At 46.1% G+C, this 71,533-nt stretch overlaps 1 protein-coding gene and 1 non-coding gene across 2 annotated transcripts; both read right to left on the bottom strand.

Annotated features, from left to right (window-relative positions):
* Positions 1–18,222: 18,222 nt before the first annotated feature.
* LOC120221047 lies at positions 18,223–18,325 on the bottom strand. The gene has a single exon (XR_005525716.1). It is a non-coding gene; the product is annotated as a U6 spliceosomal RNA (small nuclear RNA).
* A 32,880-nt stretch (positions 18,326–51,205) lies between these two features.
* On the bottom strand, positions 51,206–58,706 carry WDR13 (WD repeat domain 13). Its single transcript, XM_039218289.1, has 10 exons — positions 58,415–58,706; positions 57,989–58,068; positions 57,062–57,302; positions 56,286–56,395; positions 56,036–56,166; positions 54,872–55,179; positions 53,865–54,045; positions 53,622–53,763; positions 51,852–51,970; positions 51,206–51,473 (listed from the first exon to the last, which is right to left on the bottom strand). Exons 2-10 carry the CDS (start codon positions 58,027–58,029, stop codon positions 51,289–51,291), a joined length of 1,458 nt encoding a protein of 485 aa, XP_039074220.1. The 5' UTR covers positions 58,030–58,068; positions 58,415–58,706; the 3' UTR covers positions 51,206–51,288.
* Between the last annotated feature and the right edge of the window lie 12,827 nt (positions 58,707–71,533).

Genomic DNA, 71,533 nt, shown 5'->3' with positions numbered 1-71,533 from the left:
AGCACAGAGCCCGACGCGGGGCTCGAACCCACGAACCGTGAGATCATGACCTAAGCGAAAGTCGGACGCTTAACCGACTAAGCCACCCAGGCGCCCCAGGGAAAGGATTTTAATAGATAGATCACCAAAGGGCTTATAAGGATGGCAAAAAAGCTCTTTAAAAAATGTTCAGGTGGTACTTGGGTGGCTTGGTTAAGTGTCTGACTTTAGCTTAGGTCATGGTCTCACTAATGGTGAGTTCGAGCCCCGGATTGGGCTCTGTGCTAACAGCTCAGAGCCTGGAGCCTACTTTGGATTGTGTCTCCCTCTCTCTCTCTCTCCGCCCCTCCCTGCTCACGGTCTATCTCTCTCTCAAAAATGAATAAACATTAAAAAAAATAATGTTCTGGGGCTCCTGAGTGGTTCAGTCGGTTAGGTGTGTGACTCTTGATTTCAGCTCTAGTCATGATCTCAGAGTTCGTGGGTTTGAGCCCTAAATAGAGCTCTGCACTCATAGCATGGAGCCTACTTGGGATTATCTCTCTCCCCTTCTCTCTGCCCTTCCCCAATTTGTGCAGGCGCTTGCTCTCTCTCTCAAAATAAATAAATAAACTTAAAGAAAAAAGGATGCTCAACATCATCAGCCATTAGGAATTGCAGATTACCAGCACGATGAGATATGTACATATTAGAATGACTAAAATACATAATACTGACAGCACCAAATTCTGGCACGGATATGGAGAAACTAGGTCACTCATACACTGCTGATAGGAAAGCAAAACGGCACAGCCCCCCTGGAAAATGGTTTGAAATTTCATGTGAAGTTACACATATACTTACCTTGTGACCCAGTAATTTCAGTCCCAGGTATTTACCCTAAAGAAATGAAAATTTAAATTTTTCTTTTAATTTTAGAGGATGGGTAGGGGCAGAGGGAGAGAGACAGAGAGAGAGAGGGAGAATCTCAAGCACGCTCCATGCTAAGCAGGCAGCCCTACATGGGGCTTGATCCCATGACCCTAGGATCATGACCTGAGCCAAAATCAAGAGTCAGACACTTAACCAACTGAGCCACCCAGACGCCCCGAGAAATTAAAACTTATGTTCACACAAAAACCTGTACATGAATGTTTATAGCAGCTCTAATCAGTTTCCCAAAGCTGGAAATAATCCAAATATCCATGAATATATAAATGGTTACATACACTGTGGTATAGATTATATTCATATAATTGAGTATTACTCCAAACTTTTGATGCACAGCACAACTTTCATAAATCTTAGTGTCATTATGGTGAACAAAAGAAACCTGTCTGGAAAGGTCGCATACTTTAAGATTCCCTTTAAATGATTAATTTTTTTTTTATTTCTGAGAGAGAGAGAGAGAGACAGCGTGAGCAGGGGAGGGTCAGAGAGAGAGGGAGACACAGAATCTGAAGCAGGCTCCAGGCTCTGAGCTGTCAGCACAGAGCCCAACGTGGGGCTCAAACCCATGAACCGTGAGATCATGACCCGAGCTAAAGTCGGACACTTAACTGACTGAGCCACCCAGACGTCCCAAGATTCCTTTTATATGACATTCTTGAACAGACAAAACTAGTGATAGGAACGGATCAATGATTTACAGTGGGTAGGGGTGGGAGTAGGGTGTATCTAAAGGTGGCTGAGGGGCGCCTGGGTGGCTCAGTCGGTTGAGTGTCCGACTTTGGCTCAGGTCATGATCTCATCATTGGTGGGTTTGAACCCCATGTCGGGCTCTGTGTTGACAGCTTGGAGCCTGCTTCGGATTCTGTGTCTCCCTCTCTCTCTGCCCACCCCCAATTCACATACTCTCTCAAAAATAAATAAATATTAAAAAAATAATTTATCAGGTGTTGGGAGCCATTCTGAGCCCACTAGTCGAGAAAACTCCTGGTGAGGTTAAAGCAAGTTTGCACGGTCTCTTGCCAATCAGATGATGACCGATATCCACCCCCACTCAATTATTTCTGCTTGAGCACTGACCCCTAGGGTACCTTGTTGATCAATATCGGGAGTGACTTGTCCCCTTATTCCGGCCCTGGTATGATGATTGCACCTTGTGAAGGAACTTATTGTGGGAACTTCTTCTTTTGATTATGGGAACAGACATCGTGTCTCCAGAAGGTCCTGTTTCCCTCCATACTTTCCCTTGAGCTATGAACAGGCTAATGACCCCTAGTCATAAAAGATTGACCTTTACGTGTACAATTCTGTTTCTACCATTGCGTTAGTCCAAGATGTTCATACAGCTCAACATGTAAATCAACTAACCTAAAATGTCTCTCATGCCCTAGCTATTCAAGAAATCATAAAAGTAGACACAAAGGTAAATGCACTCAAAGAGGCTATTCTATGTATTGGAAATAAGCTAAACTCTTTAAAGGTATGGTTGGCTCTCTGGTGCAATAAAGCATATAACTGGAAAACCAAGTCTTGCCCGGAGACAAAGAGCCTAACTTAGAGAGAAGGAACAGATAAGGGCAGAAGATAAGTTAGTACATGCACCTTTGCTAACTGATGGTGTATAGCAGCCGCTTCCCTAAGGCCTACTTTCCATAAACACCTTCCCTTACCCTGGCAGCTGTGATGAGGATGGATAAGAGTATCTACAAACCTATGAGTTAATCTTAGTGTTATTATAATGTGAACACCTTGTTATTTTCTTACTCAACTTCACTATAATTGGGGCTGTTCTGCAAGAAGACTTCTGTAAAACCTGTTTCTGTACATTTTCCAAAAACACCTTATCACAAAGAGCTATCCATTGTAAACATTCCGTTTCCTGATGCCATGTTAACTTTTGACCTATAAATAAAGACACCAAAACCGACAGGACAGAGATGCCTGCCTGGTGATCAGAAAGGATCTCGGGGCTCTCTCACTCTCTCTCTCGCCGACACCGTCCATCCTTCAGGGACCCCTGGACCTGTCGGAGCCGGCACGGCCTCCGACAATCAGGGGCGCCTGGGTAGCTCAGTCGGCTAAGCGTCAGACTTCAGCTCGTGTCATGATCTCACGGTTCGTGGGTTTGAGCCCCGCATCAGGCTCTGTGCTGACAGCCAGCTCAGAGCCTGGAGCCTGTTTCAGATTCTGTGTCTCCCTCTCTCTCTGACCCTCCCCTCCTCATGCTGTCTCTCTCTCAGAAATAAATAAAACATTAAAAATTAAAAATAAATTTATCATCCTGTTGCAGGATTCTCGCACAGAGTCGTGACACCGAGGCTTTTCTTTCCAGGAAGCAACTTTATTCGTGCCGGCACCGCTCAGTTAGGTTCGTACCCAAAGAACTGAGCAGCCCACAACACATGGCATAGTTTTTTATGCATTTTCTATTTCTTTGTCTCCCATATATGGTAACGCACATAAACATGCAGTCTGATTACGTTGTCTCAGTTTACAAGAACATGGGGTATGCAGGCACCTGGACGCATATCTAGGTGACCGTGAAGTCCTCTCTCCTCTCTTCTTCATTTTTTTTTCTCTCTCCTTAGGGGGGTATTCCTACCACAATCCTATGACCATTTAAAAAATTTGAATGTCTTTGTTTGTAAGAGCTCTTCATGTGTTAAAGACATTGATGCTTTGGCTTTTGTTTCTGTACATTTTCCCAGTTATTTACCTTTTATTTTTTGTATTATAAATTTTGTGATACAACAGTTTTAGTTTTTAGAAAGAAAAAGAGTAGATTTTTCTAAAGATTGTATTTATTTATCTATCCATCTATTTAAAAGAGAAAGAGCAAGATGGGGAGAGGGGCAAAGAGGGAGAGAGAGAGAGAGAGAGAGAGAGAGAGAATATCAAGCAGGCTCCATGCTCAGTGCTGAGCCAGCCTTGGGGCTCAAGCCCAGGATCCTGGGATCATGACCTGAGCTGAAATCAAGAGTCAGACACTCAACCAACTGAGGCACCCAGGTGCCCCTAAGACTTTATTTTTAAGAAATTTCCACGCCCAATGTGGGGCTCAGACTCACAACCGCAAGATCCAGAGTCGCATACTCTACTTGACTGATCCAGCCAGGCACTCCAAGAGTAGATGGTACTTTGATCTTGAACCCCTCATGGATCTGCATGTTGGGTGACCTGAAGGATGGGTGGAGCACCCCAGGCTGATCCCAAGGCCCTTCTTGACCCTCTCACCTCCCCTCGCCCTGCCCCACCATCCACCGCCTTCCCTGACTGGCTCCCACTGGCAATGGCTGACAGAACAGTGCCTCCACCCATCCTGTGAATGATGCTGGGGCCTCCTCACCATGGCATTCCTTATCATGCTGGTAAACCGAATGTCCCCCGGGTCCTCCCACGGAACACTGTCCACCAGTGTGTTTTGATGGGGATTTCCTGGATCCACACCATACACCCATTCCACTTTGCTTGATGCTTTCTCCAAGCTTTAGAGATAGCAGTGAAACTTCAAGAGAGCAAGTATCAAAAGAATATCCTGAAAAGGTTAAAAAGAAAAACAGATTAAATTTGTAAGAATAAGGATCAAAGTGGGATCTCCTCTGTCATTCAATTGGATGCAGAAGATAAGCTGCATTTTAGTCCTCAGAACAGTGTCAGGCGCATAGTAGACACTCCATCAGCACTGGTTACATGACTGAAGACGTTTCTTTAAAAATAGCTTTAAGGGGGCGTCTGGGTGGCTCAGTCGGTTAAGTGTCCGACTTCAGCTCAGGTCATGATCTCACAGTTCGTGGGTTTGAGCCCCGCATCGGGCTCTGTGCTGACAGCTAGCTCCCAGCCTGGAGCCTGCTTCAGATTCAGTATCTCCCTCTCTCTCTGACCCTCTCCTGTTCATGCTGCCTCTCTCTCTCAGAAATAAATAAAAACATTAAAAAAATTAATAAAAATAGCTTTGGGGGCGCCTGGATGGCTCTGTCAGTTAAGCGCCCAACTCTTGATTTCGGCTCAGGTCACGATCTCACCGGATGGTGGCATACAGCCTCGAACAGGGCTCTGTGCTGACAGTGAAGAGCCTGCTTGGGATTCTCTCTCCGTCTCTCTCCCACTGAAGCGTTCTCTCTCTCTCTCTGAAAATAAGTAAACATTAAAACAAAAACAAAAATAGCTTTAAACATAGGTCTATATCACTTCCCAGGTAACCTTCAAGAGTGAGGACAAAATATAGTTATGAGCAGGCAAATACAGATTCAATAATCAGTGCCCAGAGACTCTAGGTGAAAAATGTTCCCCAAGGATGTACTTCAGCTGACAGAGGAATAACAGAAGGAAGTAGTGGGGTGCAAGGGTAAAAAGTGATCAAAGCAATTGGTACAGAATGCTAGCACACATAAATAAATATTAACTAGGGGCGCCTGAGTGGCTCCATGGGTTAAGCGTCTGGCTTTGGCTCAGGTCATGATCTCACGGTTCACGGGTTCGAGACCCGCGTTGGGCTCTGTGCTGACAGCCCCAGCTCAGAGCCTGGAGCCTGCTTCGGATTCTGTGTCTCCCTCTCTCTCTGCCCCTCCCCTGCTTGCGCTGTGTGTGTCTCTCTCTCTGTCTCAGAAATAGATAAAAAATTAAAAAAAAATTTTAAAAATATTAACTATTTATCTTATTGATAATGGTATGTTTATTAAGCTTTTGATCACTTTTGATGACAAGCCAGGGACACTTGGTGGCTCAGTCAGTTAAGCCTCGGATTCTTGATTTCAGCTCAGGTCAAGATCTTGCAGTTCATGGGATCGAGTCCATGGTTAGCATGGAGCCCGCTTTGGATCCTCTGTCCCCGTCTCTCTGCCCCTCCCCATTTGTGCTCTCTCAAAGATAAACATTTGAAAACAATTTAAAAAATGGAAAAGTCACTTTTAATGACAAGCTAGAGATTAAATTAGCGAACAAATTAACATGAGAGATGGGAGGAAGAGTGTCCTGCTGTTACACATGAATTTAGCCTCAGTCCTTCCTTCTTGACCCAGAGTTTACCTTAGGACCTGCACTCGGAGGCCTGCGTGACTATCCTCAGGTGCAAGGGAAAAAACAAATAAGAAGACAAGGGTTAATGTTCCCTGTTAATGGTTATTTATGACACAGTTTGCATACTTTGTCCTTGAGATCATGGCTATTCCCTTGAAACTCCCCTACAGCTCTAAGCCGTGTCTTCAGAATAACAAATATTTTCCTACACACCAGGATAAGGGCCGCTCTTTATCACTTTGTAGCCTTTTTACAATAACCGCTCAATTCTGCCTCTGTACCCCTTGCTTGCCTGCTTGCTCGTTACAAAAAGCCCTACGTCCTTGGACTTGGGCCTGCACCTTTAGAGTTCTGTGTTAACTCTGTGCGGTCCCGGCCGGTAATAAAGACTCCCTTAATTCTATCTCAGTGGTCTCGGTTGTTCTCTGTGGCTCTGGGCATAACACTGCAACGCCGATGAGTCTGTTCTTGTAAACTAAAATGCTGTGTCAGGCTTTTAAGAAACAGGCGAAGGGCATCTGGGTGGCGCAGGTGGTTGAGCGTCCAATTCTTATTTCAGTTCAGGTCATGATCCCAGGTTCATGGGATCCAGCCACGAGTGGGGGCTCTGTGTTGAGCACGGAGCCTACTTGAGATTCAGTCTCTCTCGCTCTCTCTCTCTGCCCCTCCCCCCAGCTCACCCATGTGCTCTCTCTAAAATAAAAAAATAAATAAATTTAAAAATAAATAAATGAAAATAAAAAGCAGACAATAGGGGCACTTGGCTGGCTCATTTGGTGGAGTGTGCGACTCTTGATCTTGGGGTCATGAGTTCAACCCCTACGCTGGGTATGGAGATTACTTATTTACAAATAAATAAACAAATTGGGAAAAAAAGCAGGCAATAAAAAAAGAGAAACAGACTCAAGTATAGAGAACAAATTGGTGATGGGGATCGAGAGGAACACACTTCCAGTTCTAAAATAAATAAGTCATGGAGATGAAAAGTACAGCACAGGGAATCTAGTCAATAATGTTTTAAGGGTGACTGGCTGGCTCAGTCAGTGGAGTGTGATCCTGGGGTGGCAAGTTCAAGCCCCACGTTGGATGCAGAGATTACTTAAATAAATGAATAAAATCTAAATATATATATAGTAATAATTTGTGTGGTGATGCATGGTGATTATACATACTGTGGTGAGAATTTCATGGTGTATATCATTGGATCACTAAGTCATAAACTTTAAGCTAATTTGTCCATTATACTTCAATTACAAAAGAAAAAGAAGGTGCCTGGCTGGCCCAGTCAGAAGAGTATGTGACTCTTGAGGTGGGGGTCATGAGTTCAAGCCCCACGTTGGGTGTAGAGATCACTTTTTTTAAAAAGCAGACAATAACATATTAACTGTAGTTATTGGTAGGAAAATGTAGGTTTCAGTTTGTCAAGAATTCTATAAAAGATTAAGAGGCGCCTGGTGGCTCAGTTGGCCAAGCGTCCAGCTCTTTATTTCAGCTCAGGCCATGGTCTCATGGTTTGTGAGTTTGAGCACCGCACTGGGCTCTGCAATGACAGTGCAGATCCTGTTTGGGATTCTCTCTCTCCCTATCTCTCTGCCCCTCTCCTGCTTGCTCATGTTCTCTCTCTCTCTTTTTTCTCTCTCAAAATAAATTCACTTGATCTTAGCCAAAAGGCCGAGAAGCGATTCTCTCAAAAATAAATAAACTTTTTTTTTTTTAGGTATCTATTTATTAGTGATTGTTTTTATTTGTAGCTCTTTGGGTGATGTTTTTTAAAATTAATTAATTAATTAATTAATGTTTAAATTTACATCCAAGTTAGTTAGCACATAGTGCAACAATGATTTTAGGAGCAGATTCCTTAATACCCCCACCCATTTAGCCCATCCACCTCCCACAACCCCTCCAGCAACCCTCTGTTCTCTATATTGAAGAGTCTCTTATGTTTTGTCCCCCTCCATTTTTATATTATTTTTGCTTCCCTTCCCTTATGTTCATCTGTATTGTATCTTAAATTCCTCATATAGGTGAAGTCATATATTTCCCTTTCTCTGACTAATTTCACTTAGCATGATACCTTCTAGTTCCATCCACCTAGTTGGAAATGGCAAGATTTCATTCTGTTTGATCGCCAGTAATACTCCATCGTATATACACACCACATCTTCTTTATTCATTCATCCATCGATGGACATTTGGGCTCTCTCCATACTTGGGCTATTGTGGATAGCGCTGCTATGAACATTGGGGTGCATGTGCCCCTTTGAAACAGCACACCTGTATCCTTTGGATAAATACCTAGTAGTGCAATTGCTGGCTCATAGGGTAGTTCTATTTTTAATTTTTTGAGGATCCTCTACACTGTTTTCCAGAATGGCTGCACCAGTTTGCATTTCCAAATAAATAAATAAATAAACTTTTAGAAAAAGTTTAAATAATGGGAATAGAAAATATAACCTCCAAGCCATTGAGAGAAAACAGGAAATAAAAACCCCGAAATCAATCCAGGAAAGGAAACAAATGTACATATAGATCATCGATAGTTTGTTGTAAAAATATTTATATCTATATCTGGATAGATTCAAAATAGGGCGTTATACTACTAGCCAAATTAAATCATCCTGCTAATTAAGTTAAAATGTCATTAGGTCTGAAGAATAAGATCAGTCTGTTTAGGCCTTTATTTTTGGGGGGATAATTTTAGTAATACAAACTTGTGAGTAACAAGCATAACATGATGGAGAAATATTATATAAAACTCTGTAGAAAATAATTCCACTTGGGGCGCCTGAGTGGCTCAGTCGATTGAGCAGCCGATTTTGCTCAGGTCATGATCTCACAGCTTGTGAGTTTGAGCCCCGCATTGGGCTCTGTGCTGACAGCTCAGATCCTGGAGCCTGCTTCGGATTCTGTGTCTCCATCTCTCTCTACCCATCTCCCACTTGTATTCTCTCTCTCTGTCTCTGTCTCAAAAATAAATATTAAAAAAAGGAAAAAAAATTCCACTTTCATGTGATATATAAATATTATAAAACCCTAAAATGAAATGCATCTATAAATTTTATTTATTTTTAAAGATTTTAATTAATTAATTAATTTTTTTTTATTTATTTATTTTTTGCTGTGGCACCCGAGTGACTCATTCGATTAAAGTGTCTGACTCTTGATTTCAGCTCAGGTCATGATCTCTTGGTTTGTGGGTTTGAGCCCTGCGTCAGGCTCCAAGCTGGAAGTGTGGGGCCTGCTTGGGATTCTCTCTCTCTCCTTCTCTCTCTGTGCCTTCCCTGCTGACTCTCTCTCAAAATAAATAAACTTAAATGTTGGTTTTTTTTTTGTTTCTGTCTTAAATGTTTATTTTTGCAAGAAGAGAGAGTGTGAGCGAGCAGGGGAGGGGCAGAGAGAGAGGGAGACAGAGTACTGGAAGCAGGCTCTGTACTGTCAGTGCAGAGCCTGTTGCAGGGCTCAAACTCTCAAACCATGAGATCATGACCTGAGTGGGTCTTGAAATCATGAACTGTGAGATCATGACCTGAGTCGAAGTGAGATGCTTAACCAACTGAGCTGCCCAGGCGCCCCTTAAAGATTTTATTTTTAAGTATTCTCTACCCCCAACATGGGGCGTGAACTCACAGCTCCGAGATCAATAGTTGCCTGCTCTACCGACTGAACCAGCCAGGTGCCCCTGCACCTAAAAATTTTAAATGTATATTTTTTATGAGGGATAAAAGGTATATGATTTGCTTATTTATCATCTCTAACTTTTCTAAACTTTGCAAATGAATGTGTTGAATTTCCAATAAGAATAAATACTATTTTTAACTTAGAAAAAATAAAGAAATAGCAGGCACTTTGAGAATAGCTATAAGGGACATTATAATATGAGGGTAAATGGTGAGGCCATGAACATTGTACGTGACATGGTCTTAAATGTATAAAAGAAAAAATGTGCAATGTATTGCTGCTTATAAATATGCTTACATTATACTTAAATGAGCCCTGGGCATTTTGTATCCATGTTCATATATATTAGATATAATTGATTGTATGTAAATAGGGTTTGAAATTATGCAAATCAGGCCAATAATACAGAATATATTTCTAGAAAGTTGAGATTTGAAATATTTCTCTTATGTGTTTGTATTTCTGATTGTTTCACTATAATTATTACATTTTTATTTTAAAATTATATACTATCCCGGGGCGCCTGGGTGGCTCAGTTGGTTGAGCGTCCGACTTCGGCTCAGGTTTTGCTCCCTGGGTCTGTGAACCTGAGCCCTGCATCTGGCTGTCTGCTGTCAGCTCTGAGCCCGCTTTGGGTCCTCTTCCTCACCCATTCCCAGATGCATGCTCTTTCTCTCTCTCAAAGGTAAACACTAAAAAAAAGACACGAACTTCCAGTTACTAAATAAATAAGTTACAGAGACGAAAAGTACAGCATTAGGGAATAGAGTCAATGAAATTGTAATAATGTTGTCTGGTGACAGATGGTGACTACACTTACCAGGATAGGCACTGAGTAATGTACCAAATTGTTGAACGACTATGTTGTACACCTGAAACTAATATTCACTGTATGTTAGTTATATTTCAATAATAAATAAATTTTAAAATAATGTGTTCGAGTAAATCCAATTTTATTAAGACACAATTATGTAAATATAAGTATGGAAATGTAGAAATATATAAACATGTAAAGTTTGTATGAACAGGTAAAGAAATAAGAAATTCCTAGGATGTTGGGTTTTATTTGCCATTCTAGATCTACAATATATTCCTTCTTTTCTGAAAAGTCTCCAAGTAGCATGGACTTTTTTTTTTTCTTCAAGTAATCTCTATCCCCAACGTGGGGCTCGAACTCATGACCCCGAGGTCAAGAGCCACAAGCTTCCCACTGAGCCAGGCAGGCGCTCTGGATGGGGGCGGGGGAGTGGATTTTTCTAGTAACATTAAAAACGCTTTCTGAAATGAAAGTAAAGGAAATGGCAAGCAATGGGATGCTATCTAAATGGCATGAGAGAGGGTTCCTGCTCAGTTATCAGTGATAAAACCACAAGACAAAGCTTGCGGTCCCTCCCCTTCACGGAGCGCGCACGCGCCTGTCCTCTGAGTAGAGTATGGTGCGCAGTGACAAACTGATCCCGACCATCTGACCGGTCCTCCAAAGACGTGCCCCTAATAGCTACTTCCCGCTGAACACACTTGAGTTGGTGCACTGATTCTCAGAATCCACTGGAGGGCTTGCCAGTGCTGGGACGCATCCCCAGTTCCCACGCAGTGGGTCTGGATTAGGGTCTGAGAATTTGCATTTCAAATAATGTTCTCAGTGATGTGGATGCTGCTGATAACACGGGGCACACTTTGAGAACCCCGGGCCTCCTGTCTGGATCCACACCTGGAGGTGGACACCTGGGGCCTGCAAAGTGTGTGAGCCCCCGCTGGGGATGCAATTCTTTCCTCCAGGCCTTTGGCGTGCAGCACTTCTTGACCACAGCGGGGAAACTGCAGGGATCTAAGGCGGAGGGCAGGCTTACAAAGCCTAGGACAAGTAGAAATGGAATTCTAGAAATAATGTTTGATGAGAGTTTGCTGTTTAGACCTCAGATTGATTTCAGAGTCCAAAAAAACAAGCAAAGTACCGTGGCAACGAACAGGCTTCCTGCAAACCTAGCAGCGCGCAGCTTCCTTTCCGGAGGTTTTCAGGCTCGCTGGCGTTTTTTTTCAGACGCGAAGGGCGGGAGAGGAGACCGGGTGTCTACGGGGGTGGTGTGAGGGATGGCGGGCTTCTTGGCATTTCTGGAGCAACACTGTCACCAAGAGGAAACTCTGAGAGCCTCAAGCCATGCGCCCTAACTGGATGAGCCTGCAATACCAGAAAGGAATGCTTTGTTAGAGCAGAAAATCCGGACGTTCTAAGGATCCCGAATCCAAGTTGAAGATGATCCCACTCATTGTGGGATGGGATGACTTGAGCGTCCCGAGGACAATTGCAGTAGATTGAAACACATTAAATATAAACGTGTTTAAAATCCACAGGTTGGGGCGCCTGGCTGGCACAGTCTGTAAAGTGAGCAACTCTTGATCTCAGGGTAGTAAGTTCGAGCCCCGTGTTGGGTGTAAAGATTATTATGAAATAAAATCGTAAAAAATAAGATCCACAAGTTAGGCTCTTAATTAACTATAGAGAACAAACTAATGGGTACCAGAGAGGAGTTGGGTGGGTCGGAGGATGGCTGAAATAGGTGAAGGGGATTAAGAGTACTGTTACCTTGATGAGCACCCAGAAATATATAGAATTGTTGAATCACTATATTGTACATTTGAAATTAATATAACACTGCATGTTAACTATATTGGAATTAAAATTTTAAAAAACTTAAATGGGGGTGCCTTGGTGGCTCAGTCAGTTAAGGGATTTCAGCTTAGGTCATGATCTCACAGTTTGTGAGTTGGAGCCCGGTGTTTGGCCCTGTGCTGACAGCTCAGAGCCTGGAGCCTGCTTTGGATTCTGTGTCTGTCTCTGTCTGTTCCTCTCCTGCTTGGCTCTGGCTCTGTCTCTGCCTCTCAAAAAGAAACATTAAAAAAAAAACACACAAATGAAATCCACAAGTTCCTGAATAAAAAACAATAGCTCATTAGCTTAAAATAGCCCACTGTTTACCTTGAGAGGATGTTGGAGGAAATAACTCTTTATATTGAAAACTGGTAAATACAAGGAAAGAATCAAGCCGTTAATCTGTTATTCTTATACAAGCCAGCATTGGCCAGGGGGAAGTTCTCTTGGCCTAATAAATGAAGAAAGAACAAAGGAATCAGAACATTCCATTTTGCCATCCCTTGAGATTAAATGGATAGAGGCACTGCTCAATGATTGATGACATCACAAAAAGCGATAAACAGTTAGGTGCATAATTACGGAGGCATGTGGCATCCTTATGAAGCCGTCCTGAATATATATACAAAATCAGGGCAATGTGAAGCCTGACTGTGTATTTGATGACATTTACAAATTATTATTTTTTTAGATGAGAAAATGGTATTGAGGTTAGAGTTTCTAAAGAGTCTTTACCTGGGGCGCCTGGGTGGCTCAGTCGGTTAAGCGTCCAACTTCGGCTCAGGTCATGATCTCACGGTTCGGGGGTTCGAGCCCTGCGTCAGGCTCTGTGCTGACAGCTCAGAGCCTGGAGCCTGTTTCTGATTCCGTGTCTCCCTCTCTCTCTGCCCCTCCTCAGCTCATGCTCTGTCTCTCTCTGTCTCAAAAATAAATAAACTATAAAAATTAAAATTAAAAAGAGAGTCCTCACCTTTCAAAAATACATACTGACATATTCTAGATGAAATAATATGATGTCTGGAATTTGATTCAAAATAATGTGAGGGGTGCATAGTAGGTGGGATATACATGAAATAAGACTGGCCATGAAATCAGAAAGGCCGGGTAATGGGTGCAGAATATTCACTTTTGCTGTTCTCTAGACTTTTGTGTTTTCTTTCTTTCTTTCTCTCTCTGTCTATTTAAAATGTTTTATTTATTTTTGAGAGAGAGAGCGAGGGGGAAGGGCAGAGAGAGAGAAAGAGAGGGACAGATGATCTAAAGCAGGCTCTGCAGATAGCAAGGATACCTATGTGGGGCTTGAACTCACAAATCATGAGATCATGACCTGAGTCAAAGTTGGATGCTCAACTGACTGAGCCACCCAGGGGCCTCTCTCTCTCTCTCTCTCTTTCTCTCTCTCTCTTTTATGTTCCTTTCTTTCTTATATTTACTGATTTAAGTATTCTATACACCCAACATGGGGCTTGCACCCCTGACTCCAAGATCAAGAATCACATGCTATCCCTACTGAGCCAGCCAGGCGCTCCTTGTGATGTGTTTCTGATTTGCCAAAATAAAAAGTAGAAATAAAATGTGATTACTGGAATTATAACTTTTTTTAGAATTTATTTATTTGTAAATGTTTATTTTTCAGAAAGAGAGAGGGAGAGAGCGAGCGAGCAAGGGAGGGGCAGAGAGAGAGACACACACACACACAGAATCCAAAGCAGGCTCCGGTTCCGAGCTGTCAGCACAGAGCCCTGTTTGGGGCTGGAACTCGCAACGGCGAGATCATGACTTGAGCTGCTGAAGTCAGATGCTTAACTGACGAGCCACCAAGGTGCCCTAAGATTTTATTTTTAAGTAATCTCTACACTCAATGCGGTGCTCGGACTCAACGACCCCAAGATTAAGAGTTGCACACTCCACCAACTGAGCCAGGCTGGTGCCTCTGGAATTATGGCCTTTGGAAGAACAGTGCCCTTAATCAGAGCTAGCTTTGAACACACTCTGAGAACATACTCCAGTGATATATTCAGTACACATACAGCGTGCACGAAATGCGACTTAAAGTTGTTGATGCCCCCGTTTCATACGATGCTGAGTCATGTCACCCCCTATGAATCATTTCCCAAACACATGGCACCAACTTCCTGTTAAGGAAATAGCAGCTCGGCCCATGTTTAGCTTTTCTTTTTCTGGTAAAGACAGATTAGATTCGAATAGTACTGCGTTTTGTATGGATGTGGAATTACTGGGATTCTAGTAAACACAGAGGTTCTCAACGTGCCCCGAAGCATTTCGTAGTTAATTGCACATATAGGAAATTCATGTTTCAGCCGCTTGCACCACCTGAAGCTTCGGTCCTCCGTGAGCAGCGTTAGCTGTTAGTGTTGCTTAAAACCCTTTAATGACGTCCTGCCAAATAAAAGCCACACTCCTTCCTTGAACCTACAACCCTATCCACTTCTCCCAATTCATCTGTCATCATGTCTTCCTTGTCTGATACACCCCAACAACAACTATAGTCACAACAGCCAACTATGTGCCAGGCACTCAGTGTTGTAAATACTTTGCACATATTAGTTCATTAACCCTCACAACAACCCATGAGGTAGGTAGATGCAGATGAAGACACTGGAGCACAGAGAGGTTGAGTAACTTACTCAGAGCCACACAGCAAGTGGCAGAATTGATGTTTGAACCCAGGCTCTCTGGCTCCAGAAGCTCCTTTCAGTTCTGCGAGAAATGACATAGAATTCTGGATCACCATGCACTTGCCCATACTGCATCTTTGGCTAAGAATTGTGGGCAAAAACTTACTCATTTCTTTTTATGGTTTGTTAAATTTATTTAGGACATAATTCAGTATGATTATATAGATTTTTCCCTTTTAATACATTAACATAGTCAATTCCTGATAAGAATCATCTTTACACTCCCACAATTAAATCTGTCTCCCTATGGTATATATGTTTTTAATATGATGCTGGGTTGCTATTTGTAATTTAGGATTTTGTATCCTCATTCATATGTAAACTTGGGCTCCAGCTTTCTTATCTCTCTCATTTCAATTTTTTTTCTTTTATAGTTTATTGTCAAGTTGATTTCCATGTAACACCCAGTGCTCATCCCAACAAGTGCCCCCCTCCATGCCCATCACCTCTTTCCCCTCTCCCCCACCCCCATCAGCCCTCAGTTTGGTCTCGGCATTCAAGAGTCTCTCATGGTTTGCCTCCCTCCCTCTCCCCCACTATTTTTCCCCTTCCCCTCCCCCATGGTCCTTCGTTAAGTTTCTCCTGTTCCACTTATGAGTGAAAACATATGGTAGCTGTCCTTCTCTGCCTGACTTACTTCGCTCAGCATAACACCCTCAAGGTCCATCCATGTTGCTACACATGGCCAGATTTCGTTGTTTCTCATTGCCATGTTGTATTCCATTGTATAGATAAACCATATCTTCTTGATCCATTCGTCCGTTGATGGACACTTAGGCTCTTTCCATGTTTTGGCTATTGTGGAGAGTGGTGCTATGACCATTGGGGTCCATGTGCTCCTATGCTTCAGCATTTCTGTATCCCTTGGGTAAATTCCTAGCAGTGCTATTGCTGGGTCATAGGGGAGTTCTATTGTTAGTTTCCTGAGGAACCTCCACACTGTTTTCCAGGGGGGCTGCACCAGCTTACATTCCCACCAACAGTGTAGGAAGGTGCCCGTTTCTCCACATCCTCGCCAGCAACTAGAGTCTCCTGACTTGTTCATTTTCACCACTCTGGCTGACGTAAGGTGGTATCTCAGTGTGGTTTTGATTTGTATTTCCCTGATGATGAGTGGCGCTGTTACTCATTTTTTTTTTTTTTTTGAAAGACATTACTTAAATGTCCCCTTCTCTCTGTAGCAGTTCTGGTTCTTCCCCCAGCAGACAAAACTTCATGACTTTCCTGCCTTTTTTGTTTTCTGTAACAAAACAAAACAACTTAAGACATCATACTTAGCAGCGTGGGCCTGAATCAGGCTCTCCATATAGGTATAGACCACTGCTTACACCTTGGCCTCCTTATAGAATTATTTATCTATCATGGAAAAATTCACACATATAGAAAAGCATAGAGAACCGTATGACGGATCTCCATGTATTCATTATCCAGTTTCAACATTTATCAACTTAAAAAAAAACTACTTTCACCCATAGCCTTGACCTATTTCTCTATCCCACTGGATTACTTTGTGTTTTTAAAGTTTTTTAACATTTATTCATTTTTGAGAGACAGAGACAGAGTGTGGGTGGGGGAGTGGGGGGGGAGACACAGAATCCAAAGCAGGCTCCAGGCTCTGAGATGCCAATACAGACCCTGGCACGGGGCTTGAACTCATGGACTGTGAGATCATGACCTGACCCGAAGTCGAAGTTTAACCGACTGAGCCACCCAGGTGCCCCTACTTTTTTTTTTTTTAATGTTTATTTATTTTTAAGAGGAGGGGAGGGTAGAGGGAGGGAGAAAGAGAATCCCAAGGAGGCTCCACACTCAGCACTGAACCCAATGGGAACCTTGATCCCACGACCCTGAGATTATGACCTAAGCCATAATCAAGAGTTGGATGCTTAATCAACTGAACCAGCCAGGTACCCCTCCACTAGATTACTTTGAAACAAACCCAGGTACCGTTTCATCTTATCCATAAATACCTCAACATGTTGCTAAAAGCGATAATTTGTGAACAAGTTAGCCCTACATCATTGTCCTATCTCAAAAACGAAACAATAATTCTTTAATAGAATCGATTACCTAGTCAGATACTTTTTCTACCCCTCATTATGTGCCAGCTTTCAGAATAATGCATTGGCTCACCAGCATCCTCCAAAGGTAGCCGATGATATTTTTTAGCATCATTATGAGCTCATGGCTAGTTGATGTATTTCAATCCATTGCAGTTACTATTCTTTTCGGGGCTCAGACTGATCAATTTTTGGCCAGTGGGAGCCTTTTAAACTTGGTTGATATGGGGGCACCTGAGGACTCAGGCAGTTGAGCATCTGACTCTTGTTCTCGACTCCGGTCATGATCTCACTATTTGTGAGTCTGAGCCCCACATGGGGCTCTGTGTGGATGGCACAGAGCCTGCTTGGGATTCTGTCTCTCCTTCTCTCTGCTCCTCCTCTGCTTGTGCTCTCTCTCTCTCTCTCAAAATAAATAAATAAACCTTAAAAAACAAACAAACAAACAAACAAACAAACTTGGCTGATATGATCCCAGTAATCTTCAATGACTTCTTTGCTTTAGGGTATGACAAGATTTTTAAAGTAGAATATAAGCCATTTCATCTTACTTTTTTAATTGACTTTTCATTTTTTTATTACTATTTCTTGTTAAATAACAAAAATTCAACTGAGTAAATTTTAAAGATCTAGTGGGCTTTAGTAATTGATTCATTAATTGGGCAGCTTCCCGTCTCACAAGTAGAGGAGAGCTCCAAAGGGCTGCAGAAAAGGAAAGGTTTTTAAAGGCAGGAGGGTGGCGCCTGGGTGGCTCGGTCAGTTGAGTGTCTGATTCTTGATGCTGGTTCAGGTCATGAACCCAGAGTCGTGGGATCGAGGCCCATGAGTCCCATTAGCCCCACGAGCCCTATGTCGGGCTCTGAGATGAAAGCCTGCTTCAGATTTTCTCTCTCTCTCTCCTTCTGTCCCTTTGCCCACCTCGCACACACACTAAAATAAAAAAATAAGTAAGGGCAGAGAGGGAGTAGAGAAAAGGAAATTATTAGCAAAGAATCCATTGTTTTAGGCAAGGTCACCGTCCTAAGAGAAATGGAAGAGGCCTACCAGTGAATTTCCTCGTACTGACCACGAAATTCTCATGTTGACTGGTTACAGGTAACATTCCTGGGGGCGGGTTGTAACTGCAGTTAGGTTAGGCATTAAGTCTTGGTTTCCTGACTCGGGCCCTTAACCCTAGTGATGGCATTTTTGGCCAGTGGTTTTCTTTTTAACAGTATATGTGGGACGCTTCACGAATGTGTGTGCCATCCTTGGGCAGGGGCGTGCTACGCTCTGTGATGTTCCAATTTAAGTATATGTGCTGCTGAAGTGAGCACTTTATTGACTTTAAAAAAAAACAGTTCTTTATGTTTTTGGTTAACCCTCCTATTAAAAATACATGGACAGCTTACTTTTTAATTTTTTAATGTTTATTTATTTTTGAGAGAGAAAGAGTGACACAGCACGATCAGGGAAGGGGCAGAGAGAGAGGGAGACAGAATCCGAAACAGGCTCCAGGCTCTGAGCTGTCAGCACAGAGCCCGATGCGGGGCTCAAACTCATGAACTGCGAGGTCATGACGTGAGGCAAAGTCAGACTCTTAACTGACTGAGCCATCCAGACGCCCTGACAGCTTACTTTAAAAAATAAAAGTTTATTTATTTATTTTTGAGAGAGAGAGAAAGAGAGCACAAGTGGGGGAGGGGCAGAGAGAGGGAGACATAGAATCGGAAGCAGGCTCCAGGCTCCGAGCTGTCAGCACAGAGCCCGATGTGGGGCTCGAACCCAAGAACCGGGAGATCACAACCTGAGCCAAAGTTGGACGCTTAACCAACTGAGCCACCCAGGCGGGCCCCCTCCCCCCCGACCTTTAAAAAAAAATTTTTTTTTAGATCATCAACATTTATTAGAGTATACACAATTGATTTTCAATAGGTTTAATGCAGAACTGTAAGGATTTTAAGTTAATTATTCATAGCTCTTTATAAAAGTAGTTGAAATTTTTCACATAATTCTAAAAAAAATTTTTTTTAATGATAATTTTGAAATTTCCAAACTTCTAAACACAGAGTGGTTTCCCTTGACAACCGGCCCACTTCCTAAGACGTTTTCCAAAGTCTCCTGGTTAACATAACAAAAGACACCTTTTCCGCTTCCCTCACTAAGGAAATTCCAAGAGTTTATGGAGCTGTGAGCCAGGAACGCTGGACAAAGACCAAATATATGTGAGAAACGAATGACCAAATTTCCTATAAATCACAGTATCGCACCCTTGGATGTCTTTCTTGTATTGCACATGTTTCTCCCAGCTTATCACTTGTCTACTGTTTGGGGTTTGGTATAGTTAGTCGTTTGGAAATTTCTCAACTATAACTGGTATAGTGTATCTTACACCATGAACTTTGCTCTGAGATCACATTTAGCTGTACCCTATACGTTTTGACGTGTAATGTTTTCATTACAGAAAAAAATTTAAATATTCTTATTCTAGATTTCCTGCAAGTATTTGTTTATTGATGTATTGATACAAGAGTTATCTGGGGCGCCTGAGTGGCTCAGTAGGTTAAGTGTCCGACTTCAGCTCAGGTCATGATCTCACAGTTCGTGGGTTCAAGCCCTGCATCGGGCTCTGTGCTGACAGCTAGCTCAGAGCCTGGAGCCTATTTCAGATTCTGTGTCCCCCTCTCTCTCTGACCCTTCCCAGCTCATGCTGTCTCTCTCTCTCAGAAATAAATAAAAAACATTTAAAACAATTTTAAAAAGAGTTATCTGAGAGATACTTTTTTACAGTTTGTTCCAAGCTCAAGAAATAATCTAAGTTGATTGCATTATGGTTGGAGAACATGGTATGTGTCCGTTCTCCTTTTTGGAATTGATTGAACTTTTCTTTGTGGCCTATATGGTGGTCAATGATGATTATTATTTTTTAAGTAATCTAATCTCCACACCAAACATGGGGCTTGACCTCACAACCCTGAGATAAAGAGTCACATGCTCCACCAACTGAGTCAGCCAGGTGCCTCGACGGTCAATGATTTTTTTAAAAATGTTTTATTTATTTCTAGGAGAGAGAGAGAGAGAGAGAGAGAGAGAGAGAGACAGCGTGAGCAGGGGAGGGTCAGAGAGAGAGGGAGTCACAGACTGAATCAGGCTCCAGGCTCTGAGCTGGCAGTCAGCACAGAGCCCGACGCGGGGCTCGAACCCACGAACCGCGAGATCATGACCTAAGCGAAAGTCGGACGCTTAACCGACTAAGCCACCCAGGCGCCCCTCAACGGTCAATGATTTTTAATGTTCCATAGTTACTTACTAAAAGACATATTCATGGTTGTAAGAGAATAAAATTGATATAGTTTTATTAATTATACTATTTTCTTAGTAATCCTTATACCCAATGTGGGACTCAAACTCATGACCCCTGAGATTAAGAGTCTCATGCTCTTCTGATCGAGCCAGCCAGGTGCCCCTTAATATACTATTTTTGCTGTGTCTATGACATCTATCCTAGGGTGATAAATATAAAGTCTCCTGATGCTGTTGTGTTTCCATCATTTATTTCTTGCATTTCCTGGAAGTTATACATTTTGCATCTTGCCACCCTATTATTAAGTACATACAGAATATGTATGGCTTGAATGGCTTAGTCAGTTAAGCATCCAACTTTGGCTCAGGTCATGATCTCCCGCTGCTCATGGGTTTGAGCCCCGCGTCGGGCTCTGTGCTGACAGCTCAGACCCTGGAGCCTGCTTCTGATTCTGTGCCTCCCTCTTGTTCTCTGCCCCTCCCCCATTCATGTTCTCTCTCTCTCACTCAAGAAAATAAACATTTAAAAAATTGTCAAGTACATACAGATTTATGACAGAGCATTATTATGACATGTCGTATTTGGCATTTATGAGTGTTTCTGGAATCATTCTGTATTTCCAGTACTGAATTCTGAGCTATGTCATTCTTTGCTTTCTGGCCATTTGCTATATCATCAGTTGGTGTTTATGTGGGTGCTCCTTTTCTTTAGGCTTCCAGGAAATCAACTCGTACAAATCTACACATATTGTTAGTGCTGGAGATTTGTTACAAGGACTCATGAGAACATATGAGAAGATCGGGAATAATCTTGCTGCCTCATCACCACCCAGTCATTTTGAATTCCATCACTTCCAAAGCTGATGGCTCAGTGCAGCCCCAGAACAGCTCAGCATCACTGGGAAGTCATCAGCCTTCATATGACCCATAGTTCACGGTCCTTTGTCCCTGACTTTTTTTTAAAGACTTTATTTTTCAGTAATCTCTAAACCCAGCGTAGGTCTCGAACTCATGACCCCAAGATTAAGAGTTCCCCTCTCCACCCACTGAACCAGCAGGGTTCCCCAAGAACTTTAATCATTGAACATATTATACAGTTTTGTGAGAATATTATTACCATCATAATTACAGAGGATGAAACTGAGACCTGATGAATTAACTCCACCAAGGGCAAACATTCATTGAAAGCATTCTTCAAATATCTGGGTGCCTGGCTGGCTCATTTGGTGGAGCGTGCAACTCTTGATCTCAGGGTCTTAGATTTGAGCCCCATATTGGGTGTAGAGATTACTTAATAATAACCTCTTTTTTGAAAAATAAAGCATTCTTCAAATATTTCTGAAATAGCACCATGGGTCATGCCAATCAGAGCTTCAGAGCTACAAGTCCAATCCAGCATGAACTCCACTATCTTACTCCAAAGCTCACGTCATCAACTGCTGTCTACCATGCCTCCCTTTCATGTCACTTCTCAGAGGGAGGTTTTGATCACTGCCACCCCAATACACATGTCCCTATTGGGGTAAGTTGTTAGGTCGTGTCCACGTGGGGTTGCCTTCTGCTCACGCGTCAGCTTCTTGTCTCATAGCTGTGGCCAAGGTAACAGGAAGGTTCTCAACACACGGGGACAGAGCTATTGTAATCTAGACTGCAAGCACCAAATGGGGCCCCCTTCCTCCCAGGGAGCAATGTCATTAGCAGCCATTTCAATGCTTCCAGAATCTGGCGTGGAGCCTATGCAGGGAAGAGTTAGCATTGCAGTCTGGAGACTGTTGTCCTTAGAAAGACCTGCTTGTGGGGCGCCTAGGTAGCTCAGTTGGTTAAGCGGCCGTCTTTGTCTGTGATCTCACGGTTTGTGAGTTTGAGCCCTGCACTGCGCTCTGTGCTTACAGCTCAGAGCCTAGAGCCTGCTTTGGAGTCTGTGTCTCCCTCTCTCTCTGTCCCACCCCCGCTTGCTCTCAGTCTCTCAAAAATGAATAAACGTTAAACTTTTTTTTTTTTAAAGAAAGACCTGCTTGTAAGGTTGGCCTTTGGTTGGTGTTATGAACTGAATTGTGCCCCCCGCTCAAATTCCTATGTTGAAGCCCTAACCTCCCCCCCTCAGCGTGACAATATTTGGAGATGGAGCTTTTGAATTTTTAAAAAATGTTTTATTTAGTTCTGAGAGAGAGAGAGAGAGAGAGACAGCATGAGCAGGGGAGGGTCAGAGAGAGAGGGAGACACAGAATCCGAAGCTAGCTCCAGGCTCTGAGCTGTCAGCACAGAGTCCGACGCGGGGCTGAAACCACGAACCGTGAGATCATGACCTGAGCGGAAGTCGGACGCTTAACCTACTGAGCCACCCAGGCGCCCTTGGAGATGGAGCCTTTAAGGAGGTAATTAAGGTTAAAGAGGGTAATAAAGAGGGCCCTAATCCAATAGGACGGGTATCCTTATAAGAAGAGATCTCTCCCAGACATCTCTCTCTGCCAGTGCACACATAGAGGAAAGGCCATGCGAGAACATAGCAAGAAGACGGTTGTCTGTGAGCCAGGAAGATAGTCCTCCCCAGTAACCAACATTGGTGACACTTGATCTTGGACTTCTAGCCTCCAGAACTGTGAGAAGTTTTGGTGGTTTAGGCCACCCAGTTTGTGGTATCCTGTATGGCAGCCCGAGCTGACAGCTACAGGTGACAACTTAGACTCTGGGAGGGTTCCCACCATTCTCTACACACTGAGTGACTCACTGTGCCTTAACTGTTTGTACAAACACTGTGATTTCTGCCGAACACCTGCTTTCCTTCTGGAGATCTGGGAGTTTTGGACACGCTCGCCAGACGGTGCCCACATAACTGGCCCCTGATTTTAAAAAAATCTTTGAGGTTCCCTACAGACAATATTTCAGATGTGCTGTCATATTTCATTGCTGGAAGAATGCCCACTGGGAGAAGAGCCTTAGAAGTTTGCTCCTGGCTCCCTCTAGGCCTGGCCCCATGCGCCTTTTCCCTTTGCTGATTGTCCTTCCGCTTGTATGAAATCATAGCCATGAGCACAACTGCATGGAGTCACTCAGAGTGAACCATCGAACATCGGGGTGGTCGTGGGGACCCCAGACACAAAACATCTTCCACGTACTACCACGTCATCCATCTCAAAGCCCCTCCGTTCATTGCTTTCCTGCCTGTATTGCTACCCACTCCTCAGAGATGGGGTCCTTACCCTACTCACCATGGTATTTATTTCCAGGCTCTGGCACAGAGTAGCTTCCCATAAACGTTTGTGGAGTTACTATTTTTTCTTAAAACAACAGAAATCTATTCTTTAATGGGTCTGGAGGCCAGAAGTCTGAAATCAAGGTGTTGGCAGAGCCATGCTCCCTCTGAAGTCTCCGGGGTGGGGTGGGGGTGGGGTTCCTTTCTTGCCTCTTCCAGCTTCCAGAGGCTCCCAGCAATCTTTGGTGCTTCCTAGCTTGCTGATGCATCGCTCTGATTTCTTTCTCCGTTGTCACATGTCACATGACATTCTCCCTGTGTATGTCTGTACCTCTTTCCTTTTCTTATTTTTTTTTAAGTTTATTTTATTTTGAGAGAGACAGAAATGGGAGAGGGCAGAGAGAATCCCAAGCAGGCTCTGCACTGCCAGCACAGAGCCCAATGTGGGGCTTGAACCCGCAAAGCTGTGAGATCTTGGCCTGAGCCAAAACCAAGAGCTGACTGAGCCACCCAGGCGCTCCTCTCTTTCTCTCTCCCTTTTTAAAAAGATTTTATTTGTAAGTAGCATCTATACCCAATGCAGGGCTCTAAATTTACAGCTCTGAGATCAAGAGTCACATGCTCTACTGACTGAGCCAGCCAGGCGCCCCCCTGTGTCGCTTATTATAAAAAGACCAGTGATTCAATTTAGGCCCAACCCTAATCCTGTATGACTTCATTTTAACTTAAATCTGTAACAATCTGATTTCCAAATAAGGTCACATTCACAGGTACTAGGGGTTAGGACTTGAATATACAGTTGAAATAACAAGGGTTTGAACTGCATGGGTCTACTTATATGCAGATTTTTAAAGTTTATTTATTTATTTATATAAGTAATCTCTATACTCAGCATGGGGCTCGAACTTACAACCCTGAGACCAAGAGTCACATGCTCTTATGGCTGAGACAGCCAGGTGCCCATAGATTTTTTTTTTTTTTTTTGGATAGAAAAGGACAGTATTGTCAATGTGTTTTCTCTTGCTTACGATTTTCTTAATAACATTTTCTCTAGTTTATGTAATTTTAAGAATAGAGTATGTAATACATAAAACATAAAAAATATGTATTAACCAACAGTTTGTGTTATCAGTAAGGTTTCTGGTCAACAGTAGGCTCTTGGGGCACTTGGGTGGCTCAGTCGGTTAAGTGTCCAATTCCTGTTTTCCTCATTTCATGATCTCATGGTTCGTGAGTTTGAGCCCCCCATCAGCCTCTGTGCTCACACCGCGGAGCCTGCGTGGGATTCTGTCTCCCCTCTCTCTGTGTCTCTACCGTGCTCTCTCTTTCTCACTCAAAATAAAAAAAATAAGCATTATAAAAACCAGTAGGCTCTTATTAGTTAATCTGGGGGGAGTCAAAAGTTATACACGGATTTCCTTTTTTTAAAAAATGTTTATTTATTAGGGCACCTGGATGGCTCAGTTAGTTAAGCATCTGACTTCAGCTCAGGTCATGATCTAGCAGTTGTGAGTTCAAGCTTCGTGCCGGGCTCTGTGCTGACAACTCGGAGCCTGGAGCCTGCTTCAGATTCTGTGTCTCCCTCTCTCTCAGCCCTCCCCACCCCCTCTCAAAAGTAAATAAACATTAAAAGTAAGTTTTAAAAGTTTATTTATTTACTTTGAAAGAGAGAGAGGGCACGCATGCAGGGGAGGGACAGAGAGAGAGGGAGACGGAGAATCCCAAACAGACTGTGCTGTCAGCACAGAGCTTGACGTGGGGCTCGATCTCACAAACTGTGAGATCATGATGTGAGCCAAAATCAAGAATCAGACACGAAACAGCCTGAGCCACCCAGGCCTCCCTATACAAGGATTTTCAACTGTGTAGGGGATTGGGGCCCCTCATCCCTGCATTGTCCAAGGGTCAACTGTGTCTTTCTGGGGGGGGGGCACCATTCAACCCACACCATCCTGTTTCTGCTGTACCAAGATGCCTCGTTGTTCAATAATAATGATTATTGACGGTAACTTCTAATTTTCACTGAGCACACCTGTCATGTTGCAGACACTGTGCTAAGTACATTACATGCACTGTGTCACGTGATTCTCTGTCTCTGCTATAGACACCATTACTTTCTTCACGTTACTGCTGAGGAAACTGAGGCCCAGAGAGGTGAAACTACTTGCCTGGTATCTTACATGGTTAGTGTGGCAGATGATAATTTCAAAAATGGTCACAGCAAGATTTCTGGTCCCATCTGCATTTCCAGAACCATGTCACTCCCCATCAAGAAGCAGAATCTTATTTTTTCCCCAACTGAACTTGGGCAGGACCTTGTGATTGCCTCAGTGAATAGGATTCAGGGGAAGTGATGGTACATAACTTCCAAAATTAGGTCATAGGGGCCCCTGGGTGGCTTAGTCGGTTAAGCGTCTGACTTTCGCTTAGGTCATGATCTCGCGGTTCGTGGGTTCGAGCCCTGCGTCGGNAGGTCATGATCTCGCGGTTCGTGGGTTCGAGCCCCGCGTCGGGCTCTGTGCTGACTGCCAGCTCAGAGCCTGGAGCCTGTTTCAGCCTGTGACTCCCTCTCTCTCTGACCCTCCCCTGCTCAAGCTGTCTCTCTCTCTCTCTCTCCTAGAAATAAATAAAAACATTAAAAACAACAACAACAACAAAATTAGGTCATAAAGGGGACACAACTTCTGGGAGGCCTGAGCGGCTCGGTCGATTAAGTATCCGGCTTCGGCTCTGGTCATGTTCTGGAGGTTTGTGAGTTCAAGCCCCCATGCCGGGCTCTCTGCTGTCAGCACAGAGCCTGCTTCGGATCCTTTCCCTCTGCCCCTCCCCTTCTGGTTCCCTTTTCTCTCTTTCAAGATGTTTGGACTTAGAACCCAGCCACCGTGCTGTGAGGTAAGCCCAAACCAAGTGTGTGGAAAGGCTCACATGGAGAGGAACTGAGGCATCGACTACAACCAGCATCTGCTGCCACACTTGTATGGGAGCCTCCAGATGACCAGTTCCTGGGCCTTCACGTCTTCCAGCTGGGGCCCCAGATAAGGAGGAGAAGAGATAAACCATTCTCGCGGATGTACTCTTCTGAATTCCAGACCCTGAGCAAACAATTGGGAAGTTCAGGCCTGCTTTGACTTAGGCTGGATCCAGGGGCTGAAATAATAATACCCCCAGGGCTCACAATCCTTGCATTCCTCAGCTTTGCCTTCTCTATGCTGTCTTCCGTTTTTCAGCCCCTCCTGGGGTTCCCTGGCAGCCTCAAGTTCTCCCTATCAGGTGATTTCTTTGAGGTTCATCCACATTGTAGCATATTTGTTTATTTTGAAGGAGACAGAGCGAGAGAGGGAGTGAGAGCCCGAAGCAGGCTCCACAAACAGGATGGAGCCCAACTCCAGACTCCATCTCACTGAACCGAGTGATTATGACCTGAACTGAAACCAACAATTGGATGATCAACTGACTGAGCCACCCCAAGCGCCCCATCTTTTAAAATAAAATTTTTTGAGAGAGAGAGAGAGCGAGAGAGCACCTGCACAGGCAGGGGAGGGGCAGACAGAGGATCCGAAGCAGGCTCCGTGCTGACAGCGGAGAACCCAGTGTAGGGCTTGAACCCATGAATGAGATTATGACCTGAGCCAAAGTCAGACACTTAACCGATTGAGCCACCCAGGCACCCCAAGTGCCCCATCTTTTTATGGCTGAATACTATTCCATCATAGGGATAGACCACATTTAGTTTATCCATTAATTGGTTGAAGTGTCCCCTTAAATTTTGCACTCTAGGGATGCACGGCTGGCTCAGTCAGTAGAGCATGCAACTCTTGATCTTGGGGTTGTAGTATGGAGCCCCACACTGGGTGTAAAGATTACTTAAAAATAAACCTTTTTTAAAGTGTATTTATTTATTTTGAAAGTGTGTGTCTCCACACACACAAGTGGAGAAGGGACAGAGAGAGAGGCAAAAAGAGAACCCCAAGCACATTCCACACTGCCAGCACACAGCCTGACATGGGACTCGATCCCACGAAATGTGCCAAGATCATGACCCAAGCCAAAATGAAGAGTCAGATGCTCAATGACTGAGCCACCCAGGTGTCCCCAAAATAAAACCTTTAAAAAAATAAAAATAAAAAATAAATTCTGTACCCTAGACACTTTATTTGCTGCCTCCTAGTCCTACGAGGTGGTTCCAGGAAGCAGTAAAGTCTAAAATGAGTATTCCTGATGGGCAGGTGGCTCTACTCCAATCCTTGACTCAGGGACCCCCAGCCCCTGATATCTCATGGCTATGCCTTGTCCACCAATCTGTGTAATAACTCTGCTGAGTCTTTAAGTGTGTCTATGGAAAGCAACCTGTGTACAAAAATATAAACAAACACCCAGATTAGCAGGAAGAATAATTATTTACTTTTGAGAGAGCGTGAGAGTACAAGCAGGGGGAGGGGCAGAGAGCAAGAGGAAGACACAGAATCCAAAGCCGGCTGCAGGCTCCGAGCCGTCAGCTCAGAGCCCAATGCGGGGCTTGAACTCACGAACCATGAAACCATGACCTGAGCCGAAGACTGATGATTAACCGACTGAGCCATCCAGGCGCCCTTGCAGGCCTTAATTATAGATTAAGTATAGTCTTTAAATGCTTCATATTTTTAATACATCCAATAACTCATGGTGAATGAGAATTATTCAATAGCTCTTTGGTGGGGCTTTAAGAATGATATAGAACTGTTCTTAGCACATCTCCACAAATGGTAGCAGTTGACAAACTTAAACATGAAGGCCTTTCCACTTCAGAAAGCTAAATAAATCCCCTTGTTTTCTTCATTTCACCTCACCCTTGAACTGGAGACCCAGATTTACAAAGTTTTACTGAACATTTTTAACCAATAGCGTTTGTACTAGCTATCTTTTGTTGTGCAACAAATCATTCCCAAAACTTAGTGCCTTAAAACCACAAAAGCATAGGGGCGCCTGGGTGGCTCAGTCGGTTGGGCAGCCGACTTCGGTTCAGGTCATGATCTCACGGTTCGTGGGTTCGAGCCCCGCATCGGGCTCTGTGCTGACAGCCAGCTCAGAGCCTGGAGCCTGCTTCAGATTCTGTGTCTCCCTCTCTCTGCTCTTCCCCCACTTGTGCTCTCTCTCTGTCTCTCTCTCCCTCTCTCTCTCTCTCTAAGATAAATAAACATTTAGAAAACAAAGTGACACATTGGGGTGCCTGGGTGGCTCAGTTGGTTAAGTGTCCGACTTTGGCTCAGGTCATGATCTCGTGGACAGCTCCAGAGCCTGGAGCCTGCTTCAGATTCTGTGTCTCCATCTCTCTCTGCCCCTCCCCTGCTCACACTCTGTTTCTCAAAAATAAAGAAACATTTTTAAAAAGTGAGACACGAAGTCTAGCCCACTTTCTTTTTTTCTTTTTTTTAATGTTTTATTTATTTCTAGGAGAGAGAGAGAGAGAGAGACAGCGTGAGCAGGGGAGGGTCAGAGAGAGAGGGAGTCATAGACTCTGAAACAGGCTCCAGGCTCTGAGCTGGCAATCAGCACAGAGCCCGACGCGGGGCTCGAACCCACGAACCGCAAGATCATGACCTAAGCGAAAGTTGGACACTTAACCGACTAAGCCACCCAGGCTCCCCAGTCTAGCCCACTTTCAAGTGGAGGAGAATTAAGCACATCTCTGTTTTTTTGAAGTTTATTTATTTATTTATTTTGAGAGAAGAGATGGGGGGAGAGAAAGAGAGCATGATCAAGGGAGGGGCAGAGAGAGGGAGAGAAAGGAAATCTCAAGCAGGGCTCAAACCCACAAACCATGAGATCACAACCTGAGCCAAAGTCAGATGCTTAACTGACTCATCCACCCACCAGGTGCCCCTAAACACCATCTCTTAAGTGGAGGATTATTACAGAATTCATGGACATATTTTAAAACCACCATTCTAATATATTACAACTTAACTTTAATAATTTCCTAATGAAAGATGATACTGGGGGGCGCTTGGGTGGCTCTGTCAGTTGAGCGTCTGACTCTTGATTTCAGCTCAGGTCATGATCCCAGGATTGTGGGATCAAGCCCTGTGTCAGGCTCTGTGCTGAGCATGGAGCCTGCTTAAGATTCTCTCTCTCTCCCTGTCTCTTTCTGTCTCTTTCCCTCTGTCCCTCTCCCCTGCTCATGTGCTCTCTCTAAAATATCAATCAATAAACAAACGTATTTTATATGCATTTTTTTTTTTCTTTTTTTTAATGTTTTATTTATTTCTAGGAGAGAGAGAGAGAGAGAGACAGCGTGAGCAGGGGAGGGTCAGAGAGAGAGGGAGTCACAGTCTGAAACAGGCTCCAGGCTCTGAGCTGGCAGTCAGCACAGAGCCCGACGTGGGGCTCGAACCCACGAACCGCGAGATCATGACCTAAGCGAAAGTCGGACGCTTAACCGACTAAGCCACCCAGGCGCCCCTGCAGTGTATATTTTACATGGAATATATTTTGCATGCACGCCACAGGCAATGCAAGCAGAACCCCTACACTGGTCCCAGGGTCTCTGACCCTCCCCTGCTCACGCTGTCTCCTCTCTCTCTGCTTCTCCCCCACTAGTGCTCTGTCTCTGTCTTTCAAAAATAAATAAACGTTAAACAATTTATTTAAAAAAAAAAAAAACAGGCTGACTTGGCTCATCAATGTTGTGACATCGGCCCCCCAGGTAATGGACATTCTTTGTACAGATGGGGCTTCTCTTCTCACTCTGCCACGGGCCTTTTGCACATGCTCCCTGCTGGTGGTGGGATGTGGAAGGCAGGGGTCCAATTAAGCCTGCAGTAGATATCACTCTAGGAAGGCAGTGATTATTGGTTAAAGAGTTCAAGACAAGACATTGTTAGAAGATGTGGCTTTTTTTTTTTTTTTTTTTGAGAGAGAGAGAGAGAGAGAGACAGCGAGTGGGTCAGGGGCAAAGAGAGGGAAACAGAGGATCCAGAACAGGCTCTGCACTGCAGAGAGCCTGACATGAGGCTTGTACCCACGACCTGCAAGATCATGACCTGAGTTGAAGGCAGACACGTTACTGACTGAGCCACCCGGGTGCCCCATGTTGGTTTTTTTTTTTTTTTTTAAGTCTTTTTATTGGGTCTCCTGGGTGGCTCAGTCGTTTAAGCGTCTGACTCTTGATTTCGGCTCAGGTCATCATCTGGCGGTGCAGAGCCTGCTTAGAATTCTCTCTCTCCATCCCTTTCCCTCTGCCCCTCCTCCACTCACGCTGTGACCTGTCTCTCAAAATAAATAAATTAAAAAAAAATAAAGTCTATTTATTTTGAGAGAGACACATGCACAGACAGAGAGGGAGCAGGGGAGGGATGGATAGAGGGAGAGAGAGAATCCCATGCAGGCTTCCCACTGCCAGTGCAAAGCCGGATGCGGAGCTCGAACTCATGAACCATGAGATCATGACCTGAGCCAAGATCAAGAGTCAGACGTTTAACCAACTGAGCCACCCAGGCGCCCCAAGATGTGTGTTTTAATACTGATGCCATAAAATTCCAAATGGCAAATTTAACATGAAGTATCGTTTACATTTTCCTGCATGGCCTGCACAAGACTTTCTTTGGTGGCCCCTTATCAACAAAACCCAGGAACAACTTCTGTAGGAGTCGTCACTGGAGCCAGTAGTTATGGACAGCCTGACGGGTGATGGAGTGTCATGAGTAAGATGTAGCCAGCATTAAATAAATGGTATTAGGGACTTGAAGAGGTAGGAAGATCTATGTTTTTCTAGATCTCTCTAGAATGAGCAGGTTCTAGAAAGCCATGATACTGTGTGATAACAGAAAATATATATTGATCTCTGCTCCCAGTTCCTGGCACAGAGCTCCTGGGACCTAATTTCCCAAGTGATTAGAGCACTTGGAGGATCTTAGGGGCGCCTGGGTGGCTCAGTTGGCTAAGCGTCTGACTTCGGCTCAGGTTATGATCGGTTGGTGGGTTCCAGCCCTGTGTCGGGCTCTGTGCTAACTGCCAGCTCAGAGCCTGGAGCCTGCTTCAGATTCTGTGTCTCCCCCTCTCTCTGACCCTCCCCTGCTCACTCTGCCTCTCTCTCTCTCAGAAATAAATAAAAACATTAAAAATGAGAGAGAGCACTAGGAGGATCTTTTATTCTTTTTTTTTTTAAGTTTATTTATTTATTTATTTTGAGAAAGAGAGAAAAAGCACGAGTGGGGAGAGACAGAAAGAGAGGAAGAGGGAGAGAGAGAATCCCAAGTAGGTTCTGCACTGACAGCACCGAGCCCGATGCAGGGCTCTAACCCATGAACCATGAGATGATGACCTGAGCCAAAGTCGGACACTCAACCGACTGAGCCACCCAGACGCCCCAGGAGAATGTGACTCTGGATGGGCTCCAGGATGGAGACTTTCCTGGATGGTTACCAGGAAGGTCAAGACATTGTTGGAAGCTTTTTTTCAGCCTCATCCCTCCCATCCTCCAGAGAGAGAAGGGCTGGAAATGGAGTTAAGGATCGATCATGCTTGTGTGAGGAAGCCTTCATAAAAGTCCCAGGACCATGGGGTTCAGAGAGATTCCAGGCTGGTGAACACATCCACATGGAGAGGGTGATGCACCCCAACTCCACGGGGACAAAAATTCCTTTGATTGGGACCCTCCCAGACATGGCCCTGTGTATGTCTTCATCTAGTTGTTCATCTGTATCCTTTATAATGTTCTTTAAAGATTTTTTTAAATGTTTATTTTTGAGAAGGGGGAAGGACAGAGAGAGAGGGAGACACAGAATCGAAAGCAGATCCCAGGTTCTGAGCTGTCAAGACCGACACGGGGCTTGAACCCACAAACCGTGAGATTGTGACCTGACCCAAAGTCGGCTGCTCAACTGACTGAGCCACCCAGGTGCCCTTATAATGTTCTTTAATAAACTGGTAAATGTAAGTAAATGTTTCCCTGAGTTCTGTGAGCTGCTTAGCAAATTAATCAAAACTGAGGAGGGGGTTAAGGGAACTTCTGATTTATAGCCAAATCTGACAGAAGTTATGGGTAACCTGGAGACTTACTACTTGCAATTGACATCTGAAGTTGCGTGGATACAGTCTTGTGGGACTGAGACCTTAACCTGTGCGATCTGATGCTCTCTCCAGGTAGATCGCGTCAGAATTAAGTTAAACTGTAGGACACCCAGCTGGTGTCACAGAGGATTGCTTGGCATGGGGGGAGGAAACCCACACGTCTGGTGTCAGAAATGTAAGTAGGGACACGTGGGGGGCTCAGTCAGTTAAGCATCCGACTCTTGATTCTGGCTCAGGTCATGATCTCAGGGTTCATGAGATCGAGCCCTATGTCAGGCTTTGTGCTGAGCGTGGACCTTGCTTGAGATTCTTTTTCTCTCTCCCCTCTCCCCTGCTTATATTCTCTTGGTCTCCCTATAAAATAAAACATACTTCAAAAGTTTTTTTAAAAGTTTTATTTATTTATTTATTTAGAGAGAGCGAGAAAGAGAATATCCCAAGTAGGCTCCATGCTGTCAATGCAGAGTCCGATGTGGGGATGTGAGAGAATGGCCTGAGCTGAAATCAAGGGCACACACTTAACTGATGGAGCCACTCAGAAGCCCCTAAAAGTTTTACAGAGGAAAATATCTTCAGATATAATAAGCCTGAGGCACAGTATACATAATCCGCCAAGAATAACAAGTAAAGCAATTCAGTAAGCCTGGAGCAGGTTCTAAACACCTGCATTTTCTTTTTTAATTTAATGTTTATTTATTTTTGAGGGAGAGCGCAGGGGAGGGGCAAAGAGAGAGGGAGACACAGAATCCGAAGACAGGCTCCAGGCTCTGAGCTGTCAGCACAAAGCCCGACGCGGGGCTCGAACTCACAAACCAGGAGATTATGACCTTAGCTGAAGTTAGACACTTAACCAACCAGCCACCCAGGCACCCCTAACCATCTGTATTTTAATAAAACTTTATAGGTAAGTCTGATGTGCACTAAGAACAAACTGCCCTAGAAGATGTGAGACTGCAATATAAGAAGTAAGGTTGTGATCAAATAAACATTTACAATGTCATGATAACTGATGTTATGGCTAATAACTCTATACTGCTGTCATCTAACATCGGCACGCAAAGCGCCACCAGGACTTTGACAAATATAGGAAAACTCAATGGAAATATTTCATAGCGTTTTGGCTAATGTTTCCTCTGAGCTCCCCCCTGAAAAGCAAGGCCACAAATCTCTGGAAACTTCCCATAAACCATATACATCCTAAAATAGTTACATTAATAATATTTAACCATACAAATTTATTTACTTATTTTTTTTAATGTTTTATTTATGTATGAGAGAGAGAGAAAGAGAGAGAGAAACAGCATGAGTAGGGGAGGGTCAGAGAGAGGGAGATACAGAATCCGAAACAGGCTCCAGGCTCTGAGCTGGCAGTCAGCACAGAGCCCGATGTGGGGCTCGAACCCACGAACCGTGAGATCATGACCTGAGCCTAAGTTGGACGCTTAACCGAATGAGCCACCCAGGCGCCCCTATTTATTTATTTTTAAAAGATTATTTATTTACTTTGAGAGAGAGAGAGAGAGTTGGGAAGGGACAGAGAGAGAGGGAGAGAGAGCAAATTCCAAGCAGACTCTGCGTCACCAGTGCAAAGCCTGATGCAGGGCTCAAACTCAAGCACCGTGAGATCATGACCTGAGCTGAAATCAAGAGTCAGACGCTTAACTGACTGAGCCCCCCAGATGCTCTAACCATACAAATTTAACCTTGGGAAGCCTGAGGATCTCTTCCGATTTGCCAACTCTTCCCATGCAACTCATTGATAGTAACACATCAGATAAGCTGAAGTATTCCTAGCATCTTTTTTTTATAAAGCAAAGGAAGAGATCTTGGGGGGTTTTTTTGTATTTGTTTATTTTTGAAAATTTTATTTATTTAAGTCATCTCTACACCCAATGTGGGGCTTCAACTCACACCCTGAGATCAAGAGTCACATGCTCCTCCAACTGAGCCCGCCAAGTACTCAAGAAGAGATCTTTGTGAATTCCCAGGGACCCTGGGTGAAATCTCAAAGATGGTTTTAGATGCAAACAAGATCCTGAAGGTTGAATTTTTTATTTTATCTATTTTTATTTTATTTATTTTATTTTATTTCATTCATTTTACTATTATTATTTTTTCCATATTTAGGCCTGATTTGGGGGAGGCAAAAATCAGACTTTGTTAGAGATTTGGTCACTTGATGAAGATAAGATCATAGGTGCTTGAGAAATAATACTAGTTACTTGTTTAACAATAAAACATAGGAGCGCTTGGGTGGCTTGGTTAGGCATCCGACTTTCACTTAGGTCATGATCTCACGGTTCGTGGGTTCAAGTCCCGTGTCAGGCTCTGTGCTGACTGCCAGCTCAGAGCCTGGAGCCTATTTCAGAGTCTGTGTCTCCCTCTCTCTCTGACCCTCCTCTTCTCACGATGTCTCTCTCTCTCTCTCCTAGAAATAAATAAAAATATAAAAAAAACCAATAAAACATAAACATAAACAGAGAAAGCAACGTGATGGTAAAGGACTTGAGTGAGAAAACTTCATTCCTTTTTTTTTTCCTTCAAAAAATTAAGGACAGGGGCATGTGGGTGGCTCAGTCGGTTAAGCATCTGACTTCGGCTCAAGTCATGAACTTGCAATTCGTGAGATCGAGCCCCGTGTCAGACTCTGTGCTGACGGCTCAGAGCCTGGAGCCTGCTTCAGATTCTGTGTCTCCCTCTCTCTCTGCCCCTCCAGTGCTCATGCTCTGTCTCTCTCTGTCTCTCAATAATAAACAAACATTAAAAAATATTTTTAAAAAATTAAGGACAGAAAAAAGCCAATATAAAGCACAACAATTCATTCTGGTAAAAATCTAGCCTTTGTTGTCTAGGCAGATTAGAACGAAAGTAAAGAATAACCATTCATTGAAATCTCGCCATTTGCAACAATGTGGGTGGAGCCACAGGGTATGATGCTAAGTGAAATAAGTCAGAAAAAGACAAATACCATAGGATTTCACTCATATGTGGAATTTAAGAAAGAAAACAAATGAGCAAAGGGAGGGAAATAAGAGATAGAAAGAGAGAGCAAGAAACAGACTCTCAACTATAGAGAACAAATTGATGGTTACCAGAGGGGGAGGAGAGATGGGTGAAATAGGTGATGGGGATTCAAGGGTGCACTTGTCATGATGAGCACTGGATAACGTATGGAAGTGCAGAATCACTACATCTGCCTGAAACCAATATTATACTGCATGTTAATTATACTGGAATTAAAATAAAGACTTAAAAAAAGAATAACCATTCATGATGTGGGCAAAGGCAATAAGCGGCAAACCAAGGAAATGAGCAAAGAAGTCCATCAAAATTGAGCAAACGATACTACGAACGCATCACATAGCTCCTTCTGAGACTTAGATATTATAAAGAATTTTTTTAAAGTTTGTTTCTTTATTTTGAGAGGGAGTATGCACTAGAGGTGGGAAGGGGCAGAGAAAGCAAGAGAATCCAAAGCAGGCTCCACACGTGGAGCCTGATGTGGGCTTGAACTCACAAACCATGAGAACATATCCTGAGCCAAAACCAAGAGTCAGATGCTTAACAGACTGAGCCACTCTGGCACCCTGAGACTCATATTATAAACCAAGGCAAATAAAAATTCATTTACCAACTTTGTCCTTCTCTATTTCTTTCATACTCTGGAGTGAACTGATACTTTACTTGAGGACAGATGTCAGGGACCCACAAAGTCAGACCTTATTTCATAATAATACTGAGATATGATTTATGTTAAACATGCAATGCATTCATCATTGCTATCATCAAATGAATCAATAAATATTTAAAACTTTCTCAGTTTTATTTTTTTCAGATTTTATTTTATTTTTAATGTTTATTTTTGAGAGAGAGAGAAAGAGGGTACAAACAGGGGAGGGGCAGAGAGAGAGAGGGAGACACAGAATCTGAAGCAGGCTTCAGGCTCTGAGCTGTCAGCACAGAGCCCAACGCGAGGCTCGAACTCACGAACCATGAGATCATGACCTGAGCCGAAGTCAGACACTTAACGGACTGAGCCACCCAGGCGCCCCAAACAGGTATCTGTGTGGCCTATATGGGGATTGAACCCACGAAACTTTCTCAGTTTTAATTTCTAACCTGGCAAACATCAAAAGATATAACCTACATAAATCAAAGTTCTTTGGGGTTCTCTGTAAGTCTTAGACTCAAAGGGGATTGATGGGAGACCAAAACTTTTGTGAATTATTGCTTTTACTTTGTTTCATTGCAACATCCGCCATCCCACCACAGAGTTGTATTCCTCAGTCAATATTGCTCCTGATTGGAGTTTCCACTTATGTTAATTGCATTTTTAAGAAAGCTTTTTATTTATTTAAGAAATCTCTACACCCAACGTGGAGCTCAAACTCATGACCTCAGCTGAGATCAAGAATCAGCTGCTCTTCCAACTGAGCCAGCCAGGTGCCCTGTTAATTACAATTTTTAGCTAAAGTAATTAACTTTTATTTCACAGCCAATTAGCGGAGTTCATGACTACACCTACCACAGCTTTCTATAGCCACACACATCCCTTTGTTGACTTTTCAAAGTGGTAAAAATGGGGGTGCCCGCCTGGCTCACTCAGTGGAGCATGTGAATCTTGATCTTGGGGCTGTGTGTTCAAGACCCATATCGGGTGTAGAGATTACTTAAAAATAAAATCTTAAATAAAAACCCAAAGTGGCAAAAATGAACATGTGCATTGACAGAGCCAAAGATAAGAGCCTCTCTTGTAGCATATAAGAATAAGAAGCAAAAGTGTATTAACTGAAAATTATTCTCAGTGTTTCAGTTTTCTGGCTTATGTAGAAATGATCTGAGGGGGGTGGCACCTGGGTGGCTCAGTCGGCTAAACGTCAGACTTCGGCTCAAGTCATGATCTCACGGTTGGTAGGTTTGAGCCCCACATCAGACTCTGTGCTGACAGCTAGCTCAGACCCTGGAGCCTGTTTCAGATTCTGTGTCTCCCTCTCTCTCTGACCCTCCCCTGCTCACTCTCTCTCTCTCCTAGAAATAAATAAAAAATACTTGAAAAAAAAAAAGTTAGTGGAGGTTAGGGATAGTGTAAGTCTCTAAGGAAGCAAGGATTTCAGGACCTTGAAGGGCTAGCTGCTGTTAAGGTTACTTTTAGGGGCGCCTGGGTGTCTCAGTCGGCTAAGCATCCGACTTCGGCTCAGGTCATGATCTCACAGACCATGACTTTGAGCCCCACGTCCAGCTCTGTGCTGATAGCTCAAAGCCTGGAGCCTGCTTCGGATTCTGTGTCTCCCTCTGTCTCTCTCTCTCTCTCTGCCCCTCCCGCACTTGCTCTCTGTCTCAAAGATAAACTTGTAAAAAATTTTTTTAAAAAGATAAGGTTACTGGGGCGCCTGGGTGGCTTAGTCGGTTGAGCGTCTGACTTTTGCTTAGGACATGATCTCGCAGTTCGTGGGTTCGAGCCCCGCGTCGGGCTCTGGGCTGACTGCGGCTGAGTCTGGAGCCTGTTTCAGAGTCTGTGACTCCCTCTCTCTCTGACCCTCCCCTTCTCACACTGTCTCTCTCTCTCTCTCTCTCTCTCAGAAATAAATAAAACATTAAATTTTTTTTTTAAATAAAACATTTATTTATGTTTGAGACAGAGAGACATTGTGGGAGCCCGACAGTGACCACAAGAAAGCGTGGTTAGGGACACGGGGATGTGCCTGCACACGGGGCTCCCTGCCTGGGCAAAGCATGCCTGCAAACAGGATGCTCTGCCAGGAGGCCTGCACACAATATCCAAGTTTAATGGTCCGCTCGCAAACAAGGGAACATGCCCTCCTTAGAAATAGGGAGGAGGCTGGAATTGTGAGCAGGCCTCTTAGTAAACATGTTGTGGTCGCTTCCTCCCTTTGCTCCCCCCATCCTTGAAATGTGTTTGGCTACTTGCCCTTAACTGGTAAAGGAATGCATCTTGTAGATTTCAGTTTGTATCCAGTTACCAGGGTATAAAATAAACCGCAAGAGGGGCTTGCAATTGTTCCTCCCGCCGGAGTTGTGTCTGTGTCTGTCTTTTGTGGGTGTCTTGTCCTTTGTGTCATTTCGTCCGCAACACAGAGAACGTGAGGGAGGGAGGGACAGTGAGACAGGGAGACAAAATCACAAGGGCTGTCAGTACAGAGCCGATCTCAAACCCTCAAGTCAGGAGATCATGACCTGAGCCAAAATCAAGAGTCAGATGATTAACCGACTGAGCCACTCAGGCGCCTCAATGTTTTTGCTTTATTAAAGGCTAAAAGTAACCTTCTTTGTTTGTTTTGTATTTTTATTTCTAGGAGAGAGAGAGACAGCGTGAGCAGGGGAGGGTCAGAGAGAGAGGGAGTCACAGACTCTGAAACAGGCTCCAGACTCAGCCGCAGTCAGCCCAGAGCCCGACGCGGGGCTCGAACCCATGAACCGCGAGATCATGACCTAAGCAAAAGTCAGACGCTCAACCGACTAAGCCACCCAGGCGCCCCAGTAACCTTATCTTTTTAAAAAAAATTTTTACAAGTTTATCTTTGAGACAGAGAGCAAGTGCGGGAGGGGCAGAGAGAGAGAGAGAGGGAGACACAGAATCCGAAGCAGGCTCCAGGCTTTGAGCTGTCAGCACAGAGCTGGACGTGGGGCTCAAAGTCATGGTCTGTGAGATCATGACCTGAGCCGAAGTCGGATGCTTAGCCGACTGAGACACCCAGGCGCCCCTAAAAGTAACCTTAACAGCAGCTAGCCCTTCAAGGTCCTGAAATCCTTGCTTCCTTAGAGACTTACACTATCCCTAACCTCCACTAACTTAAAAGTATATCGGGGCGGCTGGGTGGCTCAGTTGGCTAAGCGTCCGACTTTAGCTCAGGTCATGATCTCGTGGTTTGTGGGTTCAAGCCCCGCGTCGGGCTCTGTGCTGACAGCTCAGAGCCTGGAGCCTGTTTCAGATTCTGTGTCTCTCTCTCTCTCTCTCGGACCCTCCCCTGCTCATGCTGTCTCTCGCTCAGAAATAAAACATTAAAATAAAAAATTTTAAAAAAATTATAAAAATATATCATAATTAAAAACAAGTATATAATCAGTCACTCCTCACAACTTCAGTGCAGCTCTTTCTGCCCACGGGTCCTGTCCCTGTGCTATAATAAAATCACCCTTTTGCACCAAAAATATCTCAAGAATTCTTTCTTCACCATTTTCTCACAAACCCAAAACTGCCAGATTTTATCACTATTACCACGTGGATCCAGCTGATTTCTTCCTCAGCTTTCACGCCAGTCTGTCACCTGTCAGAATACCACTGAGGCCATCGCCGCTCATGGTGTGTCACGGTGGTCATAAGCAAGGCCAGGGCCGGCCTCTGCTCTGAGCTTGCATTACTGGATGGATTTTAGGGGTCACAGGGAATATCGGTTTCCTGAGAGCAGAGGTTTTGCCTGTTCTGTTCACTGTTAAATCCTGGCACAGGGCATGTCAAGTGTAGACTCAATGTATGTCCCAAGAATGAATGGGCAGCCGAAGCCTCCAACTGAGATCCGGGGAAACGGAGGCACAGAGTGGAGAGGTGACCTGCTCAGGACCAGTGGGTTGAGTCATGGGGGAACCTGGATTTTATCTTAGACTCCTGTTACCTACCCAGTGGCCATCCGTCTGTTTTCACAGCCCGCCTTCTCCTGCCTTTCCTGGCAGTGGGAGATGAGGGTGTACACCACCCAGAACTCCTTTCAAGGAAGTGCTCCCTGCAGCTGTCAGCTCCGCGGGGTGGGCCTTAGCTGCTGAGAGCCACCTGGCCCAGGGCCCACCCTGCCCTGGGCCAGTCCACCTGAGGTGACTGAGCGCAGCCGAGGTATCAAGCCTGGCGTTTCTTCCTAACAGGGGGCGCTCTGACGGGCAATCCTGCTCCAGAACTCCGCCCCAGGCCAGCCAGGGTTTTGCGAATCCCTTGCAGCTCAGCGGTCCGTCTACTTCCTCCTGTTTCCCTGCGCAGGAATCGATCCCTAATAAACGTCTTTCTCTTTCTCTCTGCATTTTAAATGTTTATTTTTTGAGACAGGAACAGAGAGAGTGCGAGGCAGGGAGGGGCAAAGAGAGAGAGGGAGAGAGGGGATCCGAAGCGGGCGCCGCCCTGACAGCCCCATGCGGGGCTCAAACCCACCAACCGAACTGCGAGATCATGACCAGAGCCAGTTAGATGCTCAACCGCCTGAGCTACCCAGGAACCCCAGATCCCTAACAAACATCTTAAGCCCCGAATTCTATCTCAAATTCTGCTTTCAGAGAACCTACCTTGTGACACTGCCTATCCAGGAAAGGCCCAATAAAATGCCCCAGTGATCCCGGGGGCCTTAACACTGCACCCACCAGGAATCACCCGTTTGGGGAAAACAGACAAGCGGAAGGGCTACCTTGTAGCTATCAGCCGAATGTAGCTATCCGACCGGTTGAGTCAATAAAGCTCACCTGAGAACAGCGGAGGGGATGTGGCCCCAAGTGAAAGATGCAGGAAGTGACCGTGTTAACTTCACCCGCCAGGTGTTCTATAAAACCCCGCCCGACGCGACCAAGCGGGTGGGATAGAATGCGGAAAACACAGTGGCTTTTATTCGGAACATGTTTCCATCTGGTTCAGAGGGAATAATAATAATTTTAACAAGCCGAAGGAAACAGCAGATGGTCTGCATTTTTCTGGATCTGGGAAATCAGTCTCCTGGGAGCTTCTGAAACGTAACATGCAGTGTAAGGAATGGTGCCCAACGGGTTGTTTTAGCTTAAGAAAAAAATCGGGGCGCCTGGGTGGCGCAGTCGGATTAAGCGCTGACTTCCGCTCAGGTCATGATCTCACGGTTCATGACTTGGAGCCCGATGTCAGGCTTTGTGCTGACAGCTCAGAGCCTCGATCCTGCTTTGGGTTCTGTGTCTCCCTCTCTCTCTGCCCCTCCCCCATTCACTCTCTGTCTCTCAAAAATGAATAAATGTTTTAAAAAAATTAAAAATCAATAATGAGGAGTTGAAAGCGATGGTACTTAGCACTTGAATAATCTCTCTGACACAAGAATGAGTAATACTTCTGTGTTGGGAGCAAGCCTGTCACGAAGCACTAGAGCATCACCTTGGGCAATAGAGGAAACAGCCTCAAAGACTAGCTGAACCTGTTAGCTGTGGTAGAAGGAGCTTGCTGGCTTCCTCTTCATAATTTTTCTAATTGTGTGCGATTTCTTTTTTTTAATGCATGTTCTTCATTTTAATTTTTTTATTTATTAAAAAATTTTTTAAGTTTATTTATTTATTTTGAAAGGCGGGGAGGGGCAGAGAGAAGGGAAGAGAGAGAATTCCAAGCAGGCTCTGCACTGTCAACACAGAGCCGAAAGCTGGGCTCGAAGGAGGAACTCACAAACTGCGAGTTCATGACCTGAGCTGAAACCGAGTTGCATGCTTAAGGGAGGGAGCCACCCAGGCGTCCCCAATTGTGTGCAATTTCTAATCATTATTGCATGGAGCTCTGAGATGATGGCCACTGTAAATTTTCTTTTCTATAGCTCAATTGAGGGTTTCTTTTTTAAAGTGTTTTTTAAATGTTTATTTTTGAGAGGGAGAGAGAGAGAGAATGCAAGTGGGGAGGGACAGAGAAAGAAGGAGACAGAGGATCCAAAGCTGACTCCTCACTGACACTAGGGAGCCCGATATGGGGCTTGAACTCACGAACCTTGGGACCAAGACCTGGGCCAAAGTCTGACGCTTAACTGACCGAGCCACCCAGGTGCCCCTAACTTGAGAGTTTCTTGTGGTTCAGTAATTGAGCAGTACACATCTCTTTTATTCAGACGAGGCTGGAGGTGGAATTTGACCATCGGCGACTTCTCCTGTTGACTAAGCACCTGAAGATGGACCTAGGGTTGTCAAGTTCTAATAGGAGTGTTCAACATGATACCTGTGGCCACTCATGTTCACATCCAAGGCCACAAGAGTATCTGTCCTTGGGTCCAGCGGTGGGAAAATCAGTAGACTAGTGTCCACTACCTTGATTTTCCTCCGTTATCCACTAAACCTAACTTATAGGCCAATTTCATGCTTTGAGGTTTGGTGTGAAGACTGCTCAGCTTGATCCAGCCATATGCATAAGTTGGCAAGGATTCAGTGGGCAGTCTTCTCTTCCTTTATCTAAAGGCTTGGTTTCTGTTATGTGGACTATAGATATTCATGACTCTTATACCTTCACTGTTGAGTATGCCCTTGATTTATAAAAAGTGTCCTTTTGGGGGGCACCTGGGTGGCTCAGTCAGTTAAATATCTGACTCTTGGTTTCTGCCCAGGTCACCATCTCAGGTTCGTGGGTTCAAGCTCCTCATCTGGCTCTGTGCTGACAGCGCAGAACCTGCTTGAGAATCTCTCTCTCCGCCCCCACCCCTGCCTTATCTCTGCCCCTACCCCACTTGCTCTCTCTCTCTCTAAATAAATAAATAAACTTAAAAAAATTTTAAACTGTCCTTTTTGAATGTTTAATGCTTTTTTTCCTTAATTTTATCTTGAATTAAACTGCAACTGTTATGTTTTTTAAGGTATATTTATTTTTGAGAGAGAGAGAGAGAGAGACAGAATGCAAGCACGGGAGGAGGGGCAGAGAGAGACACACACACAGAATCTGAAGTAGGCTCCAGGCTCTGAGCTGTTAGCACAGAGCCCAAGGCGAGGCTCGAACTCATGAACTGTGAGATCATGACCTAAGTCGAAGTTGGATGCTTAACCAACTGAGCCACCCAGGCACCCCTGCAACTACTATTTCTATGTCTTTTCTCATACATTTCTACTTACCATCGAAAAAATATCTCTGAATCATTTTGATTTAGATATCATTTGGTTGCTTTTTGAAATTAAAAAAAAAAATTTAAAGTAATCTCTGCTCCCAATGTGGGACTCAAACTCATGACCCCAAGATCAAAAGTCACATGCCCCACTGAGTGAGCCAGCCAGGCGCCCCATATTTTCTGTATTTTTTGTGCTTCCTTGGTATTTCCTTCATGGTCTACCTTTTGTTATAGAATCATTTTTTCAAGTGATTTGGAAGTTCTAGCTTTTGTTTCTAATTCAACTTGTGAGTACCTGTAAGTTTTTTAAAAACTTATTTGAATCCACATTTATCTAATTATCAGCAGCAGAAATGAAAGAATATCTATTCATTCCTCCTCTCCTTTGTGAATGGGGTATAAACACTCCTAGGGGCACACAGATACAAGCCTGGACACTCTGAGAATCATATAGACTGGGGTGTTGGCACACTCATTGCCTGGGATGTGAACTCCCATGAGTCACACAGGACGTAATTTGGAAACAGTGGGGTCAGACAGACTGTACTGTGAACGCTTCTGGAGCTATGTAGACTGGGTTGTCACTACTCAGGTCACAAAGACTGGAATGTGGAAACTTCTGGGGACATACATACTGGGGTATGCGCCTCCCTGGGGTCACACTTCTGGGATAGAAGTAGTGGACACTTCTACTGGAGTAGATACTTCTGGAATCCTATAGACTGCAGTTTGGACACCTGTGGGTCACCCAGACTGGGTTGTGGAGATTCCTCAGCTCACAGAGTGAGGTATGGATCATGAGAGTGTCCATATCCCAGTCTGTGACTACATGAGAATCTACATTTATTTCTGTGAACAGTTTTGTCCACACTGTAAGCCTCTCGCCCCATTATATCTGACTGAGAGTCTGTATTTCACCAGTAGTGACCGCTTTGAAGTCCTTATAAGTTTAGTAGTGTTTATCCCCTATTTTCGAGTCCAGACCAGAAGGCCACCACTGCCATATGCCCGGACTTTAAAGCTTAACAAAGGGGCACAGATATTGAAAGACTTAACTTAACAATAGTCCAGGTTTAAGGTCAGAAAATAGGGCATGGATGATAGACTAGTTAACGTACGGCAGGGTCAGAGCCCTAGAACAACCGACTATTCATGACAAAGTTACTAACAAAAGCCCTTGTTTAAGCTCAGGCCAAGGGAGCATTAACAGTGGTAGCCTTATTTGTGGAAGGCAGCACCACCAGAGGGGAACTGACAGTGGGAGAATTAACAAGGACAGTGGTTCAAGGTCAAATAAGAGGGACATTGATGGTAGAAGAGTTAGTATACAGGGTTCAATAATAGACCAGAAAATCACTGATGGTGGAATAAAGAGACCCAAGCTTGAGGTCAAGGTAGGAGGGATCAGGAGGGTTTTTTTTAAATGTTTATTTATTTTTGAGAGAAAGAAAGCACAAGCCAGGAAGGGGCAGAGAGGGGGACAGAGGATCCAAAGCGGGCTCCGTGCTGACAGCTGTGAGCCTGATGTGGGGCTCGAACTCATGAACTGTGAGATCACGGCCTGAGGCAAAGTCAGATGTCCATGTAAGAATTCAGATCAAAGGAGGTCTTAATGGAATAAAAGTTTACAGAGTCTGGATTTGAGGTCAGACCAGAGATGCCTTGATAGTTCTACAATTCAAAAAGTCAGAGAAAAAAGCCAGTGACAGGGGTTATTAATCAGAAGCCCAGATTCAAGGTTGGACCAAAGAATAGTCAGCAGAATTTCAGTTCCAAATTAAGACCAGGGGGTATTGATGGCAGAATAGTTTGCAGAAGCTCAGGTTCAAGGTCAGAACAAAATGAAAGTGATGATGGAATAGTTAACAGGCACCGAGTCTGCGGTCTGCCCAGAGAGGATTGATGCTATAAGCATTACCAGTGTCCTACGTTCAAGGTCAGATTAAAGGAATAATTATAGAAGAATAGTAAATAGAGGCCAGGGCTCAAGGTGAGATCACAGGGGTACAGACTGTGGAATTATTTATTGAGGTCAAGCCAGAGGAGCATTGAGTGTGGAAAAGTTAACAGGCTCAGGTTTTCAGACCTGAGGTGCATTGATAATGAGTCAACTGAAGCCTGGATTTAAGGACAAAGAGTTATTGACGATAGAATTCTAAACAGAGCCCCAGGCTAGCACTGATGGTGGAAGTATTAAAAAGACTTGAGTTTGAAGGAAAACCAGAGGTGTTGATGGTGCAAGTATTAGCAGAAGACCAGGTCTGAGGTTAGAACAGGTGGATACTGATGGTGGTAAAGTTAAAAGTCCCTGGGTTGGGGCGCCTGGCTGGCTCAGTCTGTAGAGCATGCAACTCTTGATCTTGAGGTTGTGAGTTTGAGCCCCACATTGGGTATAGAGATTACTTAAAAATAAAATCTTGGGGTGCCTGGGTGGCTCAGTCAGTTAAGCATTTGACTTTGACTCGGGTGATGATCTCACAGTTCATGAGTTTGAGCTCCGCCTTGGGCTCTGTGCTGACAGCTCAGAGCCTGGAACCTGCTTCAGATTCTGTGTCTCCTTCCTTCTCTGCCCCTCCCCGACTCACACTCTATCTCTAATTCTCTCAAAAATAAAATAAACATTATAAATAATAATAATAAACTCTTAAGTGGTGCCTGGGTGGCTCAGTCGGTTGGGCATCGAACTTTGGCTCTCAGGTCATGATCTTGCGGCTCATGGGTTCGAGCCCCGTGTAGGGCTCTGTGCTGACAGCTCAGAGCCTGGAGTTTGCTTCAGATTCTGTGTCTCCATCTCTCTCTGCTCTTCCCCCACTCATGTTCATGCTGTCTCTCTCCCTCTCTCTCTCTCTCAAAGTTGAATAAACATTAAAAAATAAAATAATAAAATCTTTAAAAAAAATGCCTTGGTTTGAGGTCACACCAGCAAGGCATTGGTGGAGGAATGTTAAGACAGGTGCAGGGGCACCTGTGTGGCTCATTCAGTTAAGTGTGGACTCTTGATTTCAGCTCCAGTCATGATCTCATGGTTCATGAATTTGAGCCCTGTGTCGGGCTCTGCACTGACATCATGGAGCCTGCTTGGGATTCTCTCTCTCCCTCTGTCTCTGTCCCTACCTCTCTCTCTCTCTCTCTCTCAAAATAAATAAATATACTTAAAAAAAAAGAGATATGCCCAGATTTGAGTTTAGACCAAAGAGAATAGAATAATTAGTTAGCAGAGGCCTGGGCTGAAGTTTGGAGCACTCAGGTTAATGGCACAACTGTTAATACAAGAGCAGATTGGAATCGATGCCACAAAGGCATGAATGGTAAAATAATTAACAGAGGCCCAGATTCAAGGCCAGGATTGAGGGTCTTCAAGGTTGGAATGAAGCAAAAGGGCACTGATCACAAAGTAACAGTATCCCAAATTTAAGGTCAGATCAAAAGACAATAGCTGGCGGAATATTATACAGAGGCCCTGGTTTGGGATTTGATCAGTGATACACTGTTGAGGTAATAATTAACAAAGGCTCCGCTTCAAGCTCAAACTTGAGAGGCTTTTGATGAAGTAAACACACAAGTTCGGAGTCAAAGGGCATATCACGGTTAATGGAGGCTTGGATTTGAGGCAAGACTAGAGCAACACTGATGGTGGAATGGTGTTAAGACTACCAGATCTGATGTCAAAAGGAGGCACAGTAATGATGGACGAGTTAACAGAGGCCCAAATTTAACCAATAAGGTTTTTTTTTTATTTGCTCATTACTTACTTCCTCTTAGGTTGTACATCAAGGAAAGGTGTCATGAGGGGCGCCTGGGTGGATCGGTCAGTTAAGCATCTGACTTTGTTTCAGGTCACGATTGTGGTTTGTGAATTTGGGACCCACATCAGACTCTCTGCGGTCAGCACAGAGCCTACTTCAGATCTACTGTCTCCCTCTCTCACTGTACCCCCCTGGCTCGAGCTCTCTCTGGCAAAAATAAACAAACATTAAAAAAAAAAAAAAAAAGGTATCATTGGGGCGCCTGGGTGGCTTAGTCGGTTAAGCATCTGACTTCAGCTCAGGTCATGATCTCACAGTTCGTGGGTTCGAGCCCTGCATTGGGCTCTGTGCTGACAGCTAGCTCAGAGCCTGGAGCCTGTTTTGGATTCTGTGTCTCCCTCTCTCTCTGACCCTCCCCTGCTCATGCTGTCTGTCTCTCAGAAATAAATAAAACATAAAGAAATTAAAAATTTTTTAAAAAGGTATCATAAAAATTAATTTAGGGGCACCTGGGTGGCTCAATTGGGTAAGCGTCCGACTTTGGCTCAGGTCATGATCTCATGGTTCATGGGTTCAAGCCCCACGTCAGGCTCTGTGCTGACAGCTAGCTCAGAGCCTGGAGCCCGTCTTCGAATTCTGTGACTCCCTCTCTCTCTGACCCTCCCCTGGTCACGCTGTCTCTATCTCTCTCAAAAATAAATAAAACATTTTTTTAAATGTTTTTTTTTTATTTATTTCTAGGAGAGAGAGAGAGAGAGAGAGCGTGAGCAGGGGAGGGTCAGAGAGAGAGGGAGTCACAGACTGAAACAGGCTCCAGGCTCTGAGCCGGCAGTCAGCACAGAGCCCGACGCGGGGCTCAAACCCACGAACCGCGAAATCATGACCTAAGCGAAAGTCGGATGCTTAACCGACTAAGCCACCCAGGCGCCCCAATAAAACATTTTTTAAAAAAGTTTAAAAAATTTAATTTAAAGCAGAATGTTGGGGCACCTGGCTGGCTCAGTCATATGTAACTCTTGACCTCGGAGTCGTGAGTTCAAACCCTATGTTGGGCATAGAGATTACTTAAAAGAATAAATTAAAAAATTGGGGCACCTGGGTGGCTCAGTCGGTTAAGCGTCTGACTTCAGCTCAGGTCATGATCTCATGGTTTGTGAGTTCAAGCCCTGCATAAGGTTCTTTGCTGTCAGCAGTGAGCCCGCTGTGGATCCTCTGTCCCCCTCTCTTTCCGCCCCCCACCACTGCTTATGCTCTCTCTCAAAATAAATAAACAAACTTAAACAGGTGTGAGGTAATATTTCACTGAAGTTTTTAAAAAATGTGAAGGGAACACCTGGGTGGCTCAGTTGGTTAAGCATCCGACTTTGGTTCGGGTTATGACCTCGCAGTTTGTGGGTTCGAGCCCCGCATTGGGCTCTGTGCTGACAGGCCAGAACCTGGAGTCTGCTTCGGATTCTGTGTCTCCCTCTCTCTCTGCTCCTCCCCCACTCCTTCTCTGTCTCTCTCAAAATTAAATATTTAAAAATTTAAAAATATAAATAAATAAATGTGACTAAATAAAGAAGGTGCTAGAGACAAATGAGGTTTTCCCAAGTGATCTTGCCCACCCACTGGTTGAAGCCAAATATCTTTTCGGTGCTGCACAGCACGCAGAAAAAGTTAATGCAGCAGGCCAGAACTTCTCTCCTTGTAAAGGCCTGCTTCAGGGATGGCCCTTGGCTGGCATCTGTAAACTTGAGATTTCATGAGGGTTCTCACCACTCTCTAAATGATGCGTGGCTCACTGTGGCTCACTGTGCCTCAATTGTTCATATAAGCACCCTGGTTTATGCCCAACACCTGCTTCATTCTGGAAGTTTCAAAGTTGGGTATGTGCCAGGTAGCCCAACTTGGCTGATCATGTGTACCAGCCCTCAATAAAAACCCTGGGCACTCAGCCTCTAATAATGAGCTTCTCTGGGTTGTCACAAGCCATGACAGGGGAAATAAGCGTGTCCTGTGTGACTCCACTAGGAGAGGACCCTTGGAAGCTTGTGCCTGGTCTCCCCTGAACTTTGCCCCAGGCACCCATTTCCCTTTGCTGATGGTGCTCTGTACCTTTTCCCCTGGAAGAAACCATAGCTGTGTATACAACCATATGCTGAGACTGAGAGTCCTCCCAGCAAACCATGGGGTCTGGGTGGTCTTGGGGACCCCTGACACAGGTACACGCACTTCATCATGAACAGTCCAACTCTCCGATGTCCCTACCTCATCACCATTTACCTTAAGGTCAGATGGGATGACCACACTGTCAAATAACGGTGTCTTGAATACACAGGTTACTATTTCTCCTTCAAGGTTGCTAGTGTTAGTTCAGTAGCTCATGAATGTTGGGCCAGGTTAGGGTGCCTGTGGCTCTTGTGGACTGACCCTGAGGTCTCAAGACGGTTGCCACAGTTCCCACAGACATATCTGGATGTGGTGGCCTCTGCAGCTGAAGGGGGCAGCTGGAGCAAGAGCCCCCCCCCCTTGGCATTTCCGGCAACTTCGACGTTTCCAGGTGACTCAGGTCATTGACCAGGGTTTTTGGTTCTCTAGTCCCCACCCTGTTTATAACCCCAAGCTTTCTCTCCTCAGTCAGGCCAGGGCTCCCCTCAAATTTGAACACGACTTTACAGACTTTCAGCTGTTTCAGGCCTTGAATTTGGGTCCTGGGTGGGTGTGGAAGGAGCTTGGGGTGGTCTGGAATTCCTCTGGGCATGCAGTCCCCGTCCCCACTCTCCTCCAGCAGGAGCCACCAGCTCAGCCTGTGTGTGGGGAACAGGCTTGGGGGTCAGGGGGAGCTGGGGGCCTCAGCCTTCCCGGGGAGGCAGCAGAGCCCTGCAGACCTGAAACCCCTGTGGTAGGAGCCACATTTCCCACCTCAACTCCCCACTGCCACTAACCTGGCCCAAGGCCTTGTCACTGCTCACCTCAGCTACTGCAGGGCCTCTAGACTGGTCCCCCGCTTCTGCCCTTGCCCCCACCTCCAAGTCTGTTCTCTTCACAGCACCCAGCGGGGTCCCCTTACAACCACATTGGAGCACGTCCCTCCCCTGCTCAATCCAGCAACTCACCTCTTTTTTTTTTAATATTTTTTATTTATTTCTAGGAGAGAGAGAGAGAGACAGCGTGAGCAGGGGAGGGTCAGAGAGAGAAGGAGTCACAGACTCCGAAACAGGCTCCAGGCTCTGAGCTGGCAGTCAGCACAGAGCCCGGCGTGGGGCTCGAACCCACGAACCGCGAGATCATGACCCGAGCGAAAGTCGGACGCCCAACCAACTAAGCCACCCAGGCACCCCCCAGCGACTCACCTCTTACTCAGAAAAAGCCTAAGTCAAGGAGGCTGGTGGCTCAGTAGGTTAAGCATCTGACTTCGGATCAGGTCACGATCTCACGGTTCATGAGTTCAAGCCCCACACTGGGCTCTGCTGTCAGCACAGAGCCTGGAGACTGCTTTGGATCCTGTGTGCCCCCTTCTGTCTGTCCCTCCCCCTCTCTCTCAAAAATAAACATTAAAAAAAAAAAAAAAGAAAAACCCAAGTCCTCACTGTGGTCATAAAGCCTCATCTCCTACCATATTCTGGTCCAGCCACACCAGCCTCTTCAGTGATCCTTCTGGCACACTCGAGCCTCAGTGCCTTTGCACTGCCTTTTTCTCTGCCTAGAATGTTCTCTCCCACACACTATGGCTCCCTCTCACTTCATTCAGGTCTGTAAATCTCACCACCTTCGCTGATCACAGCACCAAAAAGAGCGCAACTCCCCAGGCCTGCTGTCCTCCCTTTATTTTCCCTCACAGCACTGATCCTGAGCTGACCCGGGATAGATATGTGTCTATTATCTACCTGCACTGGAACGCAAGCCCCACGAAGGCAGGGGTTTCTGTCTGTGGTTACAGCTACACCCCCAGGGCCTATAGCAGTTCCCGGCGCACGGCGAGTGCTCGATGTCTGTCTACTGAAGGACTGTGTGAGATGCTTACGGTGGCGCCTATGGCACAGTGGGCATTCGATAATGGTTGCTAAGTGAACCCCATTCCAACTTGGGTCCTACAGACGCCCCGTGGCCTGATCCCACCCCAAGCAGACCCGGGAGCCAGCCTTCGGCACAACCACAGGAACTTTATTTACAAACACGGCGCATGAGGTGGGCGGGGACGTGGACACAGCAGGGCCAGGAGGCACCTACTTCTGCTCCCGCCTCCAGACGATGACCATGCCGCTGGCGTCGCTGGAAGCCAGCAGGCTCTCATCACAGTTGAAGCTGACGTCCAGCACAGGTGCGCTGTGGCCCTGCAGCTTGTTGACGGCGGCCTTGGCTGCTCGCTCCACATCAAAGAAGTGCACGCACATGTCCTCGCTGCCCGTCACTGCTCGGACAAGAGAGAGAGGCCCTCGGGAGATGTTGCGGAAGGAAGTGGGGCGCCCCCAGTGTGAAGACCCGGCGTGGTATGGGGAGGTCTGGGAGGGACTGTCCCTAGACAGGGGTCACCTGGCTGTTTTAGACCTGCGTCCAGAGTGTGAGGTCTCTGAGCTGTTTGGGGGTGGGGGGTGCTGTGCCTCATGCTGTGAGGTTTCTGGGCTGTTTAGGGGTCTTCATTCTAAGTGGGAGGCTGTTGGGATGGGAGAGTTCTCGAGGCCCAGAAAGTCTGGGCACCTGGGGGTTGTGATGTCTGAGCCAGATCAGCGGCAGCCCTGGTGCCGGCCCCTCCCTGGCACCCCATACGCCCCGACCCTGGGGAACTCACCCACACAGGCCCCCTGGCGGAAGGACATGAGGGGACAGAAGATGCTGCGAACTGGGTGCGAGCCCTGCTCGATGGGGAAGCTTCTCTTCAGCTGTAGGGTCCCCTCGTTGTCCACCACCCTGAGGGGAGGGTTAGAGCAGATCAGGGCGGGGAGCCCCAGCTCCAGATGGTGATGCACGGCGGGGAGGGGGGCTCGTCTGTGCCCCTGGCCTTGCGCCTGAGCTCTTCTCAAGGTTCACACAATCCAGTTTTGAGACGACCGCCTACCTACCTACCTATGAGGCATGGGCTGCTGGTGAGCTCGTGACAGTTTGGAAACTACCTGTTGGTGTATACGGGGGCCTCTGCAGTGTACAGTTCACTAGGTTTCCTTTCTAGGGGTTTCTAAGAGATCTGGGTGTCAAGACGAACACAAAGAGAGGAAAGGGCTGACCGGACTTGTGAACAATACAAGGCCATTCAAATGAATGAACCGACAGTGCTGTAGGTGACTTGGGGGCATTTCCACAGCATCATCTGGTAAGAAGAGCGAGACGAGGAAAAGGATGTAGGAGCCCGTTCCTGTAAAACAATGACCCTCCCCCGGAAACGTGTGGATGGGTGTGTGCGCCTAGGATTACAGGGGAGAGGACAAAATATGGGAAGGTACTTCCAGAGTTGTTAACAAGCTGAGGTGGCAGAAAGAAGGATGGGGGAAATAGCCAAAAACTTAGGAGTACACCTAAATTAAGAACTATAGGGGCGCCTGGGTGGCTCCATCAATTAAGCGTCCAACTTGTGGTTTTGGCTCAGGTCATGATCTCACAGTTCGTGAGTTTGAGCCCCGCGTCATGGTCTGCACTGACAGCGTGGAGCCTGCTTGGGATTCTTTCTCTCTCCCCTCTCTGTCCCTACCTTGCTTGCTCTCTCTCTCTCAAAAATAAATAAATAAATTTAAAAAATAACCATGAATATGCATATATGTGAGAATTTTTTTAAAGAATAGAAAAATAAAAACAGTAAATGCCTCCTGTTGGGCAGTGGTTTTTAGGCCTCGCTGGACAGTGCTTGGGGAACTTTTCAACGTACCAATGCCTGGTCCCGCCCCAGAGCTTCTAGAATCACTGGCCTGGAGTGGGGCTTGGCCATGACCTTGTGAAGCCCTTCAGGTCATTCCAGCATGCAGCCCCAACTGCGGACTGCGTTTGGGTAACACATCACAAATGAGCAGGGATGGTAAACTCCTCCACTCAAAAAAAAAAAAAAGAATCAAAAAAGATAGGGTGCCTGGGTGGCTCAGTCAGGTTAGCATCCAACTTCGGCTCAGGTCATGATCTCACGGTTCGTGGGTTTGACAGTGCAGAGCCTGTGTGGGGCTGTCTCTCTCTCTCAAAATAAATAAACTTAAAAAAAATCAAAAAAAAAAGAAAACAAAGGGAAGGAAAGAAGAAATGAGAACAGACCTCTGCTCTCAGGGGACCCCAGTCTGTTTTATGCCTCACGTTGGTCATCTGTAAAATGAACAGGACGCCAGCACCTTCCTCACAGGGCTGTTGGGGATGAGGTGACGTGGCGCGTACGAGGTGCTCTAACAGGGCCCGGGGCCGGCAACTGTCGTGGAAGCACCAGCTACTTCTGCCAGCTACTGCCATCGCTGTGGTCATTATCGTAAGGAGACCGAACTGCCCCGCTGACTGAACTTAACCTGATGGAGGAGACGGTGCTCCTGGTCAGGCCTGACGGAGATGGCGGGCCCTGCATCTCTGGGCAGCCCAGACAGGGGAGACCCACCTATAGAGCAGCAGCTTGTTGAGGCAGGCGTTGATGAGCAGTGATGGGTCCCGGGCCTCGCGGCTGACCCAGGAGCGGGCGGAGATGCTGGTCACAGGGCTACCCTCGTGCACCACCAGACGCTTGGCTTTGGTCAGTTTTCCTGCAACAGCGGAGGGAGGGGACGCAAAGGTGAGGGCGAGGGTCGTGTGCTGGGCCGAGGGAGAGTGTGAATACCCGGATGCGGGCCTGGGGCCTGCCTACCTGTGGCCATGTCGAAGAGGAAGGAGAAAACACTGCCTCGGTCATCTCCCGCCCAGAGCAGCCGGCCAGGGGCATCAAAGGACAGAGCGAGGACCCGGCCCGTCAGCTTGCTGGAGCCACCCTTCACTTTCTTGCCCGTGGAGATGTTCATGACGTGCACGTTGTGCTTGGCATTCCCCACCTGTGAGTGAGACCCGCATGCCGTCACCCTGCTCTCGGCCGGACCCTCTTCGAGTCTGACTGTAATGGAGCTGCTGCAGATGGGACTGGCTGCTTCCTACTGGACTCTAACCCCAGTGGGGCTGTGGCGGGTAGACTAGAAGGCGCCCCAGGCCTGTGATCCTTCAGAGCCTGCCCCTCTTGCAATCTAACCAGGACAGAGAGCTGCTCCTGGGACTAAGGGGGTCTTAGACCCATAATGCTGCCCCTGAGCCAGCACCCCGTGACAGGCAGACCACGGGGCCGTCCTAGGCCGGTAGTAATAGCCTGTGCTTCCTACCTGGTCCTTGCTGGACACTTGCCCACACTGGGGCTGGGGCTGCCACAGAAAGGATACCAGGGCACAAGCTCACTCGGCCGGTCCCCTCTATGCCTCTCAGGACCAGGCCAGATGTTTACTTCCTTCCCCTGCTCTCTGACTCTCCATCCTGGGGTCTGACTGCAGTGGAGCTGCCGCTGAGAGGAGACTCGCTTTCCAACTAGTCATGCTGCCCCCGCGGCAAGCAGCCCCTGTGCTTGGAAAATGGCAGCACTGCTGATGACAGGGCCGAAAGGCTACCATAGCGGGGACTCTGACTTCTGATCAGTCCCCCCGGAGTCTATCACAGCAAGGCCGCCCCAGGCCAAGAACTGCATCCCGTTCTGACCCATTTCCCTCAGAGTCTGACCACAGGGGGACTGTGGTGATGGACTGGAGGGGACCACCCCGCCCCTCAGACGGACTCCCTGGGACAGCTCTCCCGGCCCAGCACCCCCACCCTCAGCGAGTGAGCACCCTGGGGCCTGACCACAGTGAGGTTGTTGTTGACAGGCTGGAAGGTGCAGCAGAGCAATTCGGCGCCGTCGGGGTCAGGAATCTCCCGGATGCAGCGGCCGTCCTCAGAGGCCCAGATGCGCATGGTGGCATCGAGCGAGGTGGACACGAGGATGTCGTTGGAGAGGGACCACGCAAAGTCAGAAACACCACGGGTGTGGCCCCGCAGGACTCGGAGCACGGTGGGCGGGGCGGGCACCAGCTGGCACAGAGAGATGCTGCCGTCGAGGGAGCAGCAGGCCAGGCGGTGCCGGTCGTCATTGGCGAAGCGCACTCTTGGGACTGCAATACCAACGAGCCATTTGTGGGACTCAGCACGCACACCAGGTGCTTTCATTTACACAAGGCTCTGCCATGTGGGCCGGGGGCCCGCACCCACCACGCCGAGCACAGCGGCCCCAGCAAAGGGCTTTCCTTGGCTGGGGAAGGGATTTGGAACCCCAGAAGGCCCTTTGCCAAAAGCTTCCTAAACCTTAGTAAGCACTTTATAATTACCAAGATCTCAGCACTTTGCAAAACCCGTGTGGCCCTTTGCGAGGGGATTTCTCTGTAGCAAAGGCTCTGAACTCTTCCAAGCAACTCATGACCCCAGAAACCTTCTGCAAAAGTCCTCTTTGAAGCTGATGAGCCCTTTTATAGTAGATAAAGTACCTGAGATTTTGTAGGGCGCTTTACTTTGCAGAGAGCTTTTAGGTTCACAAAAAAATATGTGTATTTTTAAAAGATTTTATTTTAAAGTAATCTTGGGCGAGGGGAGAGGGGAAAATGGGTGATGGGCATTGAGAAGGGCACTTGTTAGGATGAGCACTGGATGTTGTATGTAAGCAATGAATCACAGGAATCTACCCCAGAAACCAAGAGCACACTCTATACCCTGTATGTAGCAACTTGACAATAAATTATACATATATATAAAAAAAAGTAATCACTGTACCCAATGTGGGACTTGAACCCATACCCCCAGATCGAGAGTCACATGCTTCTCCGACTGAGCTAGCCAGGCTAGCTCAGTTTTATGGATCGAAATTCCTCCTTTGGAGGTGGGCCAGGGACTTCATGTTCCAGAAAAGGATGCACTGAGAAGCTGTCATAGTTTAGGCAAATGAGTTGTGATGCGACCCGCTAGCGGCTGGCTTACCTGCCTCATCCACATGTTGGTCGAAAACATGGTACATGCCCGCAAATGCATAGTTCTCACTCAGTGAAGTGTCCCCAGCCATGGCTCGACTTGCTTCTGCTGCTGATGTGGGCACCACGCTGCCAGGGGGCCTGGGCCCCAATAGGAGTGGGGGATAACATGAGGTGCGTGTTAGCATTCAGTCTGCTGTTGTCCCATGGCCCCTCTCCCCCTCACGAAGCCCCAGCTCCCAACTGCCCCTGGTGCATACCTGTCTTCATAGACAGCACGGTTCATCTGTGCCTGCAGCTGGTAGGAGCCTCGGCTGACAGAACGGCGGTGCCCACGGGCCCCCAGGGCCCGAGGATCATCCTCAAAGTCCTGCAAGCAGAGGGTCAGGGTGGGCACATCTTGAAAGAAGCCCCCAGGAACCTATGGGGTCTGGAGTCTTGAAAATGTGCCCCAAGAAGGTGAGATCCCTTCTCACCCTACCCACTGCCGCCACCATCGCCTTGACTGTTGTGGTGGCTTCTGCACTATTCCTCTGTTTGCCCCCGTCCCCCACTCAGCGGATACTCAATACATGTTCTGTGAAGAAAGAATGAACATTTCCCCCCCAAAACCACTCAGCTCAGTCTTTTATTTCATTCAAGTCTCAGCTCAACAGTCACCTCCTTGGAGAAGCCTTTCCTGATCATCCCCATCAAAAATAGCTTCCCTCTGTCCCTCACACCAGTCTCATCTTATCCCCCCAAGTCTGCTTTACTTTTCCACCTTAGCACTCCTCACTATAAGCCACGTTAACTATTGACTTGTTTATCTGCTTTGGTATGCCTATTGCACGATTTATCCTGTTTATTGCCCATTTATCAACTTGCTTATCTTGTTTATTGTCTGTTTATTGACTTTAGATTATCTTTTTGCTCTCTGCTCATCCTAAGAGCCTAGAATGCTGCCTCACACATAGCAGGTGCTTGACAAGTCCTCTGAGTGAATGTATATGGAGGTGGGTGGTATGTATGGCAGGAAGTGTGGGGAGGAGCTCACCTCCATGCGGTCAAGAGTAGTTCGGCTGCTGCGGACGATGCTATTGCTATAGGCACGAGCACTGCCTGGCTCCGAGAGGGGCCCGTATCGCTGTCCCAGCAGCTGCCCACGCAGCCTCAGGTACTGCCGACGCAGTGCTGGGGGGTGCCCAGCCTTGGCATTCTCCCGCAGTAGCTGGCTGCGCCGACGTATATACTGTGTCCGAAACTGTGGAAACGTTGGTGTGCGGTACGCGTTGTACCTATGATGTCAGGAGGCAGGATGGGCAGCAGGCACAGGACAGAGGGCATCAATCAGCGCAGGGGACAGGAAAAGAGAATGAGGTGTGTGGCAGTGAGGGGTCAGGATGGCATGTGGTCAGCAGTGGTGATGGGAGTCCTTTTGGTGCTCTGAGGAGGGTGGGTCAATAATAATAAAGGGCATGGCGATGAGGTCAGTGTGGGGGGCAACAGAGGCCGTCTTCAGCTTTGCTGGAGTGGGGATGTGGTGACTGGGTCAGTGTAGACAACAACAGGGGTCAGAGTGACATAGTGATGGGGGTTAGTGTGAGGCAACAGTGGAGGTCAGTATGGGATGGTGATGGGGTCAGACTGGGGGAATGATGATGGTAAGAGAAGTCTGCGGAGGGGGGGCAATGGTGGGGAACAGGATGTCACTAGCCTGAGCTCCATCACCCCCTCCCAAAGGCTCGGGAAGCACAGCCTCTAGACGCATGCCCACATCGACTGCATTTTCCCAGCATGCTCTTTACGACCCTCTGCCAGCTCTTCTCTGCGGGCAAGCCCCCACACCTAGCTACTGCGCATGCTCACCTCCGGCATGCCCACGCAGCCGCATAAGGCAAGTTCTCCGCCCAGCCTCACTTATCGCCATTGCGCATGCACCACAGTAACTTCCGCTCCCATGGGCTTCGACCCCACGCCTCACCTCGCGTCTACTGCTAAAACCTGCTGCCACACCGCGGCCATTCCCCGGCCTCCTCTTCCGGCCTGTCCGCCCGCGGGAGCCTGCAGGACAAGGGCCTGGAATGTCAGCGTTTCAAGTGAAAGGGCTTAGTTCCTCCCCTTCTGCCAGACGATCGTTGCCATAGACACTTAGTCCCTCCACGCCAGGACGTCGCGAAATACCACCCGGCAGTTAGCATGGTCATCGACCCAGCCCTGCCCTTCCCGGGCAGCTCCCGGAAGATTCACAGCGGCGATTCAGATCTGATCCCGCCCCTCCCCGGTCGCCATAGCGACGCCCCTCCCCCGGTCTAGCAACCCTTCTTGGCGTTCCCCATCGATCTTGTTGCCCCCCGCCCCCCGCCTTCCCTTCTCGGGTTCAAGAGCAGGGCCCGGGATCAGAGACCACCTCCGGGGCTGCCTCCGGCTCTTGAGGCCCCCGGGGCGGCCCTGAGACCAGTGTCGCCCTTTTCTTCTGTCTCTCTTCTCCCTCTCTCAGGCTCCAGGCAAGATGGCCGCCTCCTGCTAGGAAGAGCTGCCAAGCGCAGAGCGAATGGATAGGAATCCTTCCCAGGGCGTGGGAGAACCACGCAGGCGCACTAAAGGACAGTAGCTTCCGCCGGAGGATTGAGGCTCCACCCCTCAAGTTCTGTCCACCCCTGGTCCTTAATAACACTTTTTGTATACCCAAGAATAATGTCCAAGGGCCAGAGAGTGTGAATCACTCACTAAAAAATTAGAAATACGACTTCTTTTAAAAGTGTGGTTTAAGCGGCTTTTTAGCATCACAAGATTTGAAGCACAGAATCAAAGAATGCAGAGACTCCTAAGGTGTTCTTCAGTTTTTTTCTAAATGTTTTTATTTATTTCTAGGAGAGAGAGAGAGAGAGAGCGTGAGCAGGGGAGGGTCAGAGAGAGAGGGAGTCACAGACTGAAACAGGCTCCAGGCTCTGAGCTGGCAGTCAGCGCAGAGCCCGACGCGGGGCTCAAACCCACAAACCGCGAGATCATGACCTAAGCGAAAGTCGGACGCCTAACCGACTAAGCCACCCAGGCGCCCCGGTGTTCTTCAGTTCTTAAAGTGACTGATAGGCCTCCCAACAGCCCTGGGATGAGTATAGGCTGTTCTGTAGTGGGGGTTGGGGAGTGGGCTTGGATGGTCCCAGGAAACTTGGTCTGGTCCCAGGAAACTTGGTCTGGGCCTGAGCCTCCAAAGACAGAAGACATTAAGTAGGCACAACAAACTTTGGATCCCAGGAGACTATCTGAACCATCCTTATTTCACTCTAACAGGAAGCTGCAATTCTTAATTATAAATCTCGGGGTGGTGAGTTTGATCCTCACGTTGGATATAAAGGTTACTTTAAAAAAAAAAAGATTGATGCATTTAATTCTAATTTAAAAACTGAATGTCGTGAGACCCATCACTATCCCCCTATTTTACAGATGAGGAAAGCGGAAGGCCACGGAGTTCAAGGGTGACATTTTACTGAACTAGTCTCCTATTTGTGAACAGCTTTGAGTTTATTTCCAAGTGTTTTTCATGCTATAAAGGATGCTATGATATATCCCTTTCCCGTTTGCGCCTTGATCCTACCTGGCCTGAGCCCCACCCCTTTATACCACCACTCAGCATACCCAGTGGAGGGAAAAAAAGTACAGGAAAATCAGGGATGCCAGCAAGATTTACTATCTTACTGCTGGAATTGAATCTTTTGTTGTGGTTTTTATAATATGTCAAAAAGTTTCAAGAATTGTTTTCAAAGTTTATTAGGAGAAGGAGAGGGAGAGAGACAGAGAGAATGAGCAGGGAGGGGCAGAGAGAGAATCCCAGGCAGGCTCCACACTGTCGGTGCAGAGCCTGATGCAGGGCTTGATCTCACAAACTGGAATCATGGCATGAGTCACAATCAAAACCTGGACGCTAAGCCGACTGAGCCACCCAAGCTCAATTCAAAAATTATTTTTAGGGGCGCCTGGGTGGCTTAGTTGGTTAAGCGTCCGACTGTCGCTTAGGTCCTGATCTCGCGGTTCGTGGGTTCGAGCCCCTCGTCGGGCTCTGTGCTGACTGCCAGCTCAGAGCCTGGAGCCTATTTCAGAGTCTGTGTCTGCCTCTCTCTCTGACCCTCCCCAGCTCACGCTGTCTCTCTCTCTCTTTCTCTCTCCTAGAAATAAATAAAAATATTTAAAAAATTATTTTTAAAACTTCATTGCTATAATGCTATTAAGATACTAGATAAACGAACCTAATGACAAGGTCGGTGTAAGAAGAAATTAGATATTAATGCACAGAAGTGTTCACAACATGTGTTGCGTGAACTTTTGCTGGTATTCTGAGAAGTACTACAGTACTTACAGAAGGTGGTGTAACCTGGCTACTGCTGTCACGTCTGCTGACTAGGAGCTTTGGTCTTTGGGCAAGTCCCTCAATCCTTTCATGACTCAGTATCCTCATCTGAAAAAAGAAAACTGCCTCATAAGCTTATTGTGAGGACTAAATGAGTTAGCTAACTTGGACTAGCATCTATAAAATAGGAAACACCCACAAAATGTTGACTACTCTTAGTTGTTTTAAAAGCTTTTCGCAGTAACAGTCTCATCTGCCAGAAGTAATTCTGCTGCATAAATAATGTGAATTCACAACCACAGCCACCTCTTGCATTTGTTCTGTGCTTTGTGGTCTTTTTTTTTTTTTTTTTTCCTCAATTTTTGCTTTTAAATGTTTACGCACCCTCATAGGATTAAAAGGGGGTTTTGAAATAGCTGGTGACAGAAGGCACTTTCAGGATGCTGGGACTTATAAAGAAAGATGCAGAATTGATCTGCATGAATGGCAGGCAAGACCCTGGGTGGGCAAAGGAAGGTCTGGGTGAGTAGAGAAAGGGCAAGGGCAAGGGCAAGGGCCTCCCTTCAGGGAGGCAAGATGCAGCTACAGGTGGGAGGCTGAGGAAGTGGCGGCAGCAGCGAAGTTTGGGGAAGAGGGTGAGATACACGTGTTCCGGACCCGCCGGGGCTAGGTGCCATGCGTGGAGTCTCACACACTTTCTGATAAGGTCCCCCTAAAAAGCCAGGGACAGAAATCCCCAGCCGCTACCCACTGAGGACCCCTCTCACTCTTGAGAGCTTTGTACTTTCCCTCATTAAACTCTACGGCTTTGCTCACTCTCCGTTGTCATCCACCCACGAGATTCATTCTTCAACTCCGTGAGACAAGGACCAGCGTCCCTCCCACCCTCCGGTAACATTTTGGTGCCGGGACCCTGGGACCGTCGGAGGGTGAGTAACAGCCGTCTCCTTCCTTTCCTTTTCGGAACGGAGATCTCCTTACCAAGACTCTCAAAACCGGGCACCTGTTGACCAGTGAAAAGCAGGTAGTGAGGCCGCTGGTCTCAAGTCTTAGACTTCTGGGTAAAGGTTGGTCAATCCCCCCTGTGGAAGGGGAACCTTGGCCTAGCCCTACCCAGTTCCTCTTTCTGCTCTTGGCTTAGTCTTTCTTCCCCTGTCCTTCTTAGATGCCTCCTAAAGCCTCTCCAACCCCTGATGATCACATGCTCCAGCAATTAGGGACTCACTTCAGGATCTGGAATCCTTCTTGATTCTCCGTGACTCTTTCCCCACCAAAGACCTGGGGATCTCATGGGTGCAGCAGTTTCGTCGGTGGCCGTACCAATTTTGCCACTTAGGGAGGAAATGCTGTTTGTGTGGCTATCTGGTCCTTGCCTTCGAAAGTGTCTTTCGTGGTGGTCTAGATGAAGGAGAGAGATCTTTCCCGGTTTTCTGTTGTTCGGTAGACATATATTTTATCATCAGATACAACTCAGGCTTCCATGTGGCCAGGACTCGAGGCATGGAAGAGGAGCAGACAATATTTGGGTCATCTTCCCTCATGACAAGCTAGAAGCAGCTTACTGCTCTCAAGGTTTTGTATTGCCTTGGTTTTGAACATGAAAGACAGGAGAACAGATCTACCATCAGCGCCTTCTTTGTGCACAATAGCAGCGGGAACCTTAACAACCGGGACCCGCTGGCTGATAGGACCTGAGGCACACAGGAAGGAAGGGTGCTTGGGGGTGAGGCGAGGAAATAATTGACCGTGTGCACTGGATTCCATGGGTTGGGGGTGCAAGCAAATTGGTACGACCAAGAAACGAGGGCCCAGTCAAGAGGGCTCTGAAGAATGAGGTCAGGGAGCGTTTCGGTTACAGGAAAGCTTCATCCAGGGGTGCACATAAGGACGGGTAATCCAGCACTCTGAACCTGCCCTATGGTTCCCATCGGGCACCCGAGACACTTAAAAGGATGGAAACCAGTCCTGAGGGTCACGGCCTGGGGAAGTCTCCTCCATACGCAGCACATGCCTCCCGTAATCGCCCCAGCTGTTTGCTTGCACCCATAACCTTTACAAATAATAAACCTTGAATCACTACCCTCACCAGCTCCTTAAGAGATTTAGGAGGATCCAGAGGTGGGAAGGAAGGGTCGGGTGGGAGCTAAAGCAGGGGGTCAGAATTGCTACCCCCGCTCGCCCAATCCTTCTTTGACCCAGGCCATCCTCTCAGCTTGGGGAGGGCGGATCAGGGACGCCTCGATTATAAAAGGGAGAGCTGATATGCTGGGACGCCTTCATAGTCACCTCTCTAATATAACAGGTACGGAGGTCCTTGAGGTTGTTGACTCCTACCGGGATCACGAGATGGGTAACACACCCTTCTCCGTGGGGACTCCTCTGGAATGTGTTCTGAGGAGTTGGGAAAGATTTGATGCACAAATGCTCCAAAAGAAGAGCATGAAGTTCTTTCTGCTCCCAGGCTTGGCCTCAATATCGCCTGGGGGTTGGAGAGTCCCGGCCCCCTGAAGGAAGTACTCAGTACAGCACTATCTTACAGTTAGAGCTGTCTTGTAGAAGAGAGGGGGGATGGTCAGTAGTTCCCGATGTAAGACCTGTAAGTCAGGTGCCCACCTCCGGCCCCTTCTAGAGGCCTAGAAGGGCAGGTACTGGCAGACTTGCCCCCTGAGGCCTCTTCTCAGGAAAGGCCATATGTTAGACCCTCATGTCCTCCTGATCCAGGACGGCCAGGGACGAGAAATCCTCCCCCTGAAAGGAAGGCACTTTCAATGTATCCATTGACCGAAATGCCTCATGGGGAATTTGGCCCCGTGAGGCTTCCACTTTTCCTTGCAAGATTCTAAGCAAATAAAAAGGACCTGGGCATATTTGTAGACAATCCTGGTCAATATACAGAAGTGTTCCAAAACCTAACCCAGGTTGCTGGAGAAAAACACAGGCCATCCCTAATGAAAGGGACTCTATTAATAATCTCTCCCTCACTGTTTCTCCTAATCGAGTCTGGTTACTCTAACTGTATGTGGGGCCTCCTCCCTCATTCATTTCCCGGGTCACTGACTATGATGATTAGAGCCAACTGTCTCTGGTTACTCTACCTTGGGATGGAGATGCTAAGGAATATTCCCAAGCAGCTGCTGAAAGTCCTTTTGTTTCGGGGAAGTTCCCTGTCTTCTCTAGCCCGACATGGACTGTCTAATTCCACTTATTGGTGGAAAAAAACTGGTGTCTGCTCATCTGTTTGAGTGGACAGGCTTTAGGACCAGGAGACCCCTCTCTCTCTCTGCCCTCTGGGCTTTTATCTGTCTACAGTCTTTAGGCGGAATCTGCCTTCCCCTGTCCCTCCTCCTGCTTCTGTATCACCTTGTGTATAGCCTTAATAACTGATTCCAATACCATCCTCAGTGCCTCAGGCACCATAGGCTCCTCTTCCCACCCTCAAGGTCAAGGAGCAAATAGCACCCCCTTGGACTGCCCCCTTCAGATTCCCCATTGGTATTTCAGGTAAAAACTAAAAATGGGGAACAAATTGATTGACTATTAAATGGATGTGCGTAGAATGTATTCAGTATTTAAACTGATTCAGGTTTTTTGGTTTAATTAAGATAGACATATCTTTAGAGTTATCAGCATTAAATATGAAGCTTATTCTACCTAGGTTTGCTAAGGATGAAATAAGTTCATGTTGTCTCTGTTGCAATTTGTTAGTAAAAAGATAACTTAAAATAATGGGTAATTTTCAAAAATAAAGTCAAAATGGATAAAGGACCTGAATATGAGACAGGAAACCATCAAAATCCTAGAGGAGAAAGCAGGAAACAACCTCCTTGACCTCAACCACAGCAATTTCTTACTTGACACATCCCCAAAGGCAAGGGAATTAAGAGCAAAAATGAACTATTGGGACCTCATTAAGATTAAAAGCTTCTGCATGGCAAAGGAAACAATCCATAAAACTAATAGGCAACCGACGGAATGGGAAAAGATAGTTGCAAATGACATATCAGATAAAGGGCTAGTATCCAAAATCTATAAGGAACTCCCCAAACTCCACACCTGAAAAACAAACAATCCAGTGAAGAAATGGGCAGAAGATGTGAACAGATACTTCTCCAAAGAGGACATCCAGATGGCCAACAGACACATGAAACGATGCTCAGCGTCCCTCCTTATCAGGGAAATACAAATCAAAACCACACTGAGATACCACCTCACGCCGGTCAGAGTGGCTAAAATGAGCAAATCAGAGGACTCTAGATGCTGGCGAGGATGTGGAGAAACGGGCACCCTCCTACACTGTTGGTGGGAATGGAAACTGGTGCAGCCCCTCTGGAAAACAGTGTGGGGGTTCCTCAAAAAATTAACAATAGAACTCCCCTATGACCCAGCAATAGCACTGCTAGGAATTTACCCAAGGGATACGGGAGTGCTGATGCATAGGGACATATGGACCCCAATGTTCAGAGCAGCACTCTCAACAATAGCCAAAACATGGAAAGAGCTTAAATGTCCATCAACGGACGAATGGATCAAGAAGATGTGGTTTATCTATACAATGGAATACTCCATGGCAATGAGAAAGCATGAAATCTGGCCACGTGTAGCAACATGGATGGACCTTGAGGGTGTTATGCTGAGCGAAATAAGTCAAGCAGAGAAGGACAGATACCATATGTTTGCAATATCGGTGGATTAGGAGGAAGTTAACAGAGGATGAAGCAGGAGAAGAAGGGGAAAAATAGTTGGGGAGGCGGGGGAGGCAAACCATGAGAGACCCTTGAATTCTGAGAACAAACTGAGGACTGATTGGGATGGGGGGGGAGGGGGGAGATGGGCGTGGAGGAGAGCACTTTTGGGGATGAGCACTGGGTGTTATATGGAAACCAACTTGACAATAAACTATTTAAGAAATAATGGTTAATTTTGTCTGTCTTAATATTTTCAAGGGTAACTGTTAAGATAACTTTCAGGGTCTTTGGTAACCTAAAACTTTAAAGTTTTGTTTGCATAATAATTGGCATTGAATTCATTGGACATCTAAGTCTTTTCCAAATAGAATAGAATGCTAAAGCATTGCTTAAACATAGGTTTATGATTTGGGGTTCTTATGGCAAAAAAAAAAAAAAACCACCCTAAGCATATTTAAATCTGTTTAATAAAACATGCTTTATGCTCAATGGATTCATAATTTGCTATCTAACTGGGGGCTCATGACCTGAGTCAAAGTCGGACACTTAACCGAGTGAGCCACCCAGGTGCCCCAATAATTTGCCATCTAAAAAATTCTGGTGTAACATAGAGTTCACAGTTGGTTACTTCTTGGTTTTCACCGACTAAGATTTCTAAGAATTAAAATTCTGCTAAATGTAATTAAGACTAATAAATATAAGGAAAGTAACTCTGTATGTAGAAAAGTAGGAGCTATGTAAGAAAGATATATGCAATGGGAATAATTTTTGTTGAAAGTAAAAGAAAGTAATTTTGTCCTAAATGAGACTAGTTGTTTGGAGAGAAGGGGCTTAGGTCAAAATCTTACAGCAAAGGAAAGTTGTAGAAGGTTTGTGAAGGGAAGTCTTTGGAAAGGAATTTTATATGTGGTCAGGCCACACTAAGGTTACACTTGATCTTAGCCAAAAGGCCGAGAAGCGATGGGGACAGACTAAGGTTAAAATAAAAGAATTTTAAAAGTACACTGGTATAAGATTAAAATTCTGCTTTACTCTCTCGTAAAAAGGCAAAGTTTTCATGGATTGTTGGTATCTTTTTGAAAAAAAAAAAAAGAGGTTAAAAAAAAGTTGTTTCCCCCTTCTGTCTGCCCAAAAAGATGGGGAAAAAATATGATTTTAACCAAAAGGGCAGGGCAGCATGCCCTTGAGTGTTTTATACAAGTCTTGGTTAACATTGCCTTCCCTGTGATCCAAAGGGTGGCGATGTCCTTGCTGCCAGCCTCCAAATGATCCAGATTCTTGTTGTTTCTGTTTAGCAAAGGAAAGGATGCCTGTGCCGTTAAGGGATAGATGACTATGATATATAAAAAGGCTTTTACTGGACTACTTAGGAGCCATTTTGCTACACTTAGTCCAGTGTATGCCCATTTGTAATAACCTAGATACTAAAAGATGGATATCCACATGGCTGGAACATATTTATGTGGGCATTGCTGGAAAAGGCAAGGGAATAGACCTCAACTTTGGCCCTTGTAGCCCTCTTGATGGCCAATGTTATCCTTACAAAAAAATGGTTTTCACCAGCCGTTTAAAATATAGTTGTAAAGAGGATTACTGTTGGGCCAACATAAAATTAGTGCATCCTTCTACAACCAGGGAAGCCTTGCTTGGGCATAGTTAATATCCCCAATGTTCCACAGGTGAAAAATGGAGGGATAGCAGAAATCAGCAAAGACAAAATCAACTCTCAGAGGTATGGCCAAGCCTGGATAAGAATGACTGCTTCCTGCACCTCACGAAACTGATGAAGCTTTTGGCTGCCAGTTGAATAACTAGCCAAAATGCAGGGCCAGGAGATGAGGTTTCTACTGGCCAGCTATGGAAAATTAAGATAAGGGACACCTCTTCGCCCTTTTTCCTATAGATGGGCAATTCTCCCAACCAAAGCCAACATTCCTTTGAGATGCATTCTAAAAATTGGGATGATTTTGATCCATAAACTCTGAAAAAAAAAAAAAACCCACAAACAACTCATTAATTTTTAAAAAATATTTTTAATGTTTTATTCATTTCTGAGAGAGAGAGTGACAGTGTGAGCAAGGGAGGGTCAGAGAGAGAGGGAGACACAGAATCTGAATGAAGCAGGCTCCAGGCTCTGAGCTGGCTGTCAGCACAGAGCCCGACGCAGGGCTCGAACCCATAAACCGTGAGATCATGACCTGAGCTGAAGTTGGACGCCTAACCGATTGAGCCACCCAGGTGCCCCACAACTCATTAAGTATATCATGGGGCTGGAGGTCCTATAGGGAGCATCCAGTTTTCTACCAGGGCCCAGGGAATTCCATCCCAATATCCTAATTGGGACTATAACCATCCCATTAAGAAATGGTATGGTCACCATCTTCCAAGCTTGTGTTTTGGAGAAATTAAGGAGGTCTAAGGTTAAGCCCTTAAATTATGCTAAATGAGTCACCATTTTACAAACCAAAATGAGAGCCCGATGGCCTTCCTGGAGAGGTCGAGGGAGGCTCTCATTAAATATATGGCATCTACCCTGACACCCCTAAGACTGAGATCGTTTTGTTTTATTTTATTTTAATTTTTTAATGTTTTATTTATTTCTGAGAGAGAGAAAGATAGCGTGAGCGGGGGAGGGTCAGAGACAGAGGGAGATACAGAATCTGAAACAGGCTCCAGGCTCTGAGCTGGCAGTCAGCACAAAGCCCGATGCGGGGCTCGAGCCCATGAACTGTGAGATCATGAACTGTGATCATGACCTGAGCTGAAGCCGGACACTTAACTGACTGAGCCACCCAGGTGCCCCAGACTGAGATCATTTTAACGGACAAATTTATCTGGGGCGCCTGGGTGGCTCAGTCAGTTAAGCGTCCAACTTTGGCTCAGTTCATGATCTCACAGTTCAAGCCCTGCATCAGGTTCTCTGCTGACAGCTCGGAGCCTGGAGCCTGTTTCAGATTCTGTGTCTCCTTCTCTCTCTGTCCCTCCCCCACTCGTGCTCTGCCTCTGTCTCAAAAATAAATAAAAAAAATTTTTAAAAAGGACAAGTTTGTCACTCAATCAGCCCTAGATATTCAGAGAAAATGCAAAAATTGGCTGTTGGCCTTCAAGGGACCCTGGAGGAGGTCTTATGAGCTGCCAATCAGGTAGATTACAACCGAGATCAAAATTTAAAAAAACAAAACAAAACAGGAAAGGAGGCTTAAGAAAAATCTGAGGCCTTAGTTGAGGCCTTGCACACTATGTCAGACCAGACTTCCCAAGGGCCTGGCACTGAATGCCACTTATGTGGCCAGTCAGGGCACGGGAAATGAGACTGCCCTCAGAAGGGACAACAGAAGTCAAAGCCCTGTAAGCCATGGCCCTGTGTGGAGACAGTCACTGGAAAATCTGAATGCCCTCAGGGACCTCTGTGAAGGCTCAGATAACCAGTCTCCCTGAAAGGGACTGATGGGGCCCAGGGCTCTTTGCGATGGCACCTAAGAACTAACTGTCTATTGGAAGCCCGGAGCCTCAGGTAACTCTGGAAAACTCTGGTAACTAAAAAAGCTGGTTCATTTCCTTCTTGATACTGGAGCCACCTTTTCTGTCCTCCATTCCACATCAGGCCAACTATCCAGACACAGTACACCAATTGGAGGCGTCTCCAGAGAACTTATGACTATATTTTTCTCTTGGCCCTTGGGATGCATATGGGGAAACAAACTTTTTCTCATTGTTTCTTGATAATGCCAGAGAGCCTTACTCCCTTGCTAGGAAGGGGCATTATAATTGAATTAGAGACTATGGTGCTACTAACTCCAGGACAGATAAACGATTCTATGAGTTTTGGGGAATTAACGTATATTGTAGGATGTGGATACTGGGGTTCAGTAAATAGCTCACCCACTATATCAATTATTAAAGGAGACTCAATCCCACCTGCCCTTCCAAGGAAATAAACTGGGTCTGACTCATGGACACTGTTTCTAGCCCTCAGAATGGTTACAAACAGAGCAGGGCAAATACTATTATCGAGCTCACAGAGCTGAAAGATCATTAAAACACTGCATCAGGCCTTTCGTTTAGGGAGGGATAATACTTATCAAATGGCCCAAAGGATGTTTACTGGGAAAAATTTGTCAAGGACAGTTCAGCAAGTAGTATCAGCCTGTGACGTCTGTCCTAGAAACAAGCCTCACAACCACAGAGTTGCTTTCCCACGCAATCAAGGACCTGGAGGCGCTCCAGGGAAGACTGACAATTAGATTTCACTCATATGCCAAAGTCAAAGGGGTCCCAACATCTGTTGGTATGGGTTGATACATTTACTAATTGGGTAGAGGCCTTTCCCTGAGAAATGGAAAAGACACAAGAAGTAATAAAAGCTTTGCTTTATAAAATAATACCCAGGTTTGGCTTACCTAAAATTTTGCAAAGTAATAATGGTAAAAGGCTATCTTGGCTCTTTCTCTGGTAGGACTCCCGGCTCTGGAAAAGTTTTACACTGCAAAATAAAGCAAATTGTCTGCTTGCTCAGCAGAACTGTAAATGATACCTCACAAGCATTAGATGCTTTAAATAAAAAGCTAAAGCTGGACTCTTGGAGAATTAAGCCACCACTAATTAGTTACTGTTCCTCCATCACCTGGGTTGGGAGAGATTCCCTGACATGTGTTGTTTCTTTTCTCTCTTTCTTTCTTTCTTTCTTTCTTTCTTTCTTTCTTTCTTTCTTTCTTTCTTTCTTTTCTTTCTCTCTTTCTCTCTCTCTCTTCCTTCCTTCCTTCCTTTCTTCCTTTCTTTCTTGAGAGACAGAGACAGAGCGTGAGTGGGGGAGGGGCAGAAAGGAAGGGAGACAGAATCTGAAGCAGGCTCCAGGCTCCGAGCTAGCTATCAGCACAGAGACTGATGCAGGGCTCAAACTCACAAACCTTGAGATCATGACCTGAGCCGAAGTCAGACGCTTAACCGACTGAGCCACCCAGGCACTCCAGACATGTCTTGTTTCAGTATGACCCATAATTCCCATGATGACATTTGGACACAATGAGACAAAGTCAGGGTCTCTCCAGGATTGTTTGAATGGTTTGAAAAAGGGGGGACATTATCTTAGAGATGCCATCTTGGTGGTCAGTGTAATCTTTAGTTTGTATTTTTCTCTTTACATCTGCCGATATTTGTGCCACCTCATGCCTGTCAGCCTTCCTGTAGAACCATCCTGTGGGCCACTCAACTGACCCTTGGGTAGACTCTGACTGCTGTGCCCCCACACTGTCCCTTGTCAGCTTGAAGAAGCCAGAGCAGTCATCATCCCTGTTCCCTAATAGCAGTTAGGGGCCCTATTCCAGGGGGAGGAATGAGTAGGGAAAGGGTTACATTAGGCAGAGAGAGAGAGAGACCTTCAGGGAGGCCGGATGCGGCACAGGTGGGAGGCTGAGGAAGTGGCAGCAGCAGCGGAGTTTGGGGAAGAGGGTGAGACACACGTGGTCCGGACCCGCCGGGGCTAGGTGCCATGAGTGGAGTCTCTCACACTTTCTGACAAGGTCCCCGTAAAAAGCCAGGGACAGAAATCCCCAGCCGCTACCCACTCAGGACCCTTCTCACTCTTGAGAGCTTTGTACTTTCCCTCATTAAACTCTACGGCTTTGCTCACTCTCCGTTGTCATCCATCCACGAGATTCATTCCTCGACTCTGTGACAGACAAGGACCAGCGTCTCTCCCACCCTCTGGTAACATGGGGATATCAAGTCAGCAGAGGCAGTTGCCGGAGGCCGTGACATGATTGCTACAATCATGGTATCTAGAAAAGAAGCTCAAGCCCATGGGGGACCACAAGTCCTACTTACTCTAACAGGATCTGGGGCTAAATTACTGTGCTAATGATGGTTTAGGGTCCTAGTTAAATGAACAAACAATTGGACAAAGAGCCAGGAAAGCCAGAGCCGTTGGAAGATAAGAAGATAAGGCCACATCGCAACAGCGACTCAAGTGGCAAGAGTGGCTAGGTCTTTTCTGGACTCCTCCTGCCTTCATGTGCCTCCTTCCCATTCTGTCCCCCTAATTTACAAATACAAAGGCAAGCTGGACCACACTGGCTGTGTCTACTCTTCATTACTAAGACAGGCCAAGACAGAACCCGCAGTTGGGCCTCGTCCTCAGGAACTAAAAGCAGTATAGTTTGAGGGAAAGCCTGGGTGGCTTGGGGGTGACAACAGTGTGCTCAGAATCAAGGCCAGAGAGTGAAATGGGAGATAGGGAGTTGAGGAGTGACTGGAGCATAGATGCTGAGTCCTTGTTCACTTATCTCTGAAGTTTCTTCCTAAATGAGACAAGTGGGGGTTGGGACGCAAGGCCATTAACTTAAATGTTACCATTTCCCGATGGGAAAATATTTGCCTGTGAAGCCGAAGCTCTCGTCGTCTCCAGAGTCTTAATGGTAATAACTCTCCGTGGCCTGAGTCAGGAACAAGATCCCTGCAATTGGGAGGCGCCTCACAGACCACTTGAGCAGCTTGAAGC

This window comes from Hyaena hyaena, unplaced genomic scaffold (genome assembly GCF_003009895.1).
Source record: "Hyaena hyaena isolate Hyena2069 unplaced genomic scaffold, ASM300989v1 scaffold_754, whole genome shotgun sequence".
Lineage (NCBI taxonomy): Eukaryota > Metazoa > Chordata > Mammalia > Carnivora > Hyaenidae > Hyaena > Hyaena hyaena.
Note: the sequence above shows the minus strand (reverse complement) of the source record. Positions and strands in the feature narration are given on the sequence as shown.

Excerpts from the sequence above, each read along its gene's own strand:
- WDR13 (XM_039218289.1), bottom strand. The coding sequence starts at position 58,029 with ATGGCCGCGGTGTGGCAGCAGGTTTTAGCAGTAGACGCGAG. Across the intron at positions 57,303-57,988 it reads GTTTTAGCAGTAGACGCGAG|GTACAACGCGTACCGCACAC; the intron begins GTGAGGCGTGGG and ends CTGACATCATAG. Across the intron at positions 51,971-53,621 it reads AACAAGCTGCTGCTCTATAG|GGTGGTGGACAACGAGGGGA; the intron begins GTGGGTCTCCCC and ends CCCTCCCCTCAG.